Source organism: Nesoenas mayeri, assembly GCF_963082525.1.
Source record: "Nesoenas mayeri genome assembly, chromosome: 16".
In the NCBI taxonomy this organism is placed as follows: domain Eukaryota; kingdom Metazoa; phylum Chordata; class Aves; order Columbiformes; family Columbidae; genus Nesoenas; species Nesoenas mayeri.
Window position 1 is genome coordinate 7,961,491 of NC_137562.1, and position 72,089 is coordinate 8,033,579.

Here is a 72,089-nt window from a genome sequence, read left to right on the forward strand (position 1 = left end):
GTGAAACTCCTGCTGTACCACACACCCCCTTGGCGAGCCCCTCGTGTTGGCCCAGCTCTGAGACCAGCACTTCAGTCACTGTGGAGGACACATGAGCTGGATTTGTCTCTCCCCACCCCAAATCCCAGGGAAGATCCCAACCTCATATAGCGAGGGAGCTGCTGACCCCCCAGGCATCACCAGGGCAGTGGGTGTTCACACCTTTATGGACACAGGATGGGTGGTTCGGGACACCCAGCAGCCCCCGATGCCTCTTTTGCAGAGCACTCTGCAGCCGCCCAGCCCAGCTCTTCCCTTCTGTCAACACAGCAGAAAACTCATGAGACCCCAGAATTCTCTCCTTCCTTCCCATCTTCCCTCAACCCCAACCACAACGTGTCCCACCTGCACCCACCTCCCTGTTCCCCCCTCCAGAGCTCCTCTCAGATGCTTTCCGAAAGGGTGGAAGGTATATCCTTCAAGCCACACACAAGCTTTAATTCTCCCCTTGCTGCAAGGGGACGTAAAACCACCATGCTCACCACAGGAGCTGTCCTGCCAGCCAGGGAGTCAACCGTGAGCAAACTCTGCCCACACACCATCCCTCCTGCTCCCCATCCAATGGCCCAAACCCGTCGGGAAGCATTAGGAAACCCCAAACTTCCATTCTTCCAGCCAGGAGGGAAGGGGAGCAGTGGCCACATGTTTTGGGGACACCACAGAGATGTATTTCTCAGGCTACAGCTGCCAAAGCTGCGCTCAGAGGAGCGATGGACTGTCAGCACATCCCTTTGCCCGCAGCCGGCTGCGCTTTCCCTTATTTATTCCCTGCTTTGAGTTGCAGCGTGTGGCTGTGGCAGCATTTGGAAGTTTGCGTAAATGTTTTATTGCTTCATTTTTAACCTCTGCACAAATGCCTACATCATTAGCTTGTTTTCCCTCCCTCCCCTTCCCATATCACCCTCCCTCTGTGCTTTTCTCCTCCTGGCCATCCCTGGGCTCCTGTCAGCAGAGTGGGATGCGGAGCTGGGGGGAGATTTATTAGCGCTGAAGAAGAGAGTCGGTCCAGTGTTTTTCAGTGCCACATGCAAAGATGTGCATGCACAAGGTCTGGTTCTTCACCACTCAATTCATGTCTTGACCCCTCAATTGCTAATGAAGCCACCTCGGTCCCTCTCCCACAGTCCATCTCAACAGTGAGGACCTGACATCACCTTCCTGCATTTCACATCTAAGCCCATCAGAGCAAAGCATCCCATCACACCTATTGCAACCGGGAGGTTAGGAAAGCACAGGTGCTGCAAAATTTATCGCGCCCTGGCATTCCCGTCTGATCTCTGTGTTTGTCCACAGGCAAGAAAGAAGCAGCACAGATTTTCTTTTTTCCTTTTGAAGGTGCTCTTCTGCAGTCTGGGTACATGTGCTTGCTATCTCACCCTCATCGTGACCGGGCCTGGCCCCACTTTTCTGCAATGAAAACATCCCATGTCCTTGTGAGCAGGTCTCACCCCGCAGCTGGACATACAGCACGTAAGGACACGACAACTTACCCAAACCTCGGCACAGCAAGGGCCCTTCCCTCCCACACCAGCCGTGACTTGCCATTTCAACAAGCTCTTGGCACCTTGGATGTCAGAGGTTGGTTTGCTGTCGCTGATGTCAAAACTCACCCCCCACCCCATCCAGAAACCAGCATGTTCAGGGTTTCAGATAATCTCAAACCATATATTCAAGGTGAGGGCTTGAGATATGCAGAACAAATGTCTTCCAAAATAAGAATTCTGCCTCTGCAAATATTAGTGATGCAGGCGTCGTATCAGGGATTATCCACCGTCATGGCGTGTAGAGGGAAGATGGATTTCAAGATGATAATAGGAATGACACACGTTGCTTTTTCTCCCTTTCTGCTGACACACAATTTAGCAGTCACTGCAGAATTTTCTTCCCATTTAAAATTTCTGTTTAATAGCCAAGAAGCTCATGGTAATTCAGATGATCTTTTCTGCGGCGTGGTAAGGAAGGGTGCCTATCTTCTAAAAGTTGGGGGTTTTTTTGAGTCTCAGTGGCTGTGTCTAATTGAAAAAACCCTCCTGTGGCTTTCTAAAGAGTATGGAGTACATGTCCTTTACCACGCTACCAAATGCCACTTGACCCAAGGTTGGGCAGAGTCAACAGTGTTTAAAAATGAGACTCTCCAAGAAGCATGTCCTCTGAAGAGGTGTCTACAAAGCTTTCTCAACCCCTTTACAGGGGATTTAAGTGGACATCTGCCTGTCACCCCGAATCCAAGGCAAAAAACCTGTGGCAGGCAGGGTAGGCACCAATGGGGACACTGTGGGGACAGCGCAGCCACAGCGTTGGGACACGGGGACATGGGGCTGCAGCACCAAGAGGTGCCCCCAGCTAAGGGGAGACATAGACTCACAGAACAGTTTGGTTTGGAAGGGACCTTCAAACTTCATCTAGTCCAACCCCCTGCCATGGGCAGGGACATCTTCAACTACATCTTGTTGCTCCCCCAGCCTCTGTTGCAAGCTGGACTACCAGATGGTTGGGCAACGCGGTGTATATTTTAGATACTCTTCTTGGGTTTATTCCAGTTTTCATGTTTCCCCTTGGCTGACCATGCCCCATCCCCAAGCCATGCAGACCAGAGATGTGGGCTACCCCGGCCACACAGCAGCTGGCCCTACCGAGAGGAGACGAGAGCAGCACCACAGCCTCCCCGATAACCCACCTTTCCCCCAAGCAACAGTGAAGACGCTGTCTTGGCAGCTTGTGCCAGCTGGGGAAACACTGCTTGCTTTATTTATATATTTTCCCAATGAAGTGTAGCTTGCGGTAAGGCTAACCCACCGAGTTAACTTCCTCCTCAGCTAAACAAACAGAAAAATCATTACAAAATTATCTCCTGTGCATTAGAGTTGCATATATTCACTTATGCTATAGAGCAGAAACACGGGGCATTGCTTAATTAAAGCTGTGGGTGTAGAGGCTCCAGGAGCACAGATTTAGCATGCAAATCTCTGGGTGTAAGCATGCAGCCAGGATACATACGGAGCATATTAATGTTTTGTGCGTCAAGCTCTGCTGTTTAAAAAGTGGTGACTAGACCTAGTCTGAAGGAAGGAGCCCTGGTGCTGATTAATCCTGGGTTTTCTACTCTTGCTGAACTTTATTTATTTACCAAAAAGCATCCTGTGGACAGAGCCAGAGAAGCGAATGGCGTCTTCACACCAGCCTCTGTGAATGCCATCCCCGATCAGAAAGTCCCTTCTCCATTGCTCTCCCTGCCCTGAAATAACTATTTAAACCCAGCGTTTTCAAATTCTTTTTTTGTACAACATAATTCAGGTTATTGCCAAGAACTGCAAATTGTTTACCAGCCTCGTGCAAACAAAGGCTCCTGATCAGCCGCAGAAGCACAGCCCTGGGGCTTTCCAGCAAGCCTGAATTCTTTAATTACTTAACAAAAGCTTAGTTTTACCTTTTTTATTTTTTTTTTCTTTTCTTCAGCTGTTACCTTGGAAAACCACAATCCTGGATGCCTTCCATATCGCACGCTGCTAAAAAACCTCGGTTAGCGATGATTTTGCCAAAGTAGTTCCCAAGCTGAGGTTGAAGCGGGACCGAAGCCGTGCGATGGTGAGGGGAGCTGTGTGACACCGGCAAACTGACATCAGCACAACACGTCTGCTGGTGAAAGCTTCTCCTGAGCACACACCTGTGCTCATGCACACACGTAAATCATGAGCATCTCCTACAGCTGCAAACCCAGCCTGGTGTCCCGCGAGCACCCCGGGGCATTACTCTCTAATTTTAGAACCTTGATCTTTGCTCTTATCTGGTTTTGATCACCAGGACCCCAAAAAAGTGTTTTGGAGAGAAGACAAATGACTTTTGACCACAGAACCATTTTGTTTGGAAGAGACCCTCAAGATCATGAAATTCAACCATTAACCCAACCCTGGCACTACCCCATGTCCCTGAGAACCTCATCTCCGCATCTGTTCAACCCCTCCAGGGATGGTGACTCCACCACTGCCCTGGGCAGCCTGTTCCAATGTCCAACAGCCCTTTCTGTAAATAAATGTTTCCAAATATCCAATCTAAACCTCCTTGGTATAACTTGACGCCATTTCCTCTAGTCCTATGACTTGTTACTTAGGAGAGGAGGCCAAAACCCTCCATACTATAACCTCCTTTCAGGTAGTTGTAGAGAATGATAAGGTATCCCTTCAGCCTCCTTTTCTCCAGGATAAACATCCCCAGTGTAAGTGGGAAGGAGAGCGGGCACCAGGAATGCACAGGGTGGTTTGCGCAGATAAAACCCAGTTCTGCTCCAGCAGCCAGAGGAGAGCAAAAGGCTCCTCCATCCCTCATCTCTCACCCAACATCTACACTCCACCACCACCACAGTTAGAGAAGAGCAAGGCAGGTGGAAAGTAGAGTTTGCTATAATTTTTAAAGATTCCTTGTTTTTTTTCCATCTCAGAAAACCCTCTAGGCCCTTCCATTGAAGAAATAATTTGCACATTTTTTAAAAAAAATCGTTTATTAATAAAGAGGCAGAATTTGCATTGCATTAACTGAGTAGCAGTTCAAGGTGCAGAATAATTCACTGTCAATCTTGGGAAGGTGTCTGTGGAGGGTAAATAAGCCTTGTGCACAGTCAGTTCAGTGTAAGCTGTCATCGCAGCCAATGCATCAGCCAGGAGAAAAACATAACATTGGCAGATCTCTGAATACATAAATAAAACATGCTCACCACTTGCCATCAGTGAAAAAATTAAAAAAAAAAAAAAGCCTGCATTTCTAGCCCCCCGCTATTCCCCCTTATCTATACCACTTTGCTTTGTAGCGTAAATTCAGTTTTCAACATCTCTGTTTTCACGCATCCAAACGGGCTCTAAGGAAAGGAAGGAGGGATGGAAAACAAACCCAAAAGTTGGGCAAAGCTGAGGAAAACGCCAGCTCAGTGCAGCGGGACGTCTCCAGCCTCATCCACCCCACGAGCGGTACCCCGGTCTTGGGATGGGCAGTTTGGCTGGGGGTCTGAGCCCCCAGGATGCTGTGAGAACCGTGGTTTTCCAACCTGGACCCTGGACGGCCACAGCACCCACAGCGGTACCATCTCCCAGCCCTACAGCAAATAACTCCGTCAATTCCCAATCAAATTCCTGGCAGTGCGGATGCCGCTGTCAAATGCAGTAAATTGATTTGCTGTAAGTCATATTTACCATCTCAGCCATAAATGTGTCAAACCCAATCTTTTTAACTGTAAATAATGCCAGAAATTCCCCCCTTTTTTAAGAAGCCTCAACTACAAAACCTCCAACAGAGAACTGGAAGTGTTGTATGGAAGTATGGAAGTGTTGAGGTTACATTTACAAAAAAGATCTGATCTGCACAAGTTTTGCTTCATCCTGCAGGATGCACAGCAGCCAGGGAAGCCGAGGCAGAGCAGGATAACCCTGGGGAAGATGCAGGTGAGACTCTCGTGCCCAGCACTCCCCAGAAAAGAGAAGAAAGTCAGAAGGGAGACCTGAGATGAACTATTTTGCTTTGGGTTTATTTACCCTTCAGGTCCCAGGGGAAGTGCACACCCAGCGCTACCAGCAACCATGAGCCCGTGGATACTTGATGCTTTATTTTGGGAGGGTTCAATAAAAGCAGAAAGGGACCAGCTCCAAGAACCCCCTGCCCTGTCCCCACATCCTGAGTGTTGCCCGTTGTTACTTCCAGAGCTGCCTGTGCCTGGATCCCTGTGCCATGAACAGCAACTTGGGCAGCTCATCCCTCACCAAGACCATTCCTTCCAGCTCATTCAGTGTCTTAGTTCCCACTAAAACACCCACAGCAGCACCGAACCAAACACACTGCCTAATATCCTGCTCTGCATCACGTCCGCGAGTCAAACACACCTGTCTCAGAAACACACTCCACAGGCTGCTGCAAAACCGGGGAGAGACAGAGCTGCAGTAATTGATGTCAAACTGCCCTTTCTGACGGCATTTCAGGGACTGATCTGACGGTACCAATAGAAACCACAGCTTTGGTATAAGAGAAGGCTCTCCCCAGGAAGGAGACCGAGCTACCATCCTCCCCTTGCCTGGGAGGGAAACATCTCCCCTGGCACCCATCACCTCCTCCCTGTCTGCCAGGAGCATCTCGATGGTGCTTATCACCTCCCCACTCCCTTCCTTACACTCTCTTCTCTTTCCATCTCTCTCCCATCTCTGCTGACAGGATCAAAGCTCTCCACTAAAACTCACCTAGTTAATCACAGAATCACAGAGTGTTAGGGATTGGAAGGGACCTCAAAAGATCATCTAGTCCAATCCCCCTGTCGGAGCAGGAACACCTAGATGAGGCTACAATCACAGACATTCATCCTCGTTTCCATGGAATTACATGAGAAAATCAGTGTGTGCTGGCTATAGGAGGGGTGCTTCCCTATGGCATGTCGGGAAGACCACCGGCTCCTTCCTCCAGCCCTTACCAGCCTCTTGCTGTCCCACCATGAGTGTCACCATCCCAAGAAGCATGTCCAAATCCATCCCAACACCTGAGACCCATGGCTGGAGGAAGCAAGTTGGTAATGGGACTACAGCAGCGAGCTCAGCCCTGAGCTGAGGAACCTTCTGTTTCCATCATGGGGCTTTGCCTCCAAGGTTATGGGCTGATCCCACTTCATCAGTTCTGTGTTGACCTTGTAACCCGGGGAGAACAAGAACCTTGGTGGGAAAGCCCAGTGAGACAGCCAGCAGCGATGGCCCATGGTGGGGCCAGGGCTCCAGATGGATGCCTTGGTGGGTTCCTACCCTGATATTTGCAAATACATCACTGGTGAATCTGGGTGTTACAGTGGTGGGACGTCAGCGTACAGCAAGGCCTCACCAGATGAACCATTGCTTTTTGCATGCGGATTTCTAAGCACCATCCCAATACACTTTACCACCAGCAGCTGCTCCAGTGCAATGCCCAGTTGTTCCCCCACCTCAAATTTGCTTTAACACCCCCACCATGGTTTCACAGCTGAGCCATCACCATCCTGCAACCTTTCATGGGGTTCCCCCATGTTCTTCAATTACAGGACCTGCAGCTGGGAGACGTTCATACTGGAAATCAGAAGTAAGGGCATCACTTTATGAAATTCCAGGTCGCTGGCACTTTCTCGGATCATTAAAACTCTGAATCCTTTCAAGCCAAGCACAAATCTCCAATTAGCCATGCTCAAAACCAGAAGGTGAACAATGGAGACAGCAATTAGGAGCAATTGCTGCATAGACAGAAAAATAATTGATCGATATTTCTTTGGATCAGCCCAGCGCTGGAAAAACAACTGAACTAGGGTAGAATGTGCTCCCTTGCCATCCCTATGACATTTTTCACAGTTTCATACTGGGGTAGAATTCAATTAAAAAGGGTCTGTGATGGATTTTGCTCACTAAATATTGAAAGGTGGTAAGGATCAGAAAGACTTGGGAAAGGGGACTTGCTCTAGCCGGGATTGCTTTGTGCTGAGCAAAGAGAGGACAGTGTCAATGGGTAACCTACCTCTATAAATACCACCTCCAAGCATCCAAAACACTACAAAACCAAGGCCTGATGTATCCTTTATTCATTTTTGCAGCAGGTTTTCCAATTTGTGTCACGCTCAGCATCTCCTGGGGCTTTGGCTGGGAGCCACCAGTGGCACAGAGGACCTGGGGGTCTGATCCTCACCTGTCAGTGTGGGATGTCCCTCGCCCCAGGCGGGCTGGCTGCACAAATTGTGTTGTTTATGCAACAGCACCAGTTTGTCTCCAGACTTCTAATTCACTCGGGGTTTCTACAGGATCCTAAATGAACTCTGAGTTTTTTAATAAATGGGCCGTTCATATTCCCTTGGCTTTCTATGTTCAGCAGTGTCAATGTGTTTCTAATGCAAAGCCTTTGGCAGAGCTTCCCAATGAGCCTGGCCCAGGACTCCTTGAGTCAATGAGAGTCTGTATCTCAAACTAAAATTCCTGTTTTCCTATGCTGCATCAGACTAAAGCCAGCCTGGCATAGGAGAGGTTATTAAACCCAAAAATCCCATATGCATTAGATCCTCACAAGAGCAAAGCCTTTCTTTAAATCAAATAGAGAAGACAGCCCCTTCCTTCCATCCGCTAGCAAAGTTTAAACCACAAGGATAATGCCTGTCACCAATTAAAAAGAAAAATGTCCTACACTAAACAATGCAGAGTGGAGATGGTGGTGGTGGGTGTAACATAGCAGTGAGGGAAAAGCATGCTTGGACGCTTGATTCAATTTGGACTGAGAATTACACGCTTTTCTACACTTTCTCCAAGCTAATCGGAAATCTCACAGCTTTTCACGAGTGGCCCAGGGACGATTACCGAGGTACCTGCTCCCAGCTGACCCCGACAGCGCCGTGGGCAGAGCAGCAGCTGTGCAAAGCTTGGGCTTGCTTAGTTCCCAGCTCAACATGGACTCACGGATGTGACACAGTTTGATCCAGAGCACAAGGTCAAGGTTGAGCATCCATCCTGTGCTGGTGGCACCTCCCAGGAGGAAGAGAAGGGGAGCAGCCATCCCTCCTGCCTCCCTGGAATTAGTCATATGGCTGAGAAAGAGCCTAATGCAAACACTAATTACCCTAATTATGATACAGCCTAAACTTCCTACGCCTGGCTTTGTGACGGCAGTGTTTCTTTTCCACCATTTGATTGGGTGCGATTTTATTTAGGGGAGAGCGAGCACAAGAAAGCAGAGCCGAGCCGTGCTGGAGCCACTGTGTGTGTAAAGGAGTTAATGTGCTAGAGGCTGCTTTCCTATTATCTGGCACCTTAGTCACTGTGTAATCAGACATAAATGCAATATGTAAAAGAGGTACTACATTTTAAAAAAGCACTTGAAAGTTGCTTATAGTTTTGTTCCGTACAGACAGCATTGATCTCCGAAAACATGGGCATTTCAAGGTGCAAATGAGCCTTTCCTGCCTCTTACAGGCTTTTCTAGTGCTTTGACTTCATGTAAGCGAGGTTAAAGAAGGTGTGATAGGCATTTAATTACAAACACACCGAATTCCTTTGACAAGTTCAAATGAGAGTTTGCCTAAGCAAGAATCATTTCAATCCCAGCGCAGAGCCACCGCACGCTCTGAACCGTGCACAAGGAGGTGAAGACAGAATAATTTAAATAAGAGTCAGGGAAAACAAATCCTTTGACTGCGAAGTTCAACAGGGAGAGTTGCTGTTTTTATACAAAGCTACTGATCTAGAGTGGGAGGCATTTGCAGATTCAGTGAGGGAGAAACACAGAAAATTTGCTCAGAAGTCCAAAACAGAGACTCGAATTAACGGAGTGCGGGAGCTAACGCTTGGGTGAGTGCTGCAAGAAATAGCCGCTGAATTTTGAGCTGGAATTTTTAAATGAACTCACTTCATTTAGGCTTGTGCCTCTCCACACATTCGCTTCCCATGAATATTCAAGCAGAGAATTCATTGGCAGGAATATTAGCGAAAGCGGTGCCAATATCAGAGCATATATTAGCCGGCACTGGAATGTATTCACAGGAAAGTACATTTCAGAGCCATAATTGCACTTGACGGTGCTGGTTCAGCAGGGCCTGGCAATGCCTGGCCTGCGTGGAGCCAGGAACCCCCCTGGCCAAGCAATGGGTCCAGGACCCCGGGCACACTCAGTGTCCCCAAAGGTGGTGGCTGTGTCACCCGCAGGGCTGGCAGCCCCTCGCAGGGACAGCTACAGCCAAAGGGTGCAAAAAACAAGCAGAGGGAAAGAAAGCTGCAAAATAGAACTGGGGAGGGACTTATCCCAGGGAGAAAAGGAGGAGATAATCATTAGAATCATAGAATGGCTTAGGTTGGAAAAGACCTTTAAGATCATCGGGTCCAACTATTAACCCAACAGTGTCAAGTCCACCACTACCCCATGTCCCTGAGAACCTCATCTCCACGTCTGTTCAACCCTCCAGGGGTGGTGACTCCACCACTGCCCTGGGCAGCCTGTTCCAATGCCCGACAGCCCTTTGGGGAAGAAATTGTTCCCAAGATCCAACCTCAACCTCCCCTGGTGCAACTTGAGGCCATTTCCTCTGGTTCTATCACTTGTTCCTTGGGAGCAGAGCCCGATCCCTCCTGGCTCCAAGCTCCTTTCAGGCAGTTCAGAGATCAGAAGATCTCCCCTCAGCTCCTGTTCTCCAGGCTGGACCCCCCAGGTCCCTTCCCCTCACGGCCCCCTTGAGAGACTGCTGCTGATATTAATGAAGATGAAACCTGGTGGGTCTTCAGCAGATCCCATTCTCCTCAGGTGGGAAGGGAACACATTTGTCACCTTACGGCAGCAAAAACTTGTTAACGCCTTTGATGCCTTTTGCAGCCAAAGGGTCATCCCTGCAGCATTCACAGAACGGGGTCTGCAGACCAAAATTCAGGGAAATTGCTCCTGAATGGTACTTAGCGGTTGCCCATCAAGCCCCCTCCCACCCCACATCCTCCTCAGCCCTCTGAAGATGCATTTCTCACCGTGGCAGGAGGAGGGCTCGTACACCACTCCCTTTCTTGGCAGTGTCCATATATCTCAGGAAGCCTATAGACAATGAAATAGGTGACATGCCGAGGGAAGTGGCACTGAGCATATGGCTCTGCAGTGTAATATATTCAGAGAAGTTTGATTTAAATGTAGTGGAGAGGTAGGTGGAGGTCCTACAATCTGTTTAGGGAGAGCCATGCCCTTCAAAGGAATTTGAGGTTATTTGTGACAAAATAAAATGTGACATCAAGCCAAGCACAAGGACAGCGGTGCTGAGAATGTGGGGACGACATCAAAGAAAACTGCAGCAGATGCACCGTTGTTGGGGTGTTTCTGGACCACTGGGCTTGGATCAGACTGTCCCACTGCTCAGAGGTCACTCCGCAGCAAGGTGCCTCATGCTAAAAGGCTGGGTCCATGCCGAGCAGCTTCCAGGGCTTTTTCTGAGCTCCCAAATCTTAAAACAAAGAAAAGCATCACCAGAGACCACAGGTAACATCCCCACATGTGCTGGCTCCTGCCCTGGAGCAGGAGGGGGACGAAGCTGAACCTCCAGCCTGCAGCAGGGACACGCTGCTCCGACACAGGCTGCTCCGCGCCGGGCTTAGAAAAAATAATTAGGTAGAGTAGTTTAAAACAAACACAGCAGCGTTCTGCTGCTCAGATGACCTTAATTAGACTGTAAAGTGGGGAAAACATTAATAGGAAACAGTGCTTGCCTGGAGGTGATGAATAAAATGCATTGATCTCCAAGTATCAACTTGGCAACCCTTTGTTTGGAGGAAAACATACGATTACAAGTAGTCCAACAGTAAATATAGCGCAGAACCTCATTTACCTGCTTTGGTGCAGGCTGGTCAAGCACATCTCTGCATTCAGTGCAGGACCAGTTGCCTGGAGCTATGGGTTGGTTTTCTATAGAAGTTTGTGATAGAACAGTCCTTCCCAACCTCGAAGCTGGGATCTGCGCAGCCACCCATGTCCTGCTACTGAGGCAGAGTGAGATTGCTGTGGAAAATCCCACTTGAACTCACAGAGGCCAAAATGAGGAGGTCTTAGCTCACCCCCCTGTGTCACACACATGTCACACCTCGTGTTATGAGCAAACTCTGAAAACCTCATGGGTTTGCTCGCCAGTAGAGACTCGTTTCCCAGTGCTTCTGTACGAGCAGCCTCGAAGCCTGGAGGGTCAGTGTGATGTGCCAATGTGCTTGGAGGGCACCTGGGGCTGGATGGAGCCGGGTATTATATTTGGTACCTGCTGGTTGCCAGTCTGGCTGCAAACTGATTCTCCGCAGAGCCAGTTGTTCATTACTGGAGCTGTTTTGCACAGTTGCATTTTCTAGGGCACATCTGCGAGAACGAAGACGAATCTCTGCAAGAGCAGGAGAAGAGAAGGTTTCAGCACTGGGATATTCCTGGGGCTCTGCAGGCGGCTTCCCCAGCATGGGATGTTGGCGGTGAGACACGTGTGTCTTCGCCTTCACCCTGCACAGCTTGGGAGCAGATTTCATCCCGCGGAACTCCTTCTTCCCTCTTGAAACATACCCTGCGAGGCTCTGCAAGTTTTGTCCCTTTCGCACTTCGTGGTGTCACGCCGGCGGCAGCCGCACCGCAATGCCCTCACTCGCTGCCCGAGGACGCCGGCACAGGGGAGGGGCAGAAGCAAGCAGGGATTCTGTTGGCTTTTGCATTTAACTAAAACCATTTTCTTATCTACAACAGCTGAGGAAGTCAGAAACTCGCAGCAGAGGAGCCAGCAGCGAGCTGGGTTTCTGTCGCTGTTCAATATTTATGCCTTTCCCCACTGTCCATATCCACAGGGTGTTTTGCTGGCCGCTTCCCATCTCATTTCTCAGTCTCCAGCATCCCTTTGCCTGTCCCTTTCCCTCCTGCATCTCTTGCAGAGCCAGAGAAAACCTGCACCCCATACCCCACGGTACACACTAAGTGCTGAGAGACCAGCAAATACGACATCAACATCTGATTTGCATCAGCATCTCATTTGCAGGCTGCGGCAAGGAACCTGGATGAGTTCTTCTATGCGTGAGTACTTTCCATCACCCACATCCCTCCTTTTGGCCTCAAAGTACTTTCTGTGTCCCAACTGTAGTGTCATTTTTACATGACACATGCTTGGTTTAGGACATCTTTAAGGAAATGCTCTGCAGAAGTATTTATTAAATTCCTTTCCAATTCATGCTTGATGTTATCATACACCAGATGGAGCTAAATAAAAACACCACATGAGTGCTGGAGTATACTGATGTGATAGATATATAATAATTAGGATGTGCTGTAAAGCTATTAAGGCTGAAAATCTGAAGTATCTATTATATTTTCCCTATTTCTACAACATTTCTCATAGCATGGTGACAACCAGCAACATTAGCACCCAAATACATATTTTTAAGGCCTGCACAGACTGTAGTATCTGTGATATTTACCCTGGTGTGACTCAGTCTATCTGATAATAACAGAATGAAAGCAAAGCTCTCTCTCTGCACAACAGACAGTGATGCCCTGGTCTGGACACACCAGATCTGGACCGATTCCTCCGTGTCGGTGGGTGCAGGAGCAGCAGAGCATCCGTGCTGTAAGGATGGGCAGGGACACAGGGACAGCAGCCAGGGCGTTCAGGGACAACATGACCGACTGCAGAAGTGTCACCGCACACTTCACAGAGAAACCAGCGTGGGGACACTGCTCCCTGCTTGCAGGCAGCAGGAAGACAAGCAGCTCCACGCTGCCGCCTTGCACAGGATGCCAGCAGAGAGGAGCGCGCCTGAGCCAGCGCAGGGAACGAGCTGCTGGAAAGACATCCCTGAAACATCGCGTGTCTCCTGTGTTTTACCCTCTGGTATCCCTTAAATTAATGGACCAGCATCCCCGAGCTTGTTCCCGATGGCTGGAGCCACAATACCAACATGGTGCTCAGAGGGATGAGCTGTTCAAACCTTTACCCAACTTCTCCGGGGAGACGGCAGCTGGCAGGGAACGCTCTGGCCACGGCAGCAGCTCCAGAGCATCCGTACAACTCGCTCTGGTGGAACCCTCTTCAGTTCATGGTTCTTGCCTGCTCAGGCAGTTTGCCCCATGGGTCCTGGTGACATTAAGCAGGCCAAGCCACCACCATGTCCCACGCACCCATCCTGTGCAGCCAAGAGCACCCAGACTCGCACTTTCTCGTGCATTGCCAAAGCAGAATATCCATATGACACAGTTCAGTGATCCTCCTTTCCCCCTTCCCTCCTATATTTAAGATAAAATTCAACCATAAGGTTTTCCTTTCATTTTTAATATTCTAATAACTTGAAGCACAGCAACAAACAGCAGCTCCTCCAAGACTGGGCTTCACCACGTGGGGTATGTACAGGGAGAGACAGCCCTTCCCAAACAGGACCACAGCACAAAGATGAGAATAAACAGACAAAATAACGATTTTCTATTATGTTGCATCAGCTGCGTTTTGCTCATCCTGCCATCAGGGCTGCAATGGGAGCACAGTGACAGTTTCCAAATCCCACCTAAGCCCCTCTGCTCACATTAATAACTGCCAATAATTAGCTCACAAACAGCCCCGGCTCTGACCCACACCCTTAACCTCTCCCCTCCTCATGCCCAGCAATCTCCAGCTATTTCATTATTAGCCAGGATAGTTTATTTTATTTGACTCCCCGGTTCAGCCCTGCTGTTACCGCATTAATGTCAGCAAGAGGAGAGCTCCCCATTTCTTCTGGCCCACCGCTCTGAGCCACTAATTAACAATTTTTAGCAAAGTAAAGCGATATGACACAATTCAATTAAAATGACAAAAGGAGGGTAGAAATGACAAGTTTCCCTCAGTGATTTTTTCCCCTTTGGTCCAGACAAGGGATGAGCCCATTCCCCTGCAGCATCAGCACCAGGGATGCAGCAAAGTCTTCACATAAGCAGTGCTGGCCCTTCGTTTCCCCAGAGAGAAGCTCAGCTCTGCACCCCAAACCCCTTCTGGGTCATCGTGGGATCCCTGAGTCCCACTGGAAATGCCCAAACCTTTTCCCGCAGGTGGGAGATGACGTGCTGGGCAAGGATTGCTGACAGCGCCTGTTCTGGAAGCGGCGGATGGAGGAGTTTCTCCTACCTGTTCAATTAAACATGTTAAGAAACTGCAATGGGGAGTTTATTGGATTTCCCCCCCTCTCCTTTTCAATGCACTGGAGCTCATTAAAAAATAAAGGGGAGGGGGGGTGTTTGCTGCAAACACAGCTTTCAAATAAGTCTTAATTTAAATAATTGAACAAGCAGCATTTATTTTTCGTGTTGTTTTTATTTTCCTACCGGTTTCCTTGTCAGTTTAGCTGAGATTTAAGGTGCTTTGCAGCAGGGGGGTGGGTGCACACCTGTGTGATGCTGTGGGCTCTGGACCCTCAAAGATGCTCCAGGACCTCAGAACATCTGACCAAGACCTGTGGGGATGGTCCCGTCCCATCCCATCCCTCTCAGATGGTAAATGTGTCATCACAAGGTCCCCCCTTGCTCCTGGTCTCCAGGGGCTATGTTGAACTAAGCAGCTGTCCCTGTCCCCTGCAACTGCAGCCAAACCTCTGGAGCTGGTGTTTTCAGTTTTAAGAGCTTTGAGGTACACTAGACAGGATAAAAATTTTATAAGAGAAACATTATACATTTTTATACATATAATCCTCATGTTTCAGGATAAAAGGCACCTTCCAGCTGCCTAGGGTGAGTGGGAAACTCCTGCACGGGGTGCATTAGAGCCTAATTGTTTGTTATGGGTGATACTTCTTGCCCTGTGGGTATTCACTAAAACCTATGAACTCTCCTGAACATACACATGAATTAAAGTCTGATTTAATACTTCTGACTCCTGGCTCAGCTGGTCCTGCTGGAAATGCACCTCCCGACAGCTCCATCTTCATCCCCACGTCACATATCCCCAGGCTGCAGGGACAACCTGTCCCACTCATTCCAAGCAGACAATGTCCCCACTGCAGTGGGACACATCCCCTCCCACCCCCAGATAAACCCCCTGCCAGCCCTGCTAAAACATCACCAGTTTTTCCTATTAGCAAACGCAGTCAACTGACGTGTTTACATTGGGGTTGTGAGCGGTGTCACATCCCCTAAGTGTCTTAAAGAAATACTTGATGATATTCTCTCCTTCAGTAAACATATTGATTAGATTACAAATAAGATTACGGTGGAACACGGCCCTTCGCAGAGAGCCCGGCAGCACCTCTGCTTCCTCCTGACAAGCAGGTTCGAGTTCATTTGTTACACAAGCTCTTGATTATTGCGATTTAATGCGACTCTGCTCTTCCCACCCCCACCCTGGGGACACCGAACAATTAGCAGCTGCATTTTGGGGTGATTATAACACACCTTGGGGGTGTTCAGGAAGCAAAGCATTAAAGAGCAAAGAACTTAACAACCTAGAAATACAGCAATTCCCTGACACAGTGCTGCCTGTGGGGAGGTTTGAGCTGGAATCGATGCAGCGATTGGGGCCGAGCCAGCGCCTGAGCTGTGGGGTGACATGAGAGTGGGGTTTGGGGAGCATCTCAGAGGTCTGTGGTGACCCAGGCTCACCCTGGCTCAACCCTCCACTTGCTGCCGGTGTGAATAAGATGGGATGGAAGGGGGTCACCCCATCGTTGTCCCCACAGCCTGGCCCTACCTCTCACCATCACAATATTCCCCAGTGATGGATGAGGGGAAAAAAACCCACTGCTGCTGAGCTCAGACTAACAGGGATTTAGGGCCAAGAGCCACAGGGAAACTGTGTTTCAGCCCCAGGGAAGCCCACCCCAATCTGCCTCTCCACACACAGAAGTTCTCCTGCAAAGGCACAAAGCAGCTGTGAAGTTAATGGTGATGAGAACCAGGACAGACCCTGCTCCACAGCCCCCATTCCTACACCAAACAGTCCTCCCAAAGCACATTCTTGAGATATTTGGGATTTTCCACTTCCCGGCTCAGCTTACCTTGACCCTCTTCAAATGCATCTTGTATTGAGCCTTGTAGGTTTGTAACTTGTAGAAATCACAGCACTTGAATGAAGGGAGGAAATTAAGAGGCGATGGTTTAAATTGCTGCTTCTGTGTGTGCCATGCTGTTTGACACTGATTTTCTTACATCTTGCCATCACCAGAAGTTCCCTTTGAACACCCGTGTCCTGTTTTGTGAACGTTTTTAATCGGCAGCTCGCTTTGTTCCGCGCCCTGGCTTGTACCTGCCTTCGCACTTGTAAGCTCACAGGCGTCTGCTACCCTCGGCAACTGTGCCCTCCGAAAAGGCTTAAATACATAAATAAACAGTCTGGGGCACCCGTTCTGATCAAAGTCTGCTGAAGCACACAGGCCTGTCCTCGTTGCTCTTTTTAAATTTATTTTTTAATTAGAGGTTTGGGTTTTTTCCCTACCGCATCAACTAAGCTACATCCCCTTCTCACTTTCTATTATTTAGCACTCAGCAAATGAATAATTTATACTTTGCATTAAGCAGAAAAGCATTCCCCCCACCGCAGCCTGTGACTGCAGCAGGACCGTGTTTCACCGAGCAGGGATGAGGAGGGATGGGAGACGCCGTCGCCGCATAGTCGGGCTCAGAGCACCATCTGCCGCCTGCCTGTGCGCGGCTCCGGCCTTTCCCTGCACGGGGAGGGATGGATACGGCACCTTATTAATGAAACAACAGCAATTACAGAGCATTTCCCAGCCCTGGTCTTCCCTGCTCTCCCTCAGCAGGAATTCAGCCGAGGCAGGAGTGGGATGTGGTGCTAATCCCCTCTGGTGGGTGAAGGCACAGGACAGCGAGGACCAGCTGCCTCCGCAACCTTCCCCTTCTAATGAGAAACCCCAGGGCTGACCTCTTTACCCCCTCCCACCCGACTCCACACTGACCCCAGTTTTCTCCCATTAAACTCCTGCTGAGCATTGAACTATTTTGCCAACACTTTGAGTATTTTTTTATCAGCTTCTCACACGTCTCCTTTCTCCCACTTACAAATCCAGCAACAAAATACAACAGAAATGTTTACTGGATACAAAACAAAACCAGTAGCTTTCCTTGAGTAGCTATTAACATCCCCATTGTCAGAGCAAGCATCCCATTGCACATCTTTCATGCACAAGATGAAACATTTGAGAGGTTCCTCACTGCACAACTGCAGAACGATCCCCTCTTACAGCTCTGAGCAGCTCTGGGTGACAGCTTACACCCCCCAATCCTGCAAACCAGCTTTAGGCAGGACAGGAGACCTGTGGGGTCACAGAGCTGGCTGTGAGAGAAAGGAGCTTCCCTGCAGAGACTTCTATATATACATGTGTGTACTTATATATAAATATCTATACAATCTATATATAAACATATATCTACACATATACTATGTGTGTCTAGATAAAATAATCAGTCTGGGATTGGGGAGCTGCGGGTGCTGTCTCAGCACAGCCTGTGTCCACCCAGCACCTCCCAATCTTCCTCCTTGATGGCAAAGTGACTTTACAAACTGGCAGCAGAATCCGGCCCCGGGACACCATTCCCCATCTCGGGGAGGGAACACCGGCACTGGGGTGTCACTGTCTCCTCACCTTCCCTGCAGCTGCTGCCCCCAGCCCGGCCCCGCTCACCCCGCACAGGCTTCTGTTGCCAAGGAGACAGAAGATGCTCGCACAGCCCTGCTCTGTGTGTCGTGTAGGTACCAGGGGCCTGGTTTAGCTGTTGTTTTAAATTTAATACCATTGATTATGCACAGGACCGGCTTCTCTCACGTTTAAACCAAGCTGAACACAGCAGCAGGTGCAGCCACCTCAAGCTTTCAGTTTGCTCATCCCCTGGTGCTGCCTCAACATCTCTGGGGGTACGAGGGTGGGGAGTGGGGAAGGTCCCACGCACATGAGCTCTCAGGCATTTTGCCATCAGGAAACTGAGAGTTTTGGGGAGTTTTACTGGGTTCAGGCTACAGCATCGCTGGCCTTGCAGGGACAGGGAGGGACAGAGTTCCGCTGGGATTCGGGGAGCAGCTGGAGCTCAGCTCCACCGGCACCTCTCAGCTCTGCCAACACAACTATTGCGCTCAAAACAGGGACCCTGAAACATCTGCAGCAAGAATGAGCATATGCACCCAAAACGTGCTCCCAACATTCAAAAAGAAAAAAGGAAGAAGCAAAAACCCCACAACATCAAACCACACACCTCTGCTGTGCATCCATGTGAAGTGTGAGAAATTGTAATTTATTTTGAGGCACTTAACAACTCTTCTTCTCAAACGATCATCCCACCAACTGCACCTCAAGGTGAAGGGCCTTACCTACAACTTATCCAGGTTTTTCCCTTGTCCTTCTTGAACTGCAGTAAAGGAGCCTGGGTGCTCAACGGTGACACGACTGAGATGACATTAAGGATTTTCATTTTCTCTTAAAGCAGCTGTATCCAAACATCACCGTGTTGGTCTCCTGGGAAATGAGATATATTGTTCTTCAAAGCTCAATCTGTAATAATTGGGCAATGCTCCAACGTGTTTGAAATTAGAGCACCAAATGCATCACAGTAAACTAGAAAAGCACTTGCAACATTTTTTTTTGGCAACTTAATTTTGTTATTGGATTGAAAAGTATGTAAGTGCTCAAATAAAACCATACAGTACTTTTACAGTGCAGTAAAAGTGAGATTTGTTATGCATTTATTCAGTACTTTTACAGAAGCTGGTACATATCACAGACCAAATGCTACTTGCGTTGTTTGTACAAGTTGCCTATTGACTTCAGAACAGAGAAACTCCCAGGAGGAAACCAAACGGGGTGCAGCCCAATTCCTTACAGAAAACAACAGTAAATAAACCAAGCAGGAAAACAAAGGGAAAATATACCATATTTCACAAGGAAAACTATTTCTGAAGTGGCAGAACAGAAGCAAAACCAGGTGGTGGCTCTGAAGCACGCAGCCTCCCCAGCACCCCCATGTCCGTGCAGCACGGGGCTGGGCTCTCCCGGGAGCCACAGGACACATGGGCCACAACTGGATCCAAAAAGAAGGTTTTAAATGATCTATTTCCCTTTCTCCCAGCTCGGTATGTCATTGGGTAACAACAACACACCAAATTAAGGAGTCCTGGCTTCCCAGGCTTGGTCTCCGGTGTAAACCTTGTCCCGGATGGCGATGGGGGAGCAGAGGGAGCAGGTTCTGGCTGGAGCAGCTTTGCGGGGGGACAGAGCTGTGCTGTTAAAATGCAGTTTAAAGACCAGTCCCAGTTTGCAGCCTGCAGGATATTCTGACTGGGAGCACTGAGACACTCTCCTGCAGAGGCAGCACGTGTTGGACGTGTCAGAGGCAGGTCAGCGAGGCAGAGCAGGCACGTGCCGCCCTCCCTATTTATCCCTTCAGCAAACAAATATCTCCCAAATCTGTCAGCTTGACAACTGTCACAAACATGGAAGCATCACTTGCTAAAACATCTCAAAATACTGAGAAGCCGTGCTTATACACATCGCAGTTTGCATAACATTTCCACAAATCTAAAGATTAGGCTCAACTCATAGTCCCTAAACCTCTTCCTCTCTGCACTTTATACTGTATTTTAATCCAGTAGGTTGATCTGCACTTGCCTAAAGCCCTGACATGTAAAAATACTTGCACAAACACTGGAAATACTTAAAGAAGGGACGCCTCCCACCTTGAAGTTGCTGGCACCGGGGTTTGAACGCTCACCTGGACACACGGACCTACGTACCCGCTCCAGGGAGTCGCTGCTGCCAAAATCCTCGCTGCAGCCACACACTCAGCAGAGCCGCCTCACCCCCAAAGCGACGGCTCTTCTCTGCAGATGGACAAACAACCATCAACATAAGAAAATGGCTCAATTTATTGTATTACACTTCTCGTACCATTATTTGTAATTCAGACAATCACAGAAATACGGCGAAGCTTCTCGGATCAGATTAAAATCTTCAAGAAAATTCTAATTACTGTGGATGTGAAAGCGTTTATCAGAGCATTCGTGCATGCAATTATACACCTGCGTAATACAAAACTCTGAGAGCCTCATTATATCCTATTTGTTCTGCTGACTTTCACGCTGGAAAAGGATGATACCGATAGTTCAGGAACTTTACAGCTATGTGCTATCTAATCAAAGGCGTTATAACATATAGAGACATCAAGGCTACTGTCAAGCAGGGTAGAGAGCCCACCTCAGGTCACACACACAAGTGCTGGTAAACGCACAGGCAAAAGAGAAGCAACATGTCACTAACATGGGGCCAAGTGTGATAAAAAAGGGTACAATAAAACATTGTGGACTCATCCACGGAGTTTCTTCCATGGGTCTCCAACACAACCACCTCCAGTTTTGAGGGTGGTACAAAGTTGCATCGCTTTTTGGATGAAGGAAAGGGACAGTAAATTCCCTTGCACATTAACTGTTCCTATTTTGGAGGAGCTGTACAAGCCTACAGGCCTGAAAAGTCACAGTTTATGTCTTTATGGGTCACCAACACACAGAAGGGCTGTTGGACACAGACATTGCCCTGGCCACACCACCCCTCCTCAGGTATGACCTTGCTCTCAAATGTAAGGCTTCTGAGCAGCTTCAGAATAGTCACATTTAATCATAATAATAAAAACAAGAAACAAACTGTAAAGTGAACAACTCACCAGCCATGAGAACACCTCCCGAGCAGCGCGCCCGTGGCCCCGGGAGGCAGCGATCACTCCAGCACCAATAACACAGTGAAGAACCAACAGCTCAGTCACAAATGACTTGAATTTGAGCTACTACCGGCTTTTCAGACTACAAGAACAGGAACTTCTACAAGCTGAGAATAATTCTATGGAGTGGAGGGCTGACTGTGCACTTAAAAACCATGTTATGTAAAACAAAACCAAGAGCTATGGCCTTACAGACCAACTCTCCATCCTCCCAACTCCCTTGGCCTTTCCAGCCTATCTCCAAGCTACAACCTCTACTAAGAGGGAGTGTAAGTACAGCGCACCATGTAACATTAATAACTTCAATTTTTCAAACCTGTCTTACCCCCAACTTGCTGCTGGAACCAACACCTGCAGATCAGCTTCTTCCCAACTCACCTGCCACAGCTCGGCAGACGCTCGGTTGCTGGACGGCCAGTGGTGATGAATGTAACCAACAATTAAAGGGAGGCTTGGACAACGTTTTGGCACAAGGTAGGTAGTTTCTTCCCACTTAGTAACATTACAGAATTGGAAAGACAGTTTGGAGTTTACAAACAATTAAAAACTTCAGGTAAGTCTCAGGTGTGGGGAGCACATCACTTGAGGAGCCAATCTGGGTTTTTGGAAACAACTGGTGCGGTGTGGAATGGGTCCAAGCCAGGCTGCAGCAGCCTCTGTAGATAAATTTGTCTGTGTGCAAGAAGTAATTATCAAATTTATGTGATTTTTCTATTATATCACAATTGTGAATTATTTAAGTTGTCCACGAGAGGGGGAATTAAATAAAACACAACAAAAAACCAAAGCTGAACATTCAGTACAGTGCATCAGAAATACACCACCTCAGATTTTCATGTTAGTAATCGAGTGTATCCCTGATGAAATTCTTGTATAATTGTCCTCCAAATTCTGTGGTATGTGTCACACCTTCTTCCGAAAATCACTGCGGTTAATGGCATTTGAGCGACGGGGCTGCCCTCAAGGAGGGTGTTTTATTAAACCCTCACCAGACAAAACTAAAATACTTTAAAGATCTCTTCAGAAACTTTCCCTGCTTAAAAAACAAATAAACCAAACCCCACCAGCCATTGATTTTTGTCCAGGACCCCTAAGACAACAATGAGATTTCAAGATTCATAACATTAAATACTTTCAAAGCACTGACAACGCAATATAAAAAACCCAAAGTGCATGTTTAGGAAACAGCATCCCCTCGGGTAGCCTAATCTTTTACTGTACCAAGAAAAATAAATCCAAGAAGAGAAAAGATTTAGAGAGAAAAATACATTAGCAAATACAGATAAATTTGTTTTTAATAAAGGAGTTAATTTTCTTTCAATCCTATATAAAACAATAGCAATTAAAAACTTCATTTTTGAAAGTAAAATATTTACATATGAACAAGTAACTGTGCAAAATTTACATGAAAAAAAAAATGGAAAGACAGGATTTCCTAAAAGACAAAATAAAAGGGGTGTAACAGTTGTCAGGTGTTGATAAAAATACTGATCAGCATTCAGTTTACACGCAAGAGAGTTAAATTCTACCATGAGAGTTCACACAAAGAAAGCCAAAGTATTTACAGTCATAAAAGTACTATCAATAGACAATTTAATACAATAACCTCTGAAAATATAAAGAACCAATTAGTATATTTGTAATAAAAAAATAGGTACAAAGAAGGGACTTTGCTCTGGACATCTTTAAAGTAGGCCCACAGCTTGCATACAGTCTTTTAGCAAAATAATTATAGTTTACATAGCCATTTTTATGTTATGTGCCAAAAATTATGTACAATTACTGACAAAATACACCAACCATTTTTCAACACTTGATTCACACTGAGAAACAGTCTTTTGATGATTCCTCTCAACTTTGATTTTATTTAATCTAAGCTTTCACTTTAGCTAAAAAACACAGTGCAAGTAAAATATATTTATGCTGAAAAGGTTTCTCTTTTTTTCCTTTTTTTCCTTTTTTAACTTTACAGCTTTACAAACTATAGCAAATAAAATGCATTTTTACAGATGCTGCTAAAACATTCAGAAGTAACCCTCCTTTATGGGATTTCAGGGCCTCTAATAAGCAATAATGTGATTAAAATTGAGGTTATGTTTAAAATTAACTGTATATCCCTCTAGATTTTGAACATTTGGGGGAAAGATAAATATTCTTAAAAAATCAGTTTGCTTTGCTAACTGACTGTTTAAAAAAAAAAAGCTAAATGAAATGAGGTCATCTGCTGTAGACAATACGCCTATATAATTGATTTAGTTGAATAAAACTGAACTAAAATGTACAATTAATGTTGAAACTGCTACAGGGCTGACAAAGGGTAGCTAGTTATTTGCTAAACGATTCCATCAGTCTTTATATATGGCTTGTTTGGCAAGAAGGCCACTCAATCAAGAGATGAGTTAAAATTTAATTGTCCTTTTATGGTATCCACAGGCCTTGTAAGTATCCTCACTGTTACAGAAATGTATTTCTCTTATACCGAAGAGTTTATTTATAAACAGGAATATAAAACTGTTCCATGTAAAGAGGTGGTTGTTTTTTAAACAATATCCCATTTGCTTGTTACAAAAAGGCGTAATTTGCAAATATATAAAAAATGTCCTCGGGCGTCTCTCCGTCAAAAATACCTTGATCTTTTCCGTTTTACTTAAGGAATGCTTTATATAGCAATAATGAATGGCTTGTCTCTCGCTCATTTTCTAAACAAAATATGAGGTCCCTGAGGTTCACCCGCGTTATCCTTTGTCGCGTAAACTGTCTGGTTGTTCCGACTCCAGAGCTGCCCGGGACTGCTGCGCTCGAACCAGATCCCTGCGGATGAGAACAACAGATCAATCACAGCGTGCCAGCATCCCTAGCTATTCCAAAGGTTTTCAGAGAAAGCAAGTGAGGTAAGAACCAAGCAACTATGTACAGGAAGCTATCAAACTATGCTACCAGATCAGCGATTTCTTTTTAATTCTTATGTATAAACAAATAGTCGAACAATCAGAAGTTTTCAGTGATGTTTAATGCAGACCAAAAAACCCCCAAACCCTGCTCTTATCTGGAGGATCACACTAACAACAGGTGATCCCAACAACCAGAAGAGACAGGATTCTTCACAACATCACACAGATCCCAAGGGCAGCCCTGGAGCTCTTGACAAACTGGGGAGCAATCCCACCCCCTGGATCATCAGGTCTTGAATAAGGTCATAGATCCCCCTTGATCTTCACAGCCCAGTGCCATGAGGTCTCCTTTTGGTGACAAGAGATGTCACCAAGCTCAGGATTAGATTAAGAAGTAGCTATATAGACAGAGTCAGACGTCCTCTAATGATCTCTGAATTCTTCTCCGTTATCCACTAACACTTATTCCTCTGGTGCACACTGGTAGCTGTCTGCACAAACCAGCGAGATAAACAAGTAATATATTGTTATATCTGTCACTTAAAAAAAGGAAAAAAAACTCAAAACATTTGATATCTTGAGAGATACCCACATCCTTCAGCTGTTTAGACACACAGTGACTGTTAAGCGAGTTATAACACAGGTCTCCTGGGGCTGACCTCAATGCATCTTCACTTGCAGAAAACACAGTTCTGATATGATATACATGATTAATGCTGCTCTTCTATGACAATTATGCCTTCCTTTATATAAGCAAGAAAACCTTGGAGTGCTTTAAAACAACCAGCCATCAGAATAGGCAGAAACACCACCCAGTAACAAGGTGCCTTGTCCAGTAATGACTGTGATTTGATCCCATTCTCTGCATGTGCACCAGACACACGTTTTTTTGGCAGCAGGAGGGGTCCGCGGGCTGCAGGGACCGGAGCAGCAGCACTAAGGCACAGTCGCCAGCAGATGGCACGCAGACACCAAAAACCAGCTTTCAACTCCAATTTTAAAGTCGGGAATCTTTTTGGCAGTTGCCTGTTGCCGATACCTTGCCCTTGGTACATTCGTGTAAATAATGAAGGTGTCCCGAGTGATTTGGAGCAGGTTATATTTCTGTGGCTTATCTATGGATTCTTTTTTTCCTCCAATTTCATTTACTAGAATAATGTTTTATTTTTTAACACAACTTCAATACTCAGTGACACCAGATCGTCTGAACACATTCCACCAGGGAATAAAGATTTATCTGCCTGAGAGTTTGGAGAATTTGAAAAGACTGTTCTAAATAAGAACACACAGCCTTGAGAAAGGCCCAGATTGAGGGTAGTGCACAAGGCTGCTGATGTTCACACTAATACTCTCTACTTGAGAAAGTAGAATATTTATTATCAGTACACATTATTAAGGAACTAATCTGAACATGGGGGTTAGTTGTACACTGGGTTGTGAGCGGGTACGTTTGCTTCACCACACAGCTACCAGTGAAGTCAGACTTTTGTTTCTCAGGGAAGTCACCCGTTAAACCAGCATCAAATCACTGAAATCCTGTAGTTAGAACTGTTTAAAGGTTGGGTTTTCAAAGGGATATTTTAAGGCACTTGCACAACCGAGGAGCCTCATTCTCATCAGCTTCAATGGAAATTAGAAGATGCAGAAGAGCACTGGATGCAAACTAAACTTTGTCAAATACATACATGTGACTACTACTGAAACAACAGAATGGTTGGAAGGGTCCTTAAATTATATTTTTTAACATATTCTTTAGTAGAAGCTCAAGCCTGATTTTATTATGTACACTATCCTATGGTAAATGCAAATGTAAAATTTCAGGTGTCTTCAAAGACACAGAACAATGCTAGTCCTGTAGGCATGGAATAAGTTAAGAAGCTTTCGGTAACTCTCAATAAAATCACGTGGATACAGAACTCTAGAACTGACAGCAACCTGTTACATTGAATTTTGAAATAAACCACTACAATTACTACTTAGAAGTGATTTTACATGTAATTAAAATTCAGCATTCCTAGACATCAAAAGCTTACATTTACAGATCTGTGTCTAAGTAATGCCAAACCTTATTTTCCACACTTGTAATATGCCTGAACTACAAACTGCACACAAATGGTGACAAGTGGAGCTCAATTTAAAAGTGTCAAGTGACACGGCAGCAAAAGCGCAGCTGTGAGTCTATCAGATCAAAAGCAGCTGGTTCTTAATTAAACAGACAAAAAGATTAGATTTCCAGGGAACCCGCAGTTAATTGGTTAACCAGTAAGTGATTAATCTAGGATAACTAAATTAGTCAGATTTAGATGAAATACAAACAAGTGTTTGCAGTAGATGTAAAATACATTCCATAACCTAAGTGACATTAACAGACTATTAACGTTGCACAGCCTGCGTAAGTAAGCGACACCAGCGTTAACACTGCATGAGTTACTTCAGCATATTCCTCAGAGACTGCTTCATTTCTATAGACATCTATCTTTGACAAAGTGCCACATTCTGCAAGGTTTATAATTTCAAACCACATTTATAAACCTTTAATACAGCAATTTATTAACTTACATTTTAAAAGTCTTATCACTAACAGGTATTTTAGTAAATTTCAAAACTAAAAGTTACTTTTAAAGATGCTCACGAGGCTTGATTTTTTTTAATAAATAAAAATAACATTTACTAGTATTTAGATTGTTCTCTAACATTTTATATCAAGCACATGTAAATCATTGCTTCTAGCAATTCACTATAAAATAAGGTGAATTGTTTTGAAACAAGAGGCTTCTCTACAGTATAAATGCTTTAGCACTACAAATTTGTAATGCTCAGGGAATCATAAGCATAATTAAACTATTACTATCATGCCACTTGCTATCAGATCCAAAACTCTGTAGGGAAGAATCCCCGAATTAAAAAGAGAGCTTTTGGCCCCGTAAATGCCAAGTTTCAAGAAGATTTTGGCTGTCTTTATCACTAGAGAAATCCCACGTGGCACGTGGGACGAGGGTTAGTGGTGGACCTGGCAGCGTTTGATGATTTTAAAGGCCTTTTCCAACCTAAACAACTCTAAGATTTTATAATCAGATGGAATTGGTCAAACTGATCTACTGTAGAGATACTGAAACTAAGGCAAATCAACAGCTGAAATAAGAAATTAGGCAAGTTCCTATAACCTGAAGCTCCTGCTGTCCAATCTAGTAGTGATTCAGTTCTACCTCACTCCCCTCAGCAGCATTACTCTGCACTCTTAGATTGGCTGCAACCACAATCTCTTCCCAAAACTCTAGAAGTCCGAAAAAAGGACTTGAGAGAACAGTGATGGCTTTTTTGTCATTCCTCCAGTTCCATCTATCAGGGAATGACAACTCAAATTTTATTCCCTATGCCACTACACAGATGCTAAAAATTGATCCTGGCCTTGGAGCAAGCAAATCTGAACCCAAAATACACTTCTGCCACTCAGAAAGCTGCCGCAAATTATGGAAAAGGTTTTTACAGAGGCTGACACAGCAAAAGCAACGATCACAGTGACACTGTACCTCTGTCCCCGATCCAGATCCTGGTGAATCTACTTTCCTTTTCTTTCTGGGACCAATGGCAGCTAATGCAGTCAGGTTGGCATCCCTCTGTCTCATCTGTGCTAGCTCTTGTTGCTGCATCTGCATTGGCCAGAACAAGTACAGTTCATTATTTTTCTTTCAATTTCCAAAATAAGAGTTCATACTAAGGTGAACACTTACCTCCTTCGCCTTCTGTTTCAACCTAAGCTGCTCTGGGTCTTCTTGTCGAGATCGAGACTATGTTGATAAAGGGTGAACATGGAAGAGTTGGAAAGAAATAAAGAAATAAATTCAGTTACAAAAGCAGTTAAAGATAAGTTTTACACAGCATATGAAAGTTTTTCTTAAACTTCTGCAGGAAGCAGAGAACACCCACCGCTCCTGGAGAGGGCAACAGGAGAAAATCTAACAGGAACCAACTGAAATTGAGGTGTTGGTTCATAACTTCTGTGCAAACAGTGCACCACAAAAATTGGATTTGGACATTGGCAACTTATACCAGATTAACAGACCCAACAGAAACCCTGGGTTGTTTTATTAATTACTTCTAGAGTGCTCCTGCCTAGTTTGTCTTATTCATTCTGTATTTGTATCACTGAGTAAAACAACAGTCAACTGCTTCCTATTTAGTGTATTTCTGCAACTTATAAAAATCTTTCTGAACTCTACTTCTAATTTCCAAAATACCTGTAACCTCTCTATTCAATTTAAGAGTATCATCAAGCTATAAAATTCTCTTTCTTTTCCACAAAGCAAAGTGCAAAAACTAAGTTTCAAGACCCACTGTAATTTGGGAACACGCAATGAGCCTGGCAAAGAAGCCATCTCACATGCTTTACCATGAAAAGCACAACAGAGCTCTCGCTAAACAACATACTCATCAAGCTCCATCTTTGAAGATCAGTCTTCCCCTTCATTGCAAGCACTTTAGAATTAAAAGAAACTCTGCAGTTTTGACGTCAAAAATGACACTTTGTAAATGTGTGTGAAATCCAAGCACTTGCCTTTGCTGCACGCATTAAAATTTCCCTTTCTTGTTCATCTTTACGCTGCTTTTCTATTTGATCAAGTTGTTCAAAGAACTTGAGCTGTGCCCGAACATCACTTGCTTGTTCGTATCTTTCATCATCCTGAAAACACAAATATGTTTCCCATTACATTTCTTAAAAACAAAGCTATTAGCTTGTACTGTACTGTAGAGGAACATATACATTTAAAGCTCAAACGTTCACTTTGTCCTTTTCAAACAAATAGCAAGCGTATACTTACACCAGTCAAACTAGCTAGAATTCTTAAAAGCATTTTGTTCTATTCCGTGAATCATCAGATTTTGACTTCTAAACTAATATCATCACAGCTTTAGCATCACAAACATATTCCATGGAGCTGTGTGGTTTTTTTAAACGCTGTTTAGGCATTTGCCTATTAAGAACACACATCTGTCAGATAGAAGTCTCTTGAGAATTCAAAGCAGTGCTTTTGTCTGCCTGAGGTACAATCATTCAGACTCTAAACATTTGACATAAATAAAGGGGAGGGTACACTTCCTCTGCATTTGTTTTAAAAACATGTTGTATATGCAAGACGTGGAGTTCTAGTCATCTGTGTGCATTAATATCTTAATGTAAGATGAATCAGTCGAAGAGAATAAACAACCTAACTTCACAGAACGAAGAAGACCCGAAGTCACATGTTATTGCCAACACGACAGCCTGCTGTATTTGTGCAATTTTGCCATTTTATTTGTGCAATTAAATACAGTTACCTTGTAAGAAATGTTCTTTTGTTGAGCAGTCTCTGATAATTTTTCCACGAGGTTTTGTAGCCTTTGTTGCGTAGCATGCGATACGTAGCTAACTACATCAGGATGGATTTCTGTTATTCCATGTTTTTTACCTATGATCAGGACAGAAGTCAACTGTAAAAAATGATTTTACAATGCAGCTAAATATATGGCTGATCTCAGTCATGGGAATTTAAACGCTGTTTCCAAAATAAGGCTTTCAGGTATTTCTCAGACAAGCATTCAATGGGAAATGGTAAACATCCAAAAATTTACATCAGCTTAACAAAATTTAAAATCTCTTAAGAAGTGCTGTATGCTACAATATAACAAGCATTTTAAGAATGCTTTTTGTTCTACAATCTGTTCTAAACTAGCAAGTAAATACAATAAGTAAGAGCTTCTGGGTTTATTTTTTAAAAAACAAATGTCATTTTTGTTACACCTTATCAGTTTATACAGGTCTAGTAACTTTCATGTTAAATTGCCATCATTTTAGAAGGCAACTCTACAGGTTTGCTATCCCTTAACACTATTCTAATTTCATAAGCTCAATGATTGCCCACAAGCATCAGAATACACAGAAGTTAAAAACTCCAGCAACTTTAAACTATTCAAATCTATTTCTATGGAAAATGCCTTTGGCTAAACCCAAGACTGGTGAAATTTGTTTATTCAAGAAAAATCAACATACCTATTTCTAATATCCTTCTTTGTAAAGGTGCTGGGAAAAGGAACGTTTCATCTTTACAGGACCTGGTTAACGTGCCCACTAGCTCCGAGTTTGTTGCCAATATCCGAGCACTTTCTTCTGACAGGTTGACTCCAGCCATTGATGCAACATCATTAATGTCGTCATCATCCCTTAAGAAAGGAAAATTCATTATAACTATAACATTTAGTTCTTATCTGCAAACAATGCAACAATCCCCAGCTGCATATAATGAATTCCATAGTGAACCCGAATACTTAATTTCATTTTTTCATTTTATTTGCTGTTATTATATGATAAAACTGACATAATTTGATACCAAAGAGCACAAAAAGTATTTTGACAGTTTTGTACTTCCTAACTGTTTTCTCAAGATCCTTTCTTACACAATATTTTAACACCTTGAAACACAAGAGACCAGACACATCCCTACCACAAAACAAAAATAAACTGCACTTATCACCGCAAGACAGGCTGTACATCCAAATAACCTGAGTAGGAGTGAAAGAATGAATTCTGTTTGCTTGTCCAGGCAGGAATTGTTTGTGAGGTCTGATATTTACCCTCAGTGCCAGCTAAATGCTAAAAGCAGTCTGGCACAACTATGTCCATGGCTGTGTGTTAAAGTTTTTATTAATGCTCAAATCTGTCCACAGAAAATCCACCTCTAGTTCTTGCACATTGACCCAGCCTGATCCAGCACCGCTGGAGCACAGGAACAGGCTGCCCAGGAGCACGAGCACAAACAAGTGTACAGTTCCTCACCTAAAAGAGCCTCCCCCAGGTTCTTTCAGTTTATTCTTCTGAGCAGCAGCTACTTGTGTTGAAACGGTGGCAATAGCTTTGTTTCCAGGTAATACTGCTGGTTTTACCACAGGTACTGTAAGAAGAAAAACAAGATTTGTGCTCTGTCCAATTTCTGCGAGAATTCAGATTTACAAGCCTGTCACATGTAGTAACAGCAATGTGTCTGGTGCAAAGACTCAACCTTTATTGATATTTTCTGACAGCATTTCACCCATCTACAACAGGATCCTCCCACACAGTTCCAGCACCCAAACAGTTTTTGACTGTAAATGCTGCCCTGACACACGTGTATCCCCAGCCAGCACGGCACTATGCAATGGAGATATTAGCAGTCCTATAACAGCCATCGGACAGCTACGGGGCACTTCAGAACTGACATTCAGAAACCAGACTTCAGTTAATTCTGTCAAATACAGCATAATCCAAGTATCTTGACCCCTTACCTGTCTGAAGTTGATTCAGTTGGATTTGAGGAGTAGTGAGCATGATACGACTGTGTGGTTGCCGCAACGCTACCATTGGTGTCTGTGTCAACGTCACCTGGGGAGGCCTTATCAATGCCCCTGCTTTCTGAGACTGTTGGATAACCTGCAAATAGTAAGAAAAAAGGAACTGTGAACAATCTGAGCAATAGCTAAGGCTAAGAATCAGGTGGGAGGAACAAATCCTAACAATCAGCGCAGAAGTTGTGATCTTAACACATCTGTTAATTGATCCAGAATCAGCCCATCTTAAAGTACTTAAACATTTATTTAGATATACTGTACCCTACAAGAAAACTAATATTCCACTTTCTGTAGTACAAATAAGAAATCACTAACCTATTTCTAATTAAAAAACTCAAACACCTATATCCAGTTAAAACTTTCTACATGTGGTTTCTACATTCAAGAGACAAACGCAAACTGGATCTGCCTGAACAAGATCTGGAACTAAAAATAATGGAGACATGATGATAAAGATATGATAAAAATAATCCAGCTGGTTATACATAAGCTGTTTTCATCTAGAACCACCATAAGCTACCACTGTGTAATTTTGTACTATTGGATTGTAAAGCAATCTACCAACTCTGCTTATTTTGCTAGTTCCATTTCTCTACCTCTGCACGTTGTCTTTTGCTACTGTTTCATATGGTTAAGTTAAAGGCCAAATTGTTTTATTGTAAATCCAGTACTAACTAGTTGATGTTGAATTTTTACTCCTTCTCTAGGGTCCTAACATCTTTCTGTAACATCCAGGTTGTGAAGGCAGTAAGACCAACATAATCACTAGCTTTTCTCTCAAGGTAAGTGAAAAACATTTGTGGATTGACAAGAGAGATCTCTCCTTTTCATTTTATATGAACATTTCTGGACAGAGCAGGTCAGACGAATGCTGAAAGCTGAAGCATGTTGAAGTAGTAAGTAGCAAAAAAACCTCTAGTGATTCAATAATGTATATAATTAATACATATCCTATAAAAAGCTTACACAGATGGTGCTTTGCTATGAGAAGAATCAAAACAAGGTGCTGCACACTATACTGTTCTTATTTGGTTTATGCGCAGGCCTTAGAAAGTCCTTCTCCGCTTTTGGGGAAATCTCTTGCTAGACTTGTGCAGTAGAGAATGAAACATCCTCCATGAACACTACTCTCTCATGGATATGCAGCGACTGAGACAAATCCACCAATAATTCATGCTAAAATTGGTAATAATTTGTAATTTAACCAAGACTGGATTTTAAATTATACTTTTTTTCTTAGCAGTTAGCTTCTCTAAAGAGATCAAAGATCTCTGATTGAGCCAGACTACCAATTTCAGAAAAGTCACCGTGTTTCTAAGAAAACCCTGCGCAATAACAGGCGATGCACTTCAGCTGACGTACCAGCGGCGTCGACTGCCCTTGTTTACTAACACCAACTTGTGTGGGCTGAGTGAGGCTGATGACAGGTTGTTGGAGGGTACTCGTTACGGTTGCAGTCGCCTTCCCCGCTGTACGCTGAACCGAGGAGCTCAGGAGCACGGCCGCAGACGGGATCGTCGCTATCGCCGCTTGCGTCGTCGTCGGCTGCTGCTGTTGACTTTGTTGAATGAAAGCTGCAGAGTCTGGTGTTAACTGTCTCAAGGCGGGTAAACTCCTCTGGAAAGAGGAAAGAATCTGCGTGAGTATTTTAATTCTAGATCACACATGTAAAACATTAATTGTAAAAAGCAATGCACTTTGTTTCAGTCCATTGGATCAGTCTGTGCTCACCTGAGGAAACGCAATAGCGGCACAGCCAGAAATGCCACGCTACTTCACGTTTAAAGCTGGACAGAGTGATGGTACCTTTAGTTGTGCAAGTTTGGATATGATGGGTACTTGGGCTATGCAAACCCATCTGGAACCCCTGTGTGTATTTAACAATCCAAGCCCATGCTGCCTTCCTCGATTCTGTTTCCTACACATATAGCAAGCTATGACATCTGACGGCTTAAAATCCATACTGAAACACCAGTGAAGATTTTAGAATAGCTCAGAGACCACAGTATTTTACCAAATTCTTACCTCGGTTGTTTTCTTACAGTAACAATTTTTTGTCCTCATGAACAGCTCAGGTTGAACAAGCATTTAAGAACCCAGAAATGTCACCACACACCTACAACTATAACCCTTAATCATACATTAGTCAAGCAGAGTTATACTCTTAGCATACAGCGATGTTGTATTTTCTCAGATTTTCAGATGAGAAATATTTAGGAATAAACACTACTTTGAGATCGGTCCAATAGCTATAAAATCTATGACAAACAGGACTTATTATCAAGAGGTGACAAATTGCCTGTTTATCCATACAAACAGGTATACAGCACAGGCAGAAGAGTATGAATTTGTCCAGAAGGTACAGTTTTCTGTATCATTCAATCCCTTGTTTTCTTTCCAAGACTAAAAAGAGGATAACATATCAATTCACAGGTTTGGTGCTATGGAAAGAAACTGCTCACAAGTCATAGAAAGAAAACTTTACAGATTCTCAAAAGAGCTACGATGTGACACTATGGTAGAAATTACATTATTGACTGTGCCAACAGATCACATTAACAAACTCTTGGAACCAAGAGGCAGAAATATTTTTAAGGGAGCAAAGTCTTACCAGGTACCATTTAAAATTTCCATTTACACTGTTTCAGAATTCCATCTATACTGAAAAAAGATGTGCTGCTGTTCATTGCTGCTGATACACGATCACAGAAATATATACAGACTAGTGAACATGAGTTACCTTCAGGAAAGGCACAAGGTAAGGTTGAGGTGAAGAATTCAGTTCTCTGTACAGCCTACTGGTAAAGTCTTCTGCTTCAATTTTTCCATCCTTCAAAACAGAAATTTCAAATGAGCAAACTTGTAGAAATTTACTGACAGATATTCAAGACCAAAAAAGATTTAAGACTTAAACATTTATTGAAAATAAGTGTTTTTATCATCCACCACTATTTTCATTTATCAATATCTTTGACTAAAGTTGCGCCCATCATATGCTCAAAAGAGATATCTCTCACAAAACTAAATGTGCATCCCTCATACAAAGATACACACTGCATTTTGGCCTTGTAACAACCTCTGGCTAGCATGTGATAACATCTGGAACACACAGCTCTCCCTTAATGTAAAGGTTGCTAACAACTAGGCTAAGCAACACTAGTGTTCATTCTATAAATGTTAAGTATGTCAAGCTTTCACATTAGCTTCAGATAATATTACTTTTTTTTTTGTAAAAACTTGGGATTTCCTGACACTCAGCTGTAGTGTCTTCCCTCAAGTACATAAATCACCTTTTTTATTCACTGCTTTAGCAATTAAAAAGTGTAGAATTAAAAGTTAATTCAGAAGAAGCTAAGTTTCTATTTGATTTATCTCAAATTTTATCATCTCCCTCCTCTCCAAAAAGACCCTTCAGTTTTGAGTCTAAATTTGGCCAGATACTGTTTCTTACAACTTCTAATGAACTTGTCTTACCAGCAGGTTCTGTACCAATTCTTTCACGTTTGCCGCAGTCTCCGAAGACTGTTTTCCAGATGATGCCAGTTTTATTAATGTGGACAGAAAGTTTTTGCATTTCTTCACATTTTCCATAGTTTCCTGTTATGAGAGGAAGATGAGTAGAATGGAAACAGTCAGAGAAGGGAAGATAAACTCTTTTTAACACATGATCTGATCACATACTCTGAGAAATAAAGTCTTTCTTTCATTCACCACCGCAGAATATTATTTATAGATTCATGTCCTTCACCACTTAAGACATAATCAGACTGAAATTATTATTTTGCCTCATATTTACATGTGCATTGTACATTTTTGTTGCCAAAATTTAATAAATGTTTAACGAAGTTAGGAAACACCAGGCAGCTTAAGAACAGCACGTTGTGCATGGGTAAATATGCATTTTAGCAGGACAACAAATAGGAAAGTTCCTCCATCCCCGTGCATGGCACAGTGCACAGATATATATGTACATGCACACATGTATATGTGAATGAAGAAAACCAGATTTTAAATGCACTCAGTATCTTACTGTGGCAGCGGTGGAGGTCGCCGTTGTTCCTTGCACTGTCCTCTGAGGAGTTCCAGTTTGTACGGCTGTTGCTGTCCCCAATGTAGTAGTTTGTGCAGTACCACCCAGAACAATCTGAGGCTGCAGAGAACATGAACATAACGTTATTTTACTCGGAATGTACCAAAGCCCGTTTTCCTGAACCATCAAACAGAAACTGAGCCACAGGACAGCACCTTTAACAGCTACTGTAACATAAAAAGCAGTTACTCAGCTGTTGCAGTGGAAAGGAGGAGCCACCAGATGGCACAAAACATTGCACATTCAGAACTGAAATCCTCAAAGTTGATTAAGAATTGCACGATTTTTGGTGGGAAAATAATACCATAAACATACTCTCATACACGGTGGTTTCAAAACACAACTAAAACAAGTACTAAATTCCTGTGAATGCAACATCTTTTTTGCTTGTTCCCCTAAATGCCACTTTGCAAAGGGAGGAATTTCTAAAACGGCACAACGGACACAAAAGCTCAGGTCTTATCCAGGTCCTTTTGATGAACAATGGGACGAAACATGTTTTTTTTTAGTTTTGTAGACAAGTTGGTAAATCAAAGTATGAATATCACCTTTAAAGAATCAACATTGTAAACAAGAACTTTTCACATACCCAGTTAATTCATGGACTTTCAACACATTCTAATTCCTAATGTCAAGCCAACTAGAGGGACCGTAATTGTTACCAAGCTAAGGCTAGCTAGAATTTTAACAAATCATTTGTAAACTTGCTCTTTATATAAAGTCGCACAAGAAAAGAGGCTCCAGTGTTGCCCAAGCTAACTTGCATTAGTATTTTGGGAGACAGAAAAGGAGACAAGGATTTAATTTGTCTCAGTTTTTGAGAACAGGATAAATGAAGTCCATGGTATGTTCATTACAGAAAAAATATGCAGATGGAATAATTTCTTTTTGTCTGGTATAACAGTGGTGCAAATTAAGGAGACTCACTTAGGTAAATTAACTCTTAGATCTGGAAAGATCCCTGGCATAGGCAAAGGCTCTCCGAGGGGAAAAAGGTTAACTGGATGCACAGCAAAACCTACATGTTTTAAATTAAAACTCTCTAATCCTGTCTACTCAAAGGCTGAAGAAAGCACAATGAAATAGATTAGGCAACAGCAATCATATTGTATCACTGTTGCCTGGAAGTCATGTGGAGAATTTCACACTTTTGCTCTGTGTTTTAAACTCAAACCACCACCACTCAAAAAACCACTACGAGAATCATTAATCCAGACCAGGCTGTTAGAAGGGAGCCCACATACTAAGACACCACTGTTTATCCCCGAGTTATCAGTATCTCCCCAACTCCACAGACCAAAGCAGAGACTTGTGTAAAAGGGAGAAGGCTTGTGGAAGAAAAGGGCACCAGTGTAGCCTTTTTTGTGATTGTGAATTTTGCTGCAGAATTGGGAGGAATGCAGATCCATCACAGGAATAACACCATGGCTCCAAACCCAAAGGGAACTAGTGTCAACTTATCTTGGTGCTTTCTGCCTCAAGCATTTTATTTTAGCCAGTTCTGTGATTATACAAACTAATACAAGGATAGCTTTAGTATATATTCATATACACACAATATACATCCATAATATACAGTAAATTGAGATCTGCAAATGTTTTTGAAAGGATAATCCCGAAGATATTTCACCCATCCATATAACAATTATATTTCCTGTATTTCTGGTAGTCTTGAGCAGGTTTTCAGCTAATCTTCACTGACGTATCTCATGCACGCATTAATTTCCTACAAACTCACTTGCACAACAGGAGGACGCTGTAGCGTTGTTGTGGGTTGCACTGTTGTTTGAGCCTGAGACACTTGCTTGATAATAGTAGTTGGTGTCACCTGTCGTGCAATAATGGGCGTTCCTGGAGCCTGGGGAGGAGGAGAGGAAAAAAACACCAAAAACAAAACAAAACACGCATTAGTTCCTATATTTAAATACCATCTCCCTTATCCAGTATTTTGTTTCTGGATAGTTGCCATTGTTACAGATACAAAAGAACACATCTGGACCACTCTAAAACTGTGAGAAGGATTTTTAGTCTTGAACTTAATGCAACTGTGATGATCTCAGCGTACATATATCCATACCCACTTTTTTCTTTTAGTCTTATAAAGAATAATGATTCTTTAGGGAAAAGAGTTCTGCACATTAACCATATATGGTCTTAAACGGTCTTCTTTGTATTAGTTTTAAACTTAACGCCATTCAGCTAGGTAAAAATATTTTTAAGAGTAACAGACAAACCAAAGTAGGCACAAAACACAATGCCTATGCCATGTGGAAAAGTCAGTACAGCACCAGTTTGATCACTGGTTTCTTCAGATCACTAACATCGTATGTTACTTTTGGGTGTATTCTTCACAGGAAAAAAAACTAAACAAACCAAATCTTAGGGGTTTTAACACTATAAATGACCAAACCAACCTGCACTGTGGATATCTGCACCGGAGGGGCACTGGTGGGTGTAGCAGGACGAGGAGTCAGAGTGTTTTGCGGCTGGGACTGGGCATGTGCCTGCGCCTGCATCTGCGCCAGCGCCTGCTGGGGGATCACCAGCAGCTGCCCGTTCTCACTGCGCACCAGGACCATGCCTGCAACAAACAAACTGGTCAACACCACGCACCCTTTGCAAATATTAAAGAACAGCGTTTTTCAAGTTGGGTTTTTTTTTTTTAATCCAAGTTGCATACATATGGAATTAATGTACTGGTGAGCGACTACACAGCTAACAAAAGTGGTTTAGAATAAAAGCAAAACACCCAGCTGCATCCTCACATTTTGTATAGAATAGCTTAATTACAGAAATACTCTATCAAAACGCTTCGTGTGGTGTGCATCAGAACACACGAGGAGTTGTGTTCGCTCCAACCAAAATATTCCATGTAACCAGAGGTTAAAATGAGCAGTTGTGTAAAAATCCTACCTGCTCTTTACTAAGACATTTGCAAATAAAAGAAAATCTTGTTTATTAGGCAAGATTCCTGTTAGCTTTTCTTTAAGAGGGCGGGGAATCAAACATAGTCTTCACCGTCAACGGGAACACAATTGTCTAAGTTCTAAATTAATTTCCCATAACAAATTTAGTAATGAAAGCAGCTATAAAATCATAATCTTTCTCATGTGCATCGGCAGCAGACTGCACTGTTACACCCCAAAAGAAAAATAAAACGGAGAGAGAAACAAGGCAGTCAGTTCCTGCTCACTCACTCACATCCATACACTTAACCCCACCAGGTAGCTACAGGGAATCAGATTTTAACGTGCAATTTTCAGATTACAGTTTCTCCTTATCAAAGGCACAGTCAGGATCTGGACAACACAAAGTGTTTTTCATGAGCTCATTCATTCAGCCCAAGTCAGTCCACGAGAGGCTCAGAGGACCTCATCTGCTCTGAAAAGCCACCTAAGAAACCAACTGGGGCCTCAAAATGAGTCTTTCTGAGCAACAAACCGCAGGAGGAAACTTCACCATGAAAATCAAAAGGCGCTACCAAAATGGGAAAGGTTTTCTGAAGTGCTGGTCAGCCCATGTACGCTCCCCAACACCACCTGGCAATCCGGTCTGTGCCATCTCAGAGCACAACTCCTGCAAAAGAATCGAGCTTTTATTTGCTTTTCTGTTCAGATGAAGTGCTGAAACATGTACAAGACAACACCTTAAATAGTTTTCTTGGGCTGTTTGAAAATTAGTGTTAAACTGCAAAAACACATATACTGATTTCTATTAAAATGAGTTCAAAAGAAAACGAGATTCTATTAGCTGATTCACCCCCAGTTTTTTGTTCTTACATTCTCCACATTAGCTCTCTGATAATGAAGCGGAGTCACACAGAGATGTTAAACTAATTGTCATCAAGAAGGTAACTTTCCATTGCAACTTACTTAGAAGTGTTAAGGTGGGACCAGAAGGTGCTATGGACAAGAGTTATATCCAGAAACAAATATTTTCAAGCTGTTTTTCTGTAGGAAAGGAGGGGGGGGAAGCTTATTTATAATCTTGCAGAGTGCAGAAATAAATACTCTAAGTTTAGCTGTCAGGTCCAAAATAAACATTTCCCAAGCCATGCCAAAAAGTAAGGTCTTTTCTCCTGTAACTTACATAGGGAGAAGCATTTTCAGTAAAACAGCCAAGCCAGACGCCACCATAGCTTACAAGAACTGTAAAAACCTCAACAGTGAATACAGAGCTTGATCCCATCAGCTGCTCATTAGAACCATCACAACTTTCTCGCCATCAGCCTCACACTATGGGAAAAGGGCTACTGATAAAGAACAGAGAAATTCAGTATTTTAAAGAGTAGAGAGTGACCTGTGACTACACCAAGCTCACTTCTGCACAAACAGAACCTGCCAACCTCTTCCAACCTGCAAACATAAAATCTTGGGAAATGAACTCACGTTGCCCATTTTTGTCACTCCTCATAATAATCAGCTGAAGAAGACAAACACTGAATCAGTGGAAATCTTCAATATTATTATAACTGAAACCACCAGTACAGCGGCAGTCTGATTAGAAGAGCTATTTTCAACCCCACATCAAATATTAAGGCTTGCTAATTACCATTTAGTTTCTAAAAATCGAAAAGGCGCAATGCAACTACACACTCCTGTGCTTTCGGAGGTTCTTAAATATCACAGAATTATGCTGACATCCCATAAGTTCCTTCTTTTTCTTAAAATTCACCATTCTTTCTAGCATCAGGCACCAGCACACAGGGCTCTGCTGCCTGTTCAGTCCCCAGCTCCATCCACACACCAGGCAACACCCCAACCTCCCCTTGGGACACCGGCACTGTCAGCTCAGCGCTTTGCTCCCCAAAACATGAATCAGAGAGAAAAGAAGGGAGAAAACCACAAAAATGAAGGCTGACTACCCCTGAAGAGCAAGTACGATGGCTGAACAATGAAATATTCTCCCCGAGCTACATGTAAAATTAGAACATGCCTACACATTAACACAGCACAACTGCTGGAACAGACAGTTGAAAAGCATATTAATGTGAGCTTTAGAAAACATATCAAGAAAGTTCAATTTTTGGCAGCCAACAGACAAAACAATCATTTGTGATTCAAACCCTGACTCTAAGCACTATCCTGCTAGATTTCCAACTACGGGAAGTCTGAACCTTCCTTCAGGTATTGAAGTTGTAATAAAAAGGTAATTCATACAACGCTACATTCATGTCTGTCCCCATTTTAACAGTTCTTTTACAGTCCTGCTCTTATTTGATATGTTGTTATTTCTAATTTATACAGTTTATAATGTGTCTTTAAGTTACAGTCTACCAGTGATAAGCTATATACAAACACAAAAATCACAAACATCAGACTAGCCTTGCATAAACTTTAATCATGGTGTGATGATATAAGATATTTTACCTCCTCAAAATTATATCTTGTTAGTGTATGGGCAACTTCAGAAAAGGTGTAAAAATTCAGGTCATGATGAACTTTGGTTTTGACATTTCTGTGCAGAAATTCACCAGTAATACAGTGTGTGGGTAAGTTATTTTTGCTTGAACAATTAACACCTCTCCAGCCTCGTTGAGAATCCTTTAAAAAGGACCCAGCCCAACTATACTCTTCTCCAACCCAATGAGCTAAAAAAGAAACTCACTAACCCAAAACTATACCCAAGATGGCATTAAGTGGATTTTCAGTGAAGCTCAGAAAGCTCATTGGAGCTAACTTGATTAAGAATTAAAAAGAAAGTCTCATTTATTTCCTGCTTCTAAACAAACTCAATGTAGGACTACACCAGCCCCTTCTCTCCATCTGCACATTAACCATCTCTCAGTTGATTCATTTGTTGCAACAGAAAAAAAAGGAGGGGCTGATAGTCATATGTGTAGAAAAAATAAAACATTTCTTAATAAAACATTGCTTTCTCTTAGGTTCCAAAACTGGTATTTTAAATATTTAATTACAGACAAGTATCATAAGCTCAAACTCCAATGCATAAAGGTGCAAGAGCTGTAGGAACCAGATCAGAAACGACTACCAGGTACAAGAAGACAGCTGAAATTATACCAAGGTAACTCACTTCTCTAATTAAACTCATCAACATATTTAAAATAAGGATGAAAAAATCTCTTTCTGTTTCAAGTTTACCATCAACGTTTTTGTACCACAGATGGATGAGCTGCTATTTGACACCAAATAGCTAAAGATGATGGGAAATGTTCAAATAGAAAAAGGTGACAATAAAACTTGCTCATTTTAAATATCTCTCTGCCTTCTTTTTCCTAGAAAGTCTGATCACGTGTACTCTAAAATCATATTCACTATTAAAAATGCAAACGTTCAAGCATTCTTTCCAAGTCTCTCATTAAAAAACTAATTGAAATTAAAATTAATTACCATTTTTGTTAGAAGTTAGAGGCTTAAGAGAACCCTGAAAGCAGCTCATATTTTATTTTGAATTGAACAATACATCACAGCTCCAAATGAAGGATTAACAAAATTGAGCTGGATCGTTCCTTATGCCCAGAGGACTTGTGCTCCGGGCTACTGCGATGGTCCATCTCACATTCTGGTGAGACATTCCCAGATCTCACCTGTTTGCAAGAGTGTTTGGATGGAAAAGTTCATTATTATATGATGTAGCTTTGCGATTCTACATTGTGTCCTCTTTGCCCCTTGTTGTTTGTATTTCCACCTGCTAAAGGGTTGCCATTTACAAAGTGTTGTGCTTGGGTTTCGTTTGTTGTTGGTTTTTTTGTTTGTTTTCTTTTAATTAATAAAACTTGTAAAAAACACACACTGGAATAAAAGTGAAGAGCTCTGGCCATATGACATGTCAGAAAAACACAAAGCAAGCTTTTTTCTAATGCTTTCCTCTTCCTTCTTTCTTTCTTTGAAACACGGCTTGGCTTAGCAAAGACTAAAGAAAAAAATATCAGAATAATAAAGGAAGATGAACAAAAAATATTTTGTAGCCTTTCCAAACCACTGATTAGCTGTATAACTCCTGAGACATAGAGCTTTCTTTCTAGAGATCCTCTGCATCAAAAAAACCCAAACCAAAACAGTTTTCTGTTTTGCTACCATTTTTTGCTGGTAAATCTCAATTAATAATAGTTATAGGAGCTGGAACACTTCCGTTCCTCAAGGACTCGATTCATACAGTAGGCGATAAATTGAAAAACTCCATCTACAGTCAGCAAGCACCCAACACCAGGACCACAAACAGGTGTGTTCACACTTGTTCCTGGGCACACCAGCGTGCAAGAATGGAACTCTTGCCTACCTGTGAAATATAAACCCCAGAAAGTCTCCGATCAGATCACGAGTGACATCAGCTCTCCTTCTGATACAGACACTGAACACAAGGACAGGTTCGAGCACACAGATTTTACTCGTTCCCCACAATGTAGCTCACGGTCCAATCCACACCAATTCAGAACCATTACTAAGGAACCAAGACTTCCCATGCTTTTAGTATTTTTTTTTAAGTATATATAATAATGAGACATAACATAAGAATTAATGGATGTATGCTCTTGAAATTGCACGGAGAATACCCTTTTCCAGTCTCCTGAGGAAATTTTCTTCTTAAAGTAAAAGAGTAACTGAACTTTATTTCCAGAGGAAAAAAACATGGTCAGGAAGAACTCTCATGCAGCAAAGAATCACCTTCAACACCCACACATGCTGGTGTTCAGAAAGGATGCTCGAGCCTGAAAAAATAATGCTTCTGGTATAAGAAATGAAAGTCCTTACAAACACCTCCAGAAAAGAGGTGTCCAGCGACATCTGACAAATCTTCAAATTCTAACTGGATTTGCTGGGAAAGCTCACTCAGAGGTTATCTGAACATCAAGGCAGTTTGTGCCTTAAACTCTCAAGCACACACTCATTTGTGGCAGATGCTGCAAGCATTTGACATGGAAAAAAAATCTGACATTAATCCTAAGCAGGCTGTGCCATATTAGTGGAAGAAAGCTTTATAATAGTATTCCTTCTGTATTGTCAGAAGAGATTCTCTTGCAACAATAAGAAAATCAAGTGTCTCTGAGGTTATGCAAGTTGATAAACACAGCAGAAAAACCCGATATGGTCCCTTATTGCAGAAAAGGAAATTATAACGTGGTATCAACATCAACGCTGTCCAACAATCCACCTTTTCTCCTCTTATGACAACTGACCCGTCTGGCAAAGTTCTCACTCTATTGGAATGAAAGGCCAGGAAAAGAAGGAAGAACATCTCCAGGTCTACTAGTCCACTGCAGCTCCATGAAAGTCTGGGTAATCTTCCTTAAAACAAAACTTCTGGCAGATCTAGAATTATGTACATATGTCAAAGAAGAGCACCTGTAATAAACCAGCAGATGAGTAGCAGCTCATGAAGGACAATCTATATACAAACTCATGAGAAACTCTGATGACAAATCAAAATGAATAGCCCAGAACTTGAAAATGACAACACAGCTGTGAAGCAGGTGTTACTGAAGACACATTACTTCATCCCTGATGAGATATGAGCACAACCACATTAGATGCACTTAGTTTAGGTGCTTAGAACATCAGATGATCTGTGCTGCACAAAAGATCCAGAAACAACTTTTACTCCAACTTTCTTGCCAAAGTCTTTGACACCGTTAGCGATCCAGGCTCTTGAGTTTCATGAACAAAAGATGCTGAACGCATCTTACAGGTGCCTGTTCAATGTTCAGCACCTGCTGTGCTCAAGGTGAGCTACAACTTGGCATGAAAAAACACGATTGTCAGGTGTTGCTTGAGCATCTCTGATACAAAACACTTGGAATGTCTCCTGAAAGGCATTGAACATGAAGCACAGCGGAGACTGGCATGGCACAGAGTATTAAGCGACAAAAGCACATCAGTCCTTTCACTTTCCAACTCATGTCATGCTGGAATAAAGTCAAATTTTACCCAAATTTTACCCCAACGCTCCATTTCATTTCCCTATCAACACTCTCCCCACATGCCCAACCTGCACATACAGATCATAGATCACAACCGATGGTGACGGTCTGTGACATACTAATTCTTGAACAGCTGATTTACAATTACTGCCAAGATAGATGAAAGATATATTCTCAAAAATCATCAAAAATCCTGACTGCACTGCACAGAAAAATGTATTTTGTACAGACCAAGTGCACAAGTTCACATTATAGTAAGAACAAACAAAAGCACTTTTCCATAGAGTCAAAAGACAAGAGAAAGTCAACTTCATAGTAAAAGCTTTTGCTTACTCTTACTAGGCAAGAATTCAGCTTCAAACTACAAACCTGCTGTCTAAAAAGGAAAAAAGTGAATCATTTGCAAGCTTCACGAATCTTTTAAGAATATAAATTAAAGGAATAAAGTCATGCTGGAACGCCAAAATTCACTGCATTTAACAGTGATCCCATATGGAAAAGAATTAACCTGCTCAGTTGAAAAGGTGTGTAAGAAGTGTTCTGAGAAATATGTCATTTTATATAGCAACAATTGACAAACACTTCAACAACAGCGTGATTTGAAACTATTTTGACTTTTCTGGAAAGCTGTATTCCTTGAAAGTGTCTTAACATTCCCTTCTAGTCAAGCATACAAAGCCAGAACACCAGAGTGCTCTGTCAAACTGCAACCCAATCATCACGCAAATCTGTCTTGAGTCTGCTGCAGAAAGAACTAAGAAAAACACTATAAAGAGCTACACCAATTACTTTAATTATTGATCTCCAAGTGGTTCAGATTTAGCTCCACCATTAATTTCAATATCCTGACATCAAACAACAATGCAGTTACACCAAAGCTGGATTTGGTTTTGAGAAAGAAAGACAAAAAATGTCACTAATTCTTTTGACCTGTTACTCTAAATAGGAGAATTTAAAACTCGACTAGTCTTCATTTCTGGCAAACAGTTTGTTTATACCAAGTCATATAAACATTAGTGCTGTTCAAGCATCTGAAGAAATAGGAATGGACAAGCTACTTTCCATTTACCACAGCCTGTACACAAATACTTAACAGGGAGTAATGCATTAAATCCACATTTTCCTCCTTCAAAAAGGAACACCCTAAATCATTAAAATGGGTTTCTTTAGCTTGTCCTGACTGTGAATGCCCTACTCTAGGTATATACCCTTTGTAACAGAAGTCATTCTGGTTTGAGAATAAGCCAAACACTATACCTGAGTGTTCAAATACAGACTATCCATGTGGACATGTCATTTGGCTGATAGGAACGTTCATTAAATACCATTGCTTTTTCAGTGAGTCTGAACATGGAAATAAAGGTATTTTCACACCTGTAAGCCTGAATTCAGAAAGCTTTTAAACAAAACTCAAATCCAATTTTGATTTTTACTAACCATCAAATGCACAGTCCTGCATAATGACTAAGCTTAATGACTGGGCATGACTAACACTTATAAATAATTAGTGTCTTCTCCCCCCCTCCCCCATGGAGGAGAGGGAAGGGAAGAAAACCAAACAATACACTGGAAAAAAAGGAAGAATGAAAGGAAATAAGAGGTTGAAGTTAACGGCACGAACACTTCCAATCCACCCTTCACACTACTGCAAACACGACTGCAGGTATGTTCATCAAAAACCAACAGCTCCCCATGCTTTTCTATAAAATTCTGCACAGTTTAGCTGCTCTCAGCTGTCCCACTGCAGGTTCCTTTGCCTGATCTCCTCCACGGATCCCTCAGCAAACTCTTCTGGTCAACTCCACAGACTCTTTTGCCACAGGTGCTGCAATTCCTCAGCTGCTCCTTGGAGTTGGCGCTTCTGACTCATGGGAGCACAACAGGTCCCACTCGCCCCACCGCCACTCAGCTGAACGCTCCTCATGTTATTACACTCAATCTCACCCTCCCTTCCAGAAATATTCGATTAATAAGCTGAAAGCAAGGTGTGAAGACAGCTCACTGCAGCCTTGCTGCCCTCTCAAGCCATTTTAGACAGACCAGAGCACAGCACCACACCTCATTGCTCGGTTTTTGTTTAAACTCTGCTATCTAGAGCGCACATTTTTCAGCTGAATCTATACTGGTTGTCTGCACAGAGTCTACCCAGCATGTGCTTTATGCTGTACAAGTGTACTGTGATGGCTTTTAACAGTTCAACTACCCGCAGAAGCACATATTAATCAAGTTAGGATGGTAAGTTAGACCATTTTTGCTACAGAGACTGACATGATTCAATACAAACCCTAGAACAGTGGTGCAGGCCATGCAGAGTAATACTACACACTGATGCAAGTTATAGGTTACTAGTTGTCTAGGTACTGGTTACAATGCATTACTGGAAAAAATACTTTATTAATGCATTTTAAGGAAAAAGCATCAAAAATCAGAAGATGGACAGTGCTCATAATTGACAGTTCTAATTTATAAACAGAGTTCTACACTAACAAGAAGTTACTCAATTTTTATCAATATACTTTTTTCCAAACCCCACAATTGAGTCGAAGTTTGCACTAAAATCTGTGCAAATACACAGTAAAAGTACTGTCCCTGGGTAAAAGGATTTATAACCTATTTATGCACTACGCTGATAACCAGCCTTTTATGTTTGAAGTGTAACTTTCTCATCACTGGTAATACAAGTACAGAAACTCATCTTTTAAAAGTGTTATTTCTAGTCTGACAACAGTTATAGGGCCAAAGAACATCCACATTTATACAACGCCTTAGGACAGCTCTGCTGAGGGGCTGAACTGCACCTACACAGACCTCACTGCAGAAACAGGACACAACCGTATCAATTCCTTATTATTATCAGCTCTCTCTAGGTAATTGATTATCCATACCATTAGATAGAGAAGGTAACAAAGGTTTTATCCTCTCCAAAAATATTCTATATTAAAAATAAGCAAATAAATAAAAACACCAAACAAAAACTTCAAAGCATAAATAAGGCCTCAAGGACAATTATTTCACTTAATATTAAATATTACACTACAGACACATGAAGAAAATTATTCCAAGACAGGAGTCTCTGCGGTAAAAATTTGGCTCTCGGTTTTTTGAAACACCCAAACATCCAGAAAACAACTGGCATTTCTGGAAGAAAATTACTATGGAATAGAACTGGGGTAAAAACTTCTGGGCTAAGCTGAGGTAAAACTGTCCTGAAAAGTAAAAAGAAAAAATTAAAATAAACAACAACAAAAATAAAACAAACCACAACAAAGATTTATTCCTGAGGCACCAGTGTGTTTCTAGGATTCACGTGCCCGTGGTCTCAATGAAAAAAAAAGCCTCATCTAATTTGAAATATGAGTGATCACACAACCTTCACACCTCTCTAATTGCAGCCTTGTTTGTGTACAGTTTTTACACTTCTCCCAACATTTGAGCTGGAAATGGGACCATTTTGCCACAATAATGTAGCGGTACAATCTCCAGTGTGGACATAATAGTATCGTTATAAAAGATGCTTACTGTATTTACAATTTTCCTTCTCTTATGCGGCAGAAGTACACAAGAGGGCTGATAAAGCAAAAATGCTATCCAGATAAGAAAGGTTTTACAACTTCCAAGAAACCTGTAAATAAACTACAACTTCTTGCATTTAGGCAAGACCTTAATTAGTTTAAAAAATAAATTAGAGTTAATACATTGACAGCTTATAACAACACAAACTCAAAGACTAAATATCCCCCAGCCACTATCTCTATAAAACAACCATGTGTGTGACCTGGCAGAGGGATGGGGACACCCTGAGCCTTCAGATCACAAACTATCTGTGCACAGAAAAAGCCCTTTTAACTCGTGAGTGTCACATATTCTCACTAGAGCTTGCCCTCCCTTCACACACAGCTTTATAGTTCATAATACAACCAAAGTAACTGTCTACCAAGTACCAATAAAAATTCCTTTCTATCAGTGCCTTCAGTTGTGAGAAGCACAATTTTCAAAATTACTTTTTAATGCCACTAGCTCTTCAAATCTTCTTTTGCAAGAAATAATATGCTTAACATTAGAAAAGTTAAACTTGTAACACTTAATGTCTTCCAACTGGCAAAAGATTTCTTTCTAACATCAAACAACGGCATCAGATTCAAGGAGCAGATTCAGATAAATGGAGTTATAAAACTTCATAAAGTTTCAACACAGACAACAATTCTGACAAGAGTAGTTCTTTACAGGTAAAAATGCTAATTTTAAGTATTTCTGGCAAAAATTGCATACAGTAGCAACAAAAATGTTTAGCATGTTGTGTTCTTAAATTACTTTATGTCTGGTTCCTACCAAGCAGACTCTCAGTATTTGCTCACCCAGTTTTTAGGAGAACAAAAAGCAAGCCTTCCACAAGCCAATCTCTTCTCTTTGGTAAAACCCACTAAGGCAAATACCCATATTTTTAACCATGTCCCTGACCTACTCCATATATTTTTTTACTATTCCATTTACACATCATTTCCCAAAACAGCGAAGACAATAGTAGGAGTTTTTATACACCAAAACATTTCATTTGAAGAGAGTTTGACACACCTACTAACTTGTGTCTCACCAGTGCCTAAACCTGTTGTATTTCCATCACAGACTGTTAACTTTGCTGCAGAATCCTGGGTTAGCGAGTGATTCAAGTCCTGGGCAGCATCCAGATTTGTGGTCCTCAAACCAAGATGTTGCATTTTGGAAGTAACCCACATAGATTTACAGAGATGGAAAAGTTGTTTAGCTCACTGAACACAGAACAAGTCACCATGTAACTTTGAGTAGCACAGTGCAAAATGATTCTAAATAAATAAATCATTTGCTTCCGGTCATTGACCAATGACCTTGATCATGAGCCTAGTGATACCCAAAAAACCCAGAAAGACAACCTGAAGTGTAGACAGGCATATGAAACAGATCCATACGTGCTCTTCCAAAGGCTGTTGGGAACAACAGCAATTTTCCATAGCAGAACTGAACGATACATAGTCAAAGTTACTAGCTTAACAGAATCACAACTGCATTCCTATTAGATCCCATCACTTAAAGAGATGCCCTTATCAGACATGCAAAATGAGGCGTTGATTTGTCTCATAACGCTCATTAAAAGTCCTATCGCGCAGTTGGAGTCTTAAGTTCTTCAGGGTACAAAGCTAAGTGTGCAGGATTCCTCAGTTATGAAAGTTGCAATAAGAACAAACAACTTTCAGTCTGGCAACATATGGCAGATCTGATGTAGCAGATTTCAAGTAAAGCAGAATGTTCCCTTTGCTGATCCATGATCTGAACATAAAATCCACCCCCCACCCAGAAGAGTTCTGCAGAAGAGATCCACAGTTATCTTTCAGAAAGAAAGATACCACTTCATGTGCCAAGTATAGGAATCCCAAGCTCTAATCTTGGCAAAATATCGATTCATTTGTGGCCTTGGGCAAGTCAGAACTTCTCTAACTTGCTCTTTCCCCCAGCTCTCAAGCAGAGTTCATACTACTTTATTTACCAACTACACAGGTATGTTGCAAGGATTAAGTTTTGTAAAATGCTTTGAAAGTAAAACACACTATAAGTACTATAAGCAGCTCCTATTATCATTGTGCATTACAGACAGTATTTTTAACAATATACAGCCATGCCAACACAGTTAACAGGCATAATATTGGCAGCACACGCAACATAAAGGGAAACTATAATCAGGATATGTTTGAACTCGCTTGCTAGTCAGTGAGAAATAGAAACAACTACATTCCACTACTTCATAGTATTTCTTCGGTTCCTTTCTGTGTTTCTTGTATTATGGAAGTCTCCTCACCTATTGATATCCCTAGTTACTTTCCGCACTTCTGGGGTACGTTTCAAGTACAAAGTAACCCAAAGAATACCACATTGACTATGAAGAAGTAACAAATTGCTCTGCAGTGAAAATATTGTCTGATTCTTCTCAGCCTGCCACCTTTCTCCTTTCTCTATCCACTGTCTCTCGCCCAGCACCCCAGCTCCTTACTGAAGGAAACTGAAGTATGACTGTCCAAGTCAAAAGGACCTGAACCCATGCTTTAAATTAAGTAGATGTTCTGGTAGTTTTTCCATCCTAAAGCCACTCTAATCAAGGCCTAAGTTAGAACCCTTCTTAGATGGCTAACAAAAGCTAAAAGTCAACGGTTTCTAAAAAGTAAAGCTTCCATTTAACACCAAGTGGAGTCTCCAGCCTCTAAAGCCATGAAGAAAACCCTGAACATGTGAATACGTGTAGTCCATCCTCCTGGGTCTGCAGGTGTGTAGCACCAAAACTCTTCCAGGTACCCGCTGCTTCTAGAAAGCACCAACAGTAAGTTCACATCAACTGTAGAGGTCATTTGCATGAGTTCTGTTTGGAACTCTGAAACATTCAAGTTTTAAAGGAGCCCCGTCCGTTCTACAGCCGGGAAACAACCCGTTCTGTGGTCACCACAGAAATGGCACACAATACACATCCAGAAAGTCATGAAGAAGTCCAGTCTCATCCCCTATCATCAGCTACTGGCAGATCCAACTGAGTTTTGTGGAAGTCATGAAGAAGTTTTATTATTAGACACAAAACAAAGCAGATCTGTGATGGCGGTTCTGCTACAGCTGCACAACCGCACTACTGTTAAATGAGAAGAGTGGTCATGATCACAGAAGTTAAAAAAAATCATCACATAAATTAGGAAGACAACCCATCATACCTGCTATCTGCAAACAGGACTGAGGGGCACAGAATCTTGTAAAAGAAAACAGAGGGATGGTGAAAGTGAAGGTTTCTAGAGTTCAGTTTCACCTGAGCTACTAGAGAAAACTGTCCAGACCTACCTTACTATATACCTACAGCACTCTCTGCTACTGGCTCATTCCTTTGAGCAGGCACCCTAAAACCTTAATATGAGATGCTTGTACATAAAAAGAAAGCAGAAGGAGGTAACAACATAAAGCATCTGCAAGAACAGAAACCAAACCTTTGAGCCCTCAAGCTGCCGATGCTGCTAAAGTATATGCTCATAGAGCTTGGGTTTGAAATTGTGTTATAGCATTGCTGGAGAAGAGAGTATTTTGAAAAGTGATTTTCAAGTACACAAGTTTTGCCGTCTTACAAGATGAATCTACCATGTGTCAGCAATAACCTCTAAACATTTTACAAACATCTGTGTTGCAAATGATTAATCTTATGGCATAATCTCACACTTTGCTGAGTATCTTTTAACAGCAAACACTGAATGCTTTAACGAACTCACCATTTTTCCTACCTCTTACCATATTACTTTATACAAGACATTTCCTATTATTGCTTGAAGCAGTCTGAAACAAAAACTTGTACAATTTCTTTTCAGTCACTGTTTAAAAAGATGTTACATTTTAAAAGCAGCTTTGTATGAAGAGAACCTTGTGTTCCCGCCCCCTAGAAAATTACCTGACAATATTTCTGCGTCTTTGCTAAGAAGCTGCAAATAAGGTTATTTTTGGACCTTCATTACCCAGATCTGTCCAATTTGACCACAAAGCTCCAAACACGGGCTCCTGAAGAAAGGACTAAGCACAATCATCTTCTTCCTCAAAGATGTCAGTAGTGGAAAACCATTATTAATGAACAGATAGTCTGAACAGTCTGGTTTCTTTGAGAAGTAATATACCAGAATCCATTAAGGTCACAACAACTACGGCCCATTAGATCTTCAAAATCTCTAATTTGGTCAATGTTTGTTGCACAATCGGCTTGATGCAATATAAAGCATCATTCTGAAAGTAATATATTTCAAAGATCGTTGTTGTAGCTGATTTTCCACATGCTCTTTTTAAGAGAACATTCAAAACCTTTTAGGGTTTTTAATTTTCAGGTCCCAGGTTAATAACACTTATTGACATTTTATATGCTGCTTTCCATACATGCAAAACTTCAGCAGTATGTTGGAGAGCTAGAAACAGTAATTCAGGGTAAGAAAACAACTATAAAACACATGTTGCTTATTGGTCAAACCTTGCATAAGAATTTTCTTTCGAAGTGTTTCTAAGTCCTGGTGTAAAAAGCAACACATGCAGTGTCTGATCTCAAGCTATTTCATGCACTAAGCCTTACAAACTCTTACTAGCACACGCTACTAACTTTTACAAACAAAAACTTGTGTGTGCAAATTTGATGCATACAGGAGATGCGCAGCACACAAGTAGTTGCAGATTCATTCTACCAAACTGACTTTAAAAAATCTGGCCTATCACACTGTAATTCGAAATACAATTTCAAAAGCAGAGTCATCTATTCTCCTTTCACTATGGATGCAAAGGCACTCTACTAAGATTAAAGCAGCTGCATGTGGCTGGACTTCCAGAGGTGCTCAGACCTTGCACCTGCGAGATGTTTGTAAGAGCTCAACATCCATCAGTTCTTAAGTGTTCCGTACAAAATGCTTTATGCAAAACATTTTCAAAGTTGGCTACTTTCACAGGGTATAAAAATGTAAACCAAAACAATTTTTAAAAAACAAGCTGTTCCACTAAAACAAAAATCCTTTCCAATATTAAGTCCATCTCATGATGCAAGAACCCAACTTCCAATTTCTATGTATTCATTCATGAATACTTGCTTGTTTTAAGAGTCACGCTATTCTTTTGAACGTATAAATATTTTTAAAGTGTAGCACAGACAAAAAAAGTGCTTAATAAAAAACCTCAAATGTTTAGAACCTATATTGTTTCACTTTGATCTATCGAGACCTCCAAAGGAGCTATTTATGGTCCAATTATGCTTAAGGACTTGCAACGCTGCTTCTAGGAGCAACACATTTCAGTAAGCTACAGCAGTTTGGAAACATCAGCTACCTGGAAAAAAGGTCCCACTGGACTCAACAGTAATATTTTTCCCATAATCAGGTTTATAATGCAGCATTAGTGAAAACGTAGGCATACACAGCAACAGACTGTAAACCTGGAAAATCTTTTGATACACTGTGGCAACAAATAAATAAGGCTTGTCCAGCCTGTCCATTTACAAGCACTTTTTTATTTATTTATTTTATTTATTTATTAAGCACTGGGATTTCAAGGTCTGAGTTTTACCGATATTTTTTTAATTAGTAACATGTGTCATTCAAATTACTCATATAGGGAATAATCTTCTATACAAAAAAAAAAGGAATATTTATACCAGTTTGAACTTGGGTACACAGGATGTTTGACAGACTTCATTAAACTGCATGGCATCCCATACCATAAAAGTATATCACACAAAAAGATGGTGTGTGGTAACAGAGTATGGTTTCTGATCTACCTTATGTAGCAGGTGCATTGCTTTAAGGTTGGGGAGGAGTTTCAATAGATGTATTTTTACTAAGACAAATTGAAACAGACGATACAAAACCACCACTGATTTCATTCGGTACTAGCAGTAAAATTTAATTAGTTGTTCTTTGTATACTGCCTCAAAAACAGTAAATAGTAAGAATACAGCTATTACTATATATTATTAAAGAGACAGGAAACTATGTGTAGGTTCACACAAGTATTTTCAGTTAAAAATGAAACTGGACACAAGGACAAGCCTGGTTCAAAATACTAGCAAATATATAACCTTAAATCTTCAAATCTAGGATATTTAAGGAGGGACAGAACAATTCTCAGAAAAGAAATGTTTCTCATCCTGCTTTTTACCCACCCACTGAGTTGAGGACCAGATTCCTCGTCCAGAGATGCTCAGCACTAAGCAGGAGAGTAGCTACTACAAAAGCTGCAGCCCCAGACACAACAGGGTGAGGTAAGGACATAGGAGGACTGCCTTTTGTATCAGAACTCCACTGACTAAAAAGATCTTCATAAGCTTCAAATCTGTGAGTTTTTAAGTCAGACTTTGAAGATATTTAAAGCAAAAGAAGGTAGTTTTCTTATATTGCATCTGCTGCTTCTCTATTTATGAGCGCTATGTGGTACTGGGGGCACGCAGGGACAGAGAGGGAACGGAACAGCATGCGAAGGTTATACACACTACTGACAAAACCACCTTAAATTCAAAATGCTTCACATGAATACCAAATAGCATCATTTCATTTGATAATATTCCATTGTCACACTTTGGTTGTTTGCAGCTTCATCCACACTTACATCATAACAGAGATACCAGGCAGAATTATTTTCAAATTATTACTGCTGAAAAGACTTTTTGGTCACCCAAAAGCATAAGCTAAGTACCGGAATGCTACTATTCTACTACACAAAACCAGATGATTCTCATTGTTAGATGTAATGCCTTTTTCACAACTCACAATTAAAGAGCAAGAAATCTGATTTGGATCCCTGCAAGAAACGCACTTCGAAAATAAAACCCCTCAATCCTCTCACTTACCTGGTGGTAACTGAAAATTCTGAATGTTAGTTGGATTCTGAGGTGGCTGAGGCAAACGAGGTGCTAAAACTGTAGGAGTCAAAGTTGCTCTGATTCCACTCGTAGTTGCTGTTGGAGTCCTTGGCAGACTTTGTGCCACTGTATTGGCAGCACCTTTAGCCATTCCCGTGGGGGTGCCAGGAGCCGCAGGAGGTATCCCACTAGGATTGGGAGCAACATTGGAGAGCCCAGCTTGCATAGTTTGCCCAATAATCATGTTACCCCCTGTAGTACTGGGCTGGCCAGCAGTAGCCAGCGTCTGCTGCTGGGATACTGCCTGGACTATAGTTTTAGGAGACTCAGATTTTATGACCTGTGTGGTGGGAGCTGCTGGCACAGTGGAACCAGACTGGCTGTTCACAAGCGACGTCTGGAGGGAAACTCCAGATCCCATAGTGGCTGTAGCAACAGCAGGAAAACTCCCCACACTGATGGTTGAATTGATCACAGTATTGCTCCCATTTTGAGTGGCCGCACCAGCTGCAGCGACTGTGGGTCCTGCTGTGTGAATCGGTGGCCTCACAAGCGTTACCGTAGGTGCCCCGGTTCCGATGCTCGGCGGTGGCTGTGAGGAGATAACTGTGGGTGAGGAGGAAGTTGCAGAGGACGCAGCAGTATTAAGGAAAGAAGTCTGGATGACAGTGTTTGAAGCTGACGGCAAAACAGCATTAACAGTATTTCCTTTCCCCACAGATCCAGGTCCATTGTTAACGAGAGGGGCAACAGCAGGTGCAGAAGCAGTCACAGGAGTCCCAGAGAAAGCAGCACCTCCTGTATGGTGAGAGTTCATCACCACATTACTCCCATTCAAAGTTTGCACTGTCGTGGTCCCAATCTTGCCATTCCTGGTGGACAAGGCAGTTGCCATGGTGCTGATAACCACCGATTTGCCCTGACTGAGGGTCCCTGGAGCAGCAGTGACCTCAGATCCTCCTGCTGCTGCAGTGGTGGTGCTGGTGCTTGTTGTGGTGGCTCCATCCAGAGCTGAAGTCTGGGACCTGGTGTTATGATTAATAACACCCCCTTGCACTCCTCCTGCTCCTGCAAAACAACAACAAGGTTAAACAGAGAGAATGAGCAAGAAGCAAAGTCCGGCAGAGACAAAATGTTCTCCCTCATCACCAAGTCTTCTCCATCTCCCAGGCTCCCTGCCTGGAACCAAGAAAACAGGAGAGACTACAAGCTGAAGCTGGCTTTGAAGACATTAGCTTGAAGACTCCAACTTCCCACCAAAGATTGGTAGATTCAATATTAACTGTAACACCCCTTCTTTCAACACTACAATAAGACAAAATGAGGAAAACAGGTTTGATATGAACTACGGAAAGGGAGGAAGAAGATCATCTTAGATCTCTTCCCCATTCTATAACCTGAAATCACATTCAGCTACAGGACTGCAAGGTGGGAAAGATGGCAATGGAAGACACGTTAACAAAACATATACTCTACGACCAGCACACGCAACCCTCTAATACTTCCATCTCCTACAGAGTAGCTCAGTTAGATCAATAGGCTCAACAACAACAAAATATAAAAACGTGACAGGAAATAAAAACATCAGCCTGGCAAGATACAGAATACTGCCAGGCCCTCAGTAGGTTACCAGAAGACCCTTCCATGTTATTACGGAATTTGCTCTTCTGGATCTGAAGTTCCCACAGCCAGAGGTGGTTAAAAATAAATAAATAAAAAGCAAAGCAGGCTTTGAGAAGGGACAAGATGATGTAGCTTCTTGTCCTGAATAATCCTCATGCCCCTTGATGAGGCCTGGTGTTATCACAAGTACAATCACACACAGTCCAGGTCCTGGCCCTAAGGAGACAGAAATGGCAAAAGAATAGTGACAGACAGATACTGAGATGCACATTATAAGGGTTATGGAGATCCTCCTAGGAGAGCTTCATTAATCATAACAGAAGGTCTGTAATATCTTCTTACACTTCAGCAACAAGAAAGCAAGAAAAAAAAATGGGGGGGGAGGGGAGGAATTGCAGAGAGATTCTGGGGAGACATTTTTTTTTTTTAATTTCCCTGAAAAACAGTTTCCCTCCATTCTCATGCAGTGAGCCCTTAGTCCCAGCCTTCACCATGTCCCCCCATAACCTCCGCAACTTGAAGAAGGAGAATATCCCCAGGTAGCTCGGGAGGGTGGGAGAAGACAGGGCACAAGGTGGGGTGTTGTGGCCCGAATTCCCCCCCTTTCCAGGACCCGGTGTTGTGACAACACCCCCTTGAGGGCAGAGGAGGAACGCGAGGTGTGGAATGTCCCCTCCGAACCCCGGGAACAAGGGGAGGGCTGGGGGCAGCAATAGCCAAGGCTAGTAGATATGGGGGGGAAGCATTTTGAGGGACTTCCTCCCCTTGAAATCCCCCCTCGCTTCCTCCTCTACAGGAAATAGGTGTCATGATTAATAACACCCCCTTGCACTTCAGCAACAGAGAAGGGGGAGGGGAAGGAGCATTTACACAGACAGCTAAGGCGGCATTATTAAGAGGGAATCCCCCCATAGCCTTCCCCCCCAGGAAGGGACGGAGAGCAGCCCCTGACGGCACGGGAGGCACAGCCGTGACCAAGGGGGTGGGCTCTGCCTCCTTCAGCCCCCCCAGATTCAGAGAGACCCTCTTCCAGTCAGCAACAAGGGCAGGAAAAGCAGAGGGGACCGGCAGAGTCCCGGCCGGGCAGTGCCGGCTCGTTCTGCCCCCACACATGATCCAACACCCTCTAGTAAAGCAGGAGCGAGGAGGGAAAATAAAGGGGAGGGAGCAGAGGCGCGGATACACACCGAGGGGGCACGATGAGGGGAGGCTCTCCCCCGTATGATCGATACCACCCTTTGCACTCCCGTTCCTGCCACAACGAGAAGGAGAGAGGGGGAAAGGGGGGAAAGCAGTAAGGGAAGGAGCTGGGGAGTGGGGGGAGGGGAGGGCCCCTCTCCCTCTGAGCCCCCCACCCCTGCCCATGTTACCTGCTTTTGTGATCTCTGGGGCACTCAGTCCCATCTTGCTGCTGTTGCTGCTCTCTGTTTGGGCATTAGCATTGCCTCCTACTACTACTCCTCCAGGGCTTGGGCTAGGGCTGCTGCTGCTACTGCCGCTGCTCACAACATGGTTCCCCAGCAGCCCCCCAGCGGCCCTCAGGGGCTCCTGCGCCTTGTGGTGCTGGTGGTGGTGGCCGGAGGCCGCCAGCTGGGACTCCAGGGATCCCACTAGGTCGCTCACCACCTTCTCATCCACCTCCGTGTTCAGGAAAACCTCATCCAGCAGATCCGAGCCCGCCGCCATCTTTTTTTTGGAGGGTTCCTGTGAGCTGCTCCCTCCTCCCCCCCCTCCCCTTTCACTCCTCCCTCCCTCCCCCCACCCCACACACACACACTCGGCCCCGCCGACTGCGCAGGCGCGCGGGCCCAGCCTCACATCACCGGCCGGAGAGGGATTCCGCCCGCCGCTGATTGGCCGCCGGCCGCCTATAAAAGGCAGGGCAAATGGCTGCTGACGCTTAGTTGGGAGTCGGGCGGCAGCGGCCCGGCGGCGGCGTGGCGGGGCGGCCGGGGGCTGGCGAGGAGGGGCGGGCGGCGCAGGGCGGCGGGTCGCGGCTGTAGGTGCGGCCGAGGCCGTGCGGGCGGCCGGCGGAGCGGCGGGGGCGGCTGCGGCTCTTTGTCTGCCTCGGCCCAAAATGGCTGCATGTTTCCCTGCTGCTCCCTGCGTCCGGGTCTCCCCCGCCGGCGCGAGTCTGAAGGGCGCCCCACACCTGTGCCAGCTGCGTGTAACTGATCCACCGGCGGGGCGGGGGAGCGGGGGGGGGGGGGACGGAGGGCGGGCGGCCGGGCCCCACGCCCAGCCCCGGGCGGGGGCAGCGGTCGAGGAGGAGCGCGCCGGCCCCCCGTACCTCCCTCGGCCGCTGACAGAGGCGGTGCGGCCCCGCAGTGCTGCCCGCCCCGGCGGTCGGGGGCTGCAGTCCCTCGGTGAGGCGGGTGGCAGCCCCGCCGGCCGGGCCGCGGGGCCGGGCGGCGCCGCCGTGTGCCGGGCGCGGTGTCCGCAGGCTGCGCTCCGCGGCCTGGCCGGCCTGACTCAGCACGCTGGGCCCGACACAGAGGGGCTGCTGCGAGCCCCGGGAAAGCGCGCCCGCGGAGGGAGGGACGGACGCTGCGATTTTAACACCGGGAAAAGGAAGAGGGGAGGGAAAAAAAAAGGAGAGGGAGATGACAGTTTTAAACGGGCCACTCGCAGCTCGCAGCCCGGCACGGCGAGGCGGGGGCCCTGCCGCGCTGGGGACGATCCCCGCCTGTGTGTCAGCCCGCGTTACACCCCCGCTGCGGCTTAACCCTTGTGGGGAGCTGCAGAACGGCCCTTGGCGGGGACCGGCCGCCCTGCGCCCGCTCCAGCGCCGCTCCCTGTGCCGCCGAGCCCCGGCCCGGAGCCCCGGCCGCGGCCGGAGGGGTGCGGGGTGCCCGGCCGGGCGCTGGCTGCAGGTGGCCGTGTCTTGCCGTACGGTAGGGAGCTGCACTTTGACCTCGTTGTGCAACCGTCATAAAGGAAGTAAATATAGTTAAAAATACAACCAGCCTTTTAATAAATGCTCGATTTCGCCAAGCACCGTTTCCCCAGAAAGCTCAGCTATTGGGATAATATTAACTGAAAGATAAATCGTAGCATGTGGTAAGTTTTAAGGCGTATCAAGCTTAAAATAACACCTCTTATTTCTGTATTATAAAATAAGCTTTGCTCTTACGTATGGGGAATGGTTGGAATTAGAGGCTGGGACTGTGCTGCAGTGGGACCGACTCAGCAGCTGCTGATGCCCTGGGTGACAATGCCCAGGACCGACTGGCCGGATCGCACGCTGAGGGCTGCAAAGGTGGAGACTCGGAAGAATAGGAGCTATGAGTTATCTCTGAGAAGGGACGGCTTTAAATAGGTCAGAGTATTCTGTGCTCAGGGTTGCCCAAAAATGGGTGTCAATGCTTCCTGTGTTACATACTTGCGGTGATCACTGAACTCATAGTACTGTAACATGAATTAAATTGCCGCATGAGCGATGGCAACAGTGCTGAAGTACTGGCCCCACGTCTCATCCTGCCCCCAAATATGCAAACGTGTCTACATGGAAGAAGCTGTTTGCCAAAAGCCCATGGGGGCAACATAAAAACTGGTCGGTATTTGTTCTTAACATACAGGCCTCAAATATGGGGTCTAAGACCCTATTATCAAAAGTCTTAGAAATTCCCAGTTTATGGTAAGGGATATTACTGTTCTAGTTTCTCATGTCCTCTCACCTGCAGCAGACTTAGGCTGCTGACTAAAAATTACAGCACTGAGCCTTTGCTAAGACTCCGATCACTTTACCAAGTGGCATCACTAGAAGGGACTGCTGAGCTCCTCGGAGATGTTTTATATTAATCTTTTATTCTTGTTCTCAAATGTTTTGTGCTCTGCAGCTTTTCTCAGTCATTTGAAACTCAAGGGAGAGAATGAAAATGCCCTGTCACTCTCTATGACTTTTAACTTCCATTTTATCAATTTTTGCCAAATTACAATGCCACAAAGCAGCTGCGATTTTACAGATATCACTGTAGGTCATGTTGCCCGTTTCTTACGTGGCAGGAATGTTGCTTCAAGCAGGGTAGTCCAGACCAGTCCGCCGCTGCCCCAGTCAAGCACGTCGCTAGTTTTAGCTATGGTGAAATTCTATAAGCAACATACCAAAGAACTATCTAGAATAGAAGTCCGTTCACATTCCCTAACCAGTGGAAGAGTTAATCTGCATCAGCTGCTCAAATGATTTATTAAGGGTAAAAAGCTAGACTTAAGCTAAACCAGCAGAAAGGTGCAGAATGGCTGCAAGTCTTTATTTCATGGCATCTCCCCAGGAGCACACCCCCATGTGGCGCCGCGGTGGCCAGGGAGTGATGGGGAAAAACAGGGTGACGGGGGAGATGGATGAAATTATGATCAGCATGAAGGGTCAGAGCAGCCTGTGTTCCTCTGCTGCTCGCATTCTAGGACAGCTTGAATGAAGTTTTCACTTGCATATAAAACTAGAAATAAAAAGCTCGAAATCTTCATGTCCTTGTTCGAACGCTCTCTTTAGTGTACCATATGGCATATCTACCATATTAGGTAAACAACTTTACAAAATTACAAGAGCAACTGAGATTCATTACAACTTGTGCATGATAAGTGTGTAGGATTCGTTACTGAATAATTTATGTTTTCATACTCTCTGCCTCTTGTTTGACATTGGAAGTAACTTTCTAGACTGGATTCCTCAGGACTGGGATTCCAGCTCCTCCACAGTGTACCGCTCACCTTCTGTTTTAAATGGTATAAAAGAGCAACTTGCACGAGAATTCTAGTATTGGATTAGTGGTAATTATTAGTGTTGGTGTAGAACTAGTCAGACTCAATATGCAGTGAATGCCTTGTGTTTCACCCATCACCAAGTGCATCAAACATTATTGAATGTTTCAGGCACATATGGATTCTCTGTAGTGTCAAAAGGTGTTCCTTTAACCTGTTATTTTTAATATATATATTTTTTTAGTATATTGCTATTCAAAATACTTTTTTTTTTCCCCTAGAACTGGCCTATGTAGATCATGGCACAGAGGCTGTGACTCACAATACAAGTGGTAATGAAGAAAAGATCTGTTAGAGACCACTTACGAGCTTGATTTTCAAAAAGAAAAGTTAGCTGAGGACCCAAGTGCCTCGACAGTCTTCCCCAGTTATTGTATGAGACAGAGACTGTCACCAACACGTTACGTGCAGTTCACAGGGGAGTTAAATTTACGTGTGGCTGTACTGAGACATACCAAAGTCCATGCAACTCAACATCCTGCGCCTAAAATAGGATACCCAGATAATATACTGTGGGATAAAGGATTATGGTTTAAGGTATAAAAGTGCTGTGGAATATGTGTAATACTGTTTTTTCCTTCCCAACTGCTCTTAACCTAACTCGTCATACTCATTACTGCTTGCCAAGATAGGAAGTATCAATATTCAGACTCATCTCTAAGGGAAGAGCAAGGGAACTTTACGAAGAAAAAGGAGCATTTGTATGAGAAGATGGAAGTTTCCAACTACATACCCCAGCAGCTTGCCGTTATTTTTTTAAGCAAATCTTCTGAATGGAGATTGGAAGCAAATGTCCGGAGCTGTGTCTGAGGAAGAGGCAAGAAGCAGGCATGTCAAGAAGGATTTGTGTTTTATCTGTACTGAAAAAATATTGTGCAAGTCGGCATAGTTCATAGGGAAAAAAATATTATTAAAAGATTAGTGGTCCTTCTGGTCACTACAAGTAGCTTCAATAATTTCACATATTTTGAATTTAGCAAATTATTAGAAGTGACTGGGCAAAATGAAAATGCTTTCCTCTCTAAGCAAATCAAAGTAACTTCTGGAAAATTGAATCCGAGTGATTCTCTGACAGAATCTGTCAAGAAAATGTGCCTACTGATGGGTCTCATTACGAAAAATCCAATTTGCACATTGTACAGTCAGGATTTGTTAGAATATGTTTGAAATATTTCTTTGTAGCGAGAGGTGACTTTGGCAGTTTTTGCTTCAATTTTTCTGAGATTCTTTGTGAGCAGAGTATTACCCTGCCAGGGATGTTTGCTCAACAATATCCCCCCAGACAACCTAAACATTATACTAATACAACGGATATTCTGGTTCTGGACTCTTGTGCCCTCTTGATTCAGAGCTGTTCTAGTTCTCCAGCAGTCGTCTTCACTTTTTGAGCAGTGCAGATCACTGCTCCTCATCCTCCTTTACTCCTTTTCTGGATGCCAATTCTCCACCTCCTAGCAATTTGAAATCAGTGGACAAATCAGTTTGTTCCCTCCAGACACAAGCTTGGTAGCCTGCTATAGTCAGAAGGTACCTTCTGTTCTGCTTACAGCTCTGTCTGGCTTCATATATGACAGCAATGCACTCTTAGAACTGGAATTCCTTAAGGAACTGAACATGGCTTCATTTTTTCCAGTCAATACCATACTAGAGCCTCATTGCCTTTTTTCCCTATCAAAAAGAGTTTTTACTGGACACTTGTTTAACAATTGACCAGGTACGGCAATTGGTTTTATCCTCTTTATGTTTCCCTCCACCCAGCTTCAAAAATACATAAATAAAAATAAAGAGCTGAAGATAAATCTTCATCTTGCTCATTCTTGGTCAGTGCCAAGAACAGGTACAGCTAATGCCACATCAGTTCTGAAACAGCAGTTGCTGTAGATGAAAACATTTGTCCTATGGAATGTGATAGGCATGTGTTTTAACATGACGCCTAGAGACCGTAAGTTACAGGAGCAGAGCCGGACACATTCTTTGTCCCCGTGCCGCTATCTTGATCATCCTATTAAACCCCTCTTTTAAAACAGAGGAGTATTTAAAAACAAGATTGTGCATGTGCCTGAATATACACATTTTAGCTCAATAATAAGAAATGTCAAATGAAACGAACCGGACAGAAAGTTGGTAAAACTTTAAGCAAACATACAATATGTAGGTCAAAATCCAGATTCTTGTAGATTTGAACTAGAAGAATAATCACATGTGCAAGCATTTCTGAAAGCTTTCCGTTTATAAAAATGGCTAAATCATTTTCCCTACCCCATCTCTGGTTCCCGGTCTGCCAAATGCTCTTACCGAGCCGTATGGGACAACAGGATTCCTGAGAGCACCCTGACTCATCTTAGTGACGTTCTGAAGAAAACAGACACAAAAGACACTGAACTCCAGACAGACAAGGTATGGAAACTTCATCAGTTAAAGAAAAAAATGAAAGAAAACAAGTAAAGGAGGTTTGTTTTTGTTACAATGAAATGAGATTGCATCTAAACATTTTGTGGATTTGGAATGCAACAAGTATGTAAACAAGATTTTGCCAAGTTTTTATTTTAATTACTTTTCTGTAATAACTGATTAAAATAAATCATGCTGTAGTTTCTTTGTTGAGCTGCCTTGGACTTAATGAAAATACAGGACAAAAGGCTATTATACAAGTTTTTTTTCTGAATTCTTCAGCAGCCTAAAACAGTTAGGTATATTATTCCAGATGATAGGTTACTTTCTTACACTACCTAAAATATATCATCACTATTAGAGACATAATTCAAGGACTTGCCCCTATTCCTTTAATGAGCTTTTGCTCATTTTTGAAACTCCAAACAAACTCAATAACTCAATTAAATATGGGATGTGTTCCCACTGTTGACAGAAGAAACTGGTGCATGCTTTGAAGCAAGTCAGACCAATATTTTATCTCTGAAAATACAAGATGGGGAAAATTTCCAGCCCAAAGGAAATGACACACCCAGATGGAGGGCCAAGTTTTTTTTTTATGTTAAGTTGTTCCTTATTGTCAATTTTGTCCATATGGGGTTACTTGCACTACTCTTCCATTACCACGGAAGTATAACAACATTGCCATAACTATTGCTTAATATTCTAGCTAGGACAGTAAACCCACCCATCTATGTAAAATAGCCATTTATTAATGACTAGACAAAATGGCAGGAAACAAATATCTTGTTTAGGAAGGATGATTAGTTAGGGAAGAAACAGACAATTTGTAAACTATAAATGAAACTATAAAACTTGTTTATCTTAATTAATTTCAGTAAAGCAAAAAGGGAGATAGTTGTACTGTTCTGTACAGCTCTGTGGGCAGTCAATTTACTCATTCATTACTATTCCTTGACATGAAGCCATCCAAGTAGCTTTATACGATTTGGCAGCCTGAAGCCATCCCTGCTACACCCTCATCCCCAGTAAGAACCCATCAAATGTAACATCCTCACAACTTGAAAAGCTGTGTGAATTTACCTGCTGGTACATGTGCTGGTATCATCAGAGCTCTTACCCCTGCACCATCACCGGTATTGCCACTGACTCAAAGAGGGAGGAAAACATTTTTAAAAAGTCTGTGCAGGGCCAAGTTGCCCCCTTCCTAAAACTGCCCTGTCATTAAAAGAGATCTATGGAAAACAAAACCGTTAAACCTCCTCTGGTCGTTTGACTGCTTTCACATGTTCTAAACTCAAACTTTTTAATTCAGAATGATCATCTCTCCTACAGGAGCCACACCACCCTCTTGTACTGGGGTGGAGCAGTGAGCCACCCGCATCACACACAGACCAAATCGCTAACTCTTGCCCCATAAAGCCCAGAGTGCATTATTATGCTGTTACAGCTCAGGCTGCTCTTTGCAAAATTATTCAGTACAAAGTCACTTTGGGCTTCCAGTTCATTCTCTTGCAGATGCGAATATGAAATTTCTTTCAGTTTAGAAGAAAAGAAGTTATGTGTTTTTCTAACTCACAACCTCGCCCTCAGATGTACTCGGGGTTCCTTCTGCTTCATCAACAATAATTATGATTCTTTGGACTAGTTTATGCTCTGAGTTATACTTGCACAAACATTTTGCCTTCAAAATGTCTTACTAACAACTGTATGTCCCAGATACCCTATAGAAGTTTGTCACAGGTGATGTTATGGGCAGCGTAAATGCTGAGAATGCTGCTGAGTGAAATGCAGAGTCCAAGATGAAGTTGTGAGGCTCTCTAGAAAAAATTAAGCATATTAATATGAACTAAGTGAGAAAACAGAAATGCCAAATCTCAAATGTTATTGTTAGGATTACTTTACAGAAGAAAAATGTGGTTTAAAAGTGCACTAATAAACTCCTTGTCATACATGAGGTAATAGAGAAATAAGGTGTGAAGTACAGATAATTCAAAGGCTTTGGAACAGTAAATGTGAGAATTTTCAGGCTTATGTGGAAAGTGTGCGTGCAAATACCACAATAGTAAGGGGAAGCATGAGTTAGAACTGACCAGCCAGAGAGATGCTGCTGTCTTATGTGAAGACTGACTTACAGTTCAGCTTCTGAAATGTGAAGATTAAATGCCAGTTTATTGTCATATAAAAATAAATTACTTTCTGAAACTGCACTAAAATCCTATTGCTATGATTTACGTTACCATTCTTGGTATATTCAACCTCAGCCTGAATTAAAACCTGTAAACTTTAAACTCCAAAGGCTGTTTACGTCTTATTTTTAAAAGTAAAATAACAAACATAAAGGAAGAAGAACACCCTAGCAGATACAACAATTACTAATAATTCACATCCTCAAAGACATTTCTGAAACATGCCTTTTAAAACAAGTCCAAGAACAATCCAAGCTATGCAGCAGATGTTATGCAGGGAAGGAACAGCATACTGCCGAGTCCAGGTAAAATGATACGTTACGTCGCTGAGCAGAAAGCAGCAGAGTCTACTAGTCGTTTGTAAAACAGGTAAGAAGAGGGAGATTAATTTATCTGGCTCAAGAACAGAGTCCACCATGGAGAATTAATGCAAGTGAGGTCTCTGACCTAAAACATCTAATAAAGGAGCTCTTTCCTCTATGTTCTCATTCCAATGATGTGTGCTGTCCTATTTGATTTGCAGCAGCAAGAACCAGGCAGCAGGTTCTTGGTTCAACCCCGTTCAAGCCTCCATACCAATGAAATAGTGCCCAATACTGATCACCTGAATGTGTTCATTAATTTGTAGCGAGAGAAAGAAGTACAGAGAAAAGAGGAGGAGCTCTTAAGCAAGAACTGCTATCGAGCTTTCTGGAATTTTAGCCAAACCCAATTAGTAAAGATGTATTTCTGTGCAGGGAATGTTGAAATTTGCTAGTCTGCAGCAGCCAGGGGTCTGAAGGATGCAGTGAATACAACCTGTACTCTCCAAAACATATGGGGTTTTTTTTCTGGAAAGACTGTCCACAGCGTGATATATCAGGCTGCACTCCCATCTGCTCCTCAGCCTCTCCACTGAGATGACTGTCAGGTGCACCAGTGTCAGTTGTGATAGTCCAGTTGTAACTTGGACTCTTTTCAGCCTAGAAGTGGATTTAGATCATTGGTTATGACTCTTGAAACTCTTGGCGAGTTCTGCATAAACCTGAAACCCAACAAAAATCTTTATTTGCAGACTAATCCTCTGTAGCATTTCGACCCTCCAAGACAATTTTTTGCCTTTGTCCATTTTTTATCTCCTACTTGATTGTCAGCACGCTCTTCACTCCACCTTTTGCTCACTTCATGCCTGAAAAAACTTTATGAAATCCCACTTTCATCCCATCCCCTCACATCAGTGCATCTGTGGGAAGGATGCACAGAGGTTTGCAGTTCACTTCAGCACAACACTACCCAAGAAAAAGCAGCCCATGCAGAAAAAAAACAACCCAAAACAACAAAACAAACAAAGTCAGAGATTTTTCTTAATGGAACTTAGTATTTTAGGCTATGTTCAGTGCTCCCCACTGTCCTAGATAGACAAGTCTCTTTATGCCCTAATTATTTCTAAACTTAGGTCTGAATCCTCTTACTCATTTGAATGGGAGACAGATGCCTAAACACCTTTTTTAGAATCTAGGTCTGGCTTGTAAGACTTCACCCTTCAATTTTTGTGACCAAACTGCAAACTTCAGCTTTGTCAACCTTTTTTGTATCACATACATCATCTATTTACCTTTCTTCATGAAAGGATCTCTTAAAAATATCTGTGAATAAATCACTGCCTAGTTAGCCAGGATAGCTTCATCTTGCCATTTGTGATGCAGAAAGCCTCACTATAAAAGGTATTTGCAATTTTCTAACCGCTCTGTCCCCCCATGCTTCAATGATGAAATGAATTGCAACAGCAGACAGGATTTTGGGTTGTGTTCTTGGTCTTACGTCCAGCACTGTGTTTTTCTAGTCTCATTTTCACAGCTTGTAGACACTGCAGTGTACTGATGTGAGTGTGAAAAGTCAGGAATAGCAGTTTGTGTTCATTCCAATAAAAGACGTTAAGCATGTCCAAGATATTTCAGTTTTATAAAGATAAGTAAATGTATGTTCCCTCCTTATTCTGTTGCATCAAAAGTGTCCCAATGACTCCTCACATCTCTAGGTTCAAGTAATCAAACACAACTTTTAGAAGCAGGCCCTGCAGACTCATGAGGTACAAATAGCAAAGGCTGGGCAGGTCAGAATAGCACTGTTGGCTCATCCCATAATTTAAACCGATATATCGAACCTATCTTAAAAAACTGAAGAGTTTAGAAGTCAGACTGATAAGCTGAATCTCCACATGGTAATTTGAATCTTCCACACAGAAGTGCTACACAAACAGAAAAATTATCCAGCATTTTTTTGTAATCTTACCATTGGATTTTCACAAATACAAAAAGCAATTATCATTTTGCATTATAGCAAAGAACTATCTTTCCTGTAGAAAATGATTGATTTAGCAGGGAAAAGAGTAAACTGAATAGAGTATAAGAACTGGTATTGAATGCATACACAGAACAAGAAAAGAAATATATACTATTTTAATATGAGTGTATTTATAATAAAGCTTGTTAAAAATGTAGATTAAGAGCCTGTTTAATGTTTAATGTTTAATTTAAAAATACTACTTCGTAAATCTCTATAGGTAAAGCTTAACCTCAGATACACATAACATACCTTATAAAAGCTATGTATCTGTACAAAATAATGTTTGTTTTCAGGCAAACTCACATGAGTAGTTCATCTCCTTGTATTTCACATAGATATATTTGGATTTCATAGAGTTAGAGCACTGAAATAAAGAGCAATGGCCAAATTGTGGTCTTGCTTTGACATTCATAAACTTTGTAGGTCTGGATAAGAAGTTCAAGCTCTCTGCCACTGCATTTTAAATGGTAAAATATATTTTGTCTTGACTGTGCAACACACTTGGACTGCTGAGAAATGCAATCGAATAATGCAGATTTATGCCAGTTCCACTAAGCACACTAATTAAGAGAGCAAATTCCACACAAGCCTAAAACTATGACATTTTATAAAAGATTTCATTTAAATCCAGGCGTTAAACTGACTTTAAATTTGATATATGGGGGTGGAATGAAAGGTGTCAAAATTGAAACGTCTGAGGCATAGACTCAAAACTGGGAAAAGACAAAGGGAGAAAGGGGACAGAGGACAGAACTGTATCACGTGTATTACACTCTATTTTCATCTGGAATAAAAAAGAAAACAACACCTATTGTTATGATGGAATTTTCCTGAGATGTAAGACAAACTAATGTAATGAAGTATTATTTCCTACATACATAATTGTATCTCTTTTTCTTAGACTGTGGGAAATGGGGAAACTAATTGTATAAAGCACACATTATCTAAATAAAAGTTACCAAATTTTTTCTTACTGATTCGTGTTTCTATTTTTTCTTTTCATTTCCTTATTTCTTTCTCCTTCCCCCTCCCTTTTATTCTAGTTTCCTTCAGTTGATGTCACACGTTTTTTTCTTTATTCTACTTTCTCTGCTTTTCTTTATTGAGAATAAGAACACTTACATGGATCATTTTTTTTCCTTCTCATCTGTCCTGCATCTTTTCAGTTTCTCCTTCTTTTTCTACTCTCTCCTTCTTCCCTGGGCTCTTTTCTCCTACCCATTCCCTGCACTATAGAACCATATTGTGTCCTTGGTGACATTATCCTCCTTCCCAGCAGCTACCACACTTCCCTTTGAAACTACTGCTACGTTTCTAACTTTTCTTTCTCTAGGATTCACATATTTCTCCTTCCCTTTGGATCATTCGTGTTGTTTGCCACACCCAAATTCAAATCTCCCTTCCACTTTAACCTCCATTTTCCATGCCTCTTTTCTTCCTTCTTCCTTTCGAGACCCCAGCCTTCCCGGTGCCACCTCTGGTATTTTTCTGCAGCCAACTCCCAGAATTTCAGTTCAACCACCGCTACCATTAGCTGCCGTTTTCCTCAGCAGCTGCACGTGTCCCAGGAATTCCTTGTGCCACCAACTGCAAACATCCCACTGTCCCCAGGTGCAAGAGGTGATGCTCCAGCAGACAGTGCCTGGCTAACAACTTGTTCCAGACGTCTTCTCAACAGCCACCCTCTGCCATTAACTGCCAGATGTCAGCTCTGCTCACATTGTCACAGACATGGCCATCGGCCACCACATAAGTGCTCTCTCGCCATCACACACCCCACAAATTTCCAGTGTTGCTGTAAGTCACAGGTTTTGCTTCTAACTGCTATGAAACATCACTGGATCTATCAGTGGTGATCATCGCAAATGCCACTAATTGCATTCCAGCTCCATGGGAGCCTCCTTAGTTCTGGTAACATAGGTTTTCCTGTAACTGAACTAGCTCTGTGGTGACCCACTGACTGTACGCCGCCTCCAAAGCCCACAGTCACCGCTGGTCCAAAGCGCTGATCTGTGAACATTGTGTCTGCTGCTATCACAAGGTGCCACTCTGCTTGGTTTCTTCCCAGTCCCATGATGAACTGCCATCAGCTTCTTCAGATGAAGCCGAATATTCTCTCTTCATATGAGGGACGCCAAGGACCACACACTTGTCATGAATTTACACCACGAAAGATAATCTTTTGTTCCCCTTTTCAACCCATAATGGATGAAGAACTGTATTTTTTAGCAGAATAAAAAACCACTAACAGTGCATTTTAAAAGTCAGGTGTCATATTTCTTCTTGCTGATCACTTATCTCTGACTGTTGTCAAACAAAAGACACCGAGGAAATTCTTTACAATAAGCATATTTTCCAGAGGCACGTCGATTCATGGCAATGATGGTTACAACTAAAATTCTATATATTTACATATCACTCCTTACCAAGGTATAGCATATGCCACTTTCGCATATACTTCTTGTTTCCATGTTGCTTTAATTAGCCTTCCTGCAGCATCCACATTGCTGTATCAGTAACTGATCGTCCTTTTCTCTTTCCTGGTATTGAAAACAAAATAAAATATAAGGATAAACCAATCATAATACCTTTTGCTGAATACAGAAAAAAATACTGGACCTAGAGGTGCTCAGGAATCAGCAACATTTTGGTGTGCATGAAGAAAAAACAAAGGGAGATGAACTGAAAAAACCTGGAGGCCCATGTACCATTTCTAAAAAATATTTTAGAGTGGAAATAAGGAATATCAAGTGAAATTTATTGTGGGGTTGGAGAATATAAACCAAAAGAGGGAGTACTGCTTCTCTACCTTTGGTTGCATTGCCTTTACTGACATCATTTTTCCCATTCAAAATAATTATTTGTCACTGACCCCATAATGAGATTTTTATTAGTAGCATTTCTCATCCTATTTTTTCTCCATTTGAACTTTTCCACATTCTTAAACTAGAGACTCCGCACACAGGGGAGCTGGATGAGTTTTTTTCATCAGGGAAGTTTCTAAACAGTAATTTGCCCACTAAAGGGCACTGTTTACTACAGTAAAAAAAGGAATCTTTCCTTGCTCTGTATAGGCTGTACTTAAGGCTGAGCTAAAAATCTAAAAAGATTTAATTCAAGGGCTGACTTTCTTATTCAAAAATACTCTTTGCTCAAATAACATATAATAAATAATTGACTATATATTTTAGCAACTCTCTCCATGCTAGAATGATGAAAATTTAACAAGACTGCACAAGCGTGTTGATAAGAGAGTGAGAAGGAAGGCATCTTCCCTATTCAGACAGAGAGATCTGCTCTGCAGGCTGTGTAAACAACACGAAGAGCAGCACCATAAAATACATAAGGTCACAGGGCAGACAGCTTGGGGCATTTGCAGAACAGCTCTCTGAGGCACGGTGCACATGGAAGGAGGTTGTCACGACATGAGGATAAACGTGTGGACCGCACATTGCTGTGTCACTGATGGGAGACATGTCACCAAGCCATGGGCACACGCAGCTCCAGCAAACCCCTTACCGCTCAGACAATGGCTCCCACTGTACCGCCTCCAGCTGCAGGTTTGAACCTTATTCATTCACGTCACACGAATTAGCGAGATCTGAGCACTCTGACCCGCTGCCCCAAATGTAACGGCCCTGCCTGCTCCCCATCCTCCCTCACGGTGGTTTAGTGACTTCACCTCCCATGACTCTGTCTGCCAGATGCTGCCGGTTGTCTCTCATTGACCCGCAGATGGCTCGGGGAGCCAGAGAAGTCCCGGGAGACGCTGCACTGAACGACTCATTCTCCAGCTGCGGCCTGGCGCTGCGGTCCCGCTGTCACCGTGTCACTTGCCGCCATCGGCGCAGCGGGTACATCTTGTCTCCCTGCTGAACAAAGGCCGGTGTGCACCTCACAGGGGAGGCCCTGCGAGCACCGAGGCCTCTCGCAGCGCAGAACCGGGCTGTGCTGCTGCCACGGCCCCAGGGGAGAAAAGGGGCTC

The 72,089-nt window shown here is 42.9% G+C and overlaps 1 protein-coding gene across 2 annotated transcripts; it reads right to left on the reverse strand.

Annotated features, from left to right (window-relative positions):
- Positions 1-22,508: 22,508 nt before the first annotated feature.
- TAF4 (TATA-box binding protein associated factor 4) lies at positions 22,509-58,124 on the reverse strand (the record flags this gene model as incomplete). 2 transcript variants are annotated; one of them, XM_080354620.1, is made up of 16 exons in its annotated part: positions 22,509-24,036; positions 27,647-27,766; positions 27,848-27,904; positions 28,672-28,797; positions 29,433-29,563; positions 30,145-30,314; positions 30,928-31,042; positions 31,413-31,557; positions 32,838-33,092; positions 34,216-34,305; positions 34,950-35,072; positions 35,506-35,619; positions 37,304-37,423; positions 37,980-38,146; positions 54,804-55,883; positions 57,809-58,124. In XM_080354620.1, the coding sequence occupies 16 exons, from the start codon at positions 58,122-58,124 to the stop codon at positions 23,869-23,871; spliced, it is 3,297 nt and encodes a 1,098-aa protein (XP_080210746.1). In that variant the 3' UTR covers positions 22,509-23,868. The 2 variants fall into 2 exon arrangements, with proteins under 2 accessions (XP_080210746.1, XP_080210745.1); XM_080354619.1 differs by having other exon boundaries at positions 35,506-35,625.
- Positions 58,125-72,089: the final 13,965 nt, after the last annotated feature.